We start from the raw sequence: 72,089 nt of genomic DNA on the forward strand, positions 1-72,089 counted from the left end.
AATACTCAATATCTCAAGGAAAATTGATTCTCAAGTAAAGGAGATCGATTTCAGAGGGAGAGTTGTAGGGTGGAGGAAGAGGAGGGCATCAACAACAGGCAATGACCGAGGAGGAGGTGAAGCAGGGACAATGGGAGATAACGCAGAGAGAGACACAGTGCAAAGGAGAGACGCAGTCCTCACGCATGCTGACGCAGAGGGACGCAGAGCCACTCAGAGCCACGTTGAGTGACACAGAGGTGATGCAGGAGTGGGAGTAGGGTCTCCAAAGTGTTAGAAAGTCTCAAAGGGAAAGTCCAGGTGTTTTCTTTCAGTTTCTCTGTAAAATCATTCCTTGTAAAAGCAATTGCTACTGAAGACTAATAAATCCCTCATCTGTTGCATCGGTTTTCCCGCATTGGGTTTTTTTTAGGACAATAGTCCAAAAAAAACTATGATTGGTTCTTGTGCATGTATTTTTCTCTAGGTAATTGTGTGATAATTGTAGTAGAATTTATTTTAATATTTGTTGAAGGGATTTCGTAAATAACTTGTTGTGAATAATAAGCAGGTGAAATAAATCAGTTGCTGCAGTAGAATTTCAGTTTATAATTTTTCACAACATCCACATGCAAACTCTCTTGGGAAAGAATCCAGCAAGAACGAAAATAAGAGAAAGGCAAAGCACCAAATACAGGGAAAGGTAAAGCACCTAAATATGCTCATTATATTGTTTCACATTGTAATATTAGAGTAAATAAATATCTCTTTCATACTTCATTTGCTTCTTGGAAAGATGCATGACTGCTTTATATAGGTGCAACCTACTGCATGAACTTCCCAAAAGACTTTTTTGAAGACCATAGTGATAATGTAGATGGATCAATACACTTTGCACACAAGTCGAGTCTCAAGCCATCCAAACTTGGCACCATAAGACTTAAATTGCTTAGATTTCTTGACTTTCTTCTGCATGATGTTCTCTACTTTCTAAAGTTGTTGAGAAAATTGTTATCCCTTATTCACATTTGCTGGTAAGGACACTCCATTCACATGTCTAATGGAAAAGTTGAGTTGAGAAAAGAATAAGATAGCATAGTTGTTATGGCTGGAATAAAAGAGGAAAGATTATTGATGTTGTGAGGAACATCTACTCGTGCACATAAATATGCATATAGTTCTCAGTACAATTAAGGTGCATTGCCGCCTAGTCTTCTATGGCATGCAAGATTTATGCATCTTAATTATGACAATCTTCATTTATTGAAAAGAAATGGTGTTTATAGTTTGCCAAACGTTCCAAGGAAATTGAAGAAATGTGATGGTTGTATCCTAGGAAAACATAGGAAACAACCATTTCATGATTCTTTTTCCAGGGCACGTAGAAAGCTTCCATTTATTCATTATGATTTGTGTGGCCCTATGCCTATTCCTTCTACAAATGGAAATAAATATATGATGACTTTTATTGATGATTACATCAGGATGCATTGTGTATATTTGTTGAAAATTAAATCAGAAGTTTTTGAAACTTTCAAAAACTTTCATGCATGTATTGAAAATGACGCACAATCTCATATTGGCTCTATTCATACTTACAATGGAAAAGAATATACATCAAATGAATTTGAAAACTATCTTCTCCAACATGGATTCAATACCAAACAACTGTACCATACAATCATCAACAAAATGGTGTAGCTGAAAGCATGAAAATGACTATCTTAAATATGGTTCGTTCAATGATGTTTGAAAAAAATGTAAAGCTGGTGATATGGGTTGATGCAGTTCTATGTGCAGTATATATTAAAAAACAAATGTCCATCTCTTGCTCTCAGAAACAATATTCCTTGTGAAATGTGGTATGGCCACATTCCTTCGATAAGGCATCTCAGAATCTTTGGTTCCACCTGCTATGCCTTGATTCCTAAGGAACAAATAAACAAACTTGGTGCAAGGAGTCGAAAGTGTATCTCCTTAGGGTATTCAAATACCACCAAAGCATATCGTCTCTATGATGAGGTAAACAAGAAGTTTATGTTGTCTAGCGATGTTATTTTCCTTGAATCTTCCAAGTCTGACAATATTATTGAGCGACAACTTGATCATTTGGATAGATTTAGCCATGCAAAATATTTTCATGAATTTCATAAAGTGATTCAACATCTTGAAGGGGGATCCCTATCCTAGATCAATCCATGGAATCTCCTTTTGAAGCACTCTCTCCCCCTCATGAAGTTCCAACCACTTCTTCAGATCAGGAAGACACTTTGAGTGATGTGATTGAGAGGATTGGAAGGCTAAATATTGATGCAACCCCGTCTTAATCAATAGAGCAACCTAGGCCATCTCAAAAGGGTCATCCAATATGACTCACTAAAACACTTGAAAGTGTTCATCCTCATGACGTTGGAAAGACTGGAACTAGAAGTTCCACCAAACAAAATGGAGGCGATGTAGATGATTCTGATTTAGTTGATGATATGGATGTTTCTTATGATTGTGAATTAAGTTTGTCTACTAATTTTAAACCAACTTCCTTTAAAGAAATTGTTTCTCATGACGAATGTAAAGAAGCAATGCATAAAGAGTATGTTGCTCTCATAAAGAATGGAACATGGAAGTCTGTGGACCTTCCATTTGGAACCAAACCAATTGGCTGCAAGTGGGTCTTCAAGAACAAGTATAAATCTGATGGCCCACTTGGGAAGCACAAAGAAAGTCCCATGGAAAAAGGACTTGCACAAAATGAAGGGGTTGATTATGACGATACCTTTGACCCCACAACAAAATGGGGCACCATCTAGACTCTGTTTGCATTGGCAGCTTAGAATGGATGGAAAGTCAAATGGATGTAAAAACTACTTTCTTGAATGGAGACCCGAAAGAAAATGTTTTTATGTCCCAACTAGAAGGTTTTGTTGTAAAGGGATAAGAACAAAAAAATGTAAACTAATCAAATCATTATATGGCCTAAAACAAGCACCATGAACCTGGTATGAAAAATTGACTGAGCATCTTCTGAAATTAAATTTCATACACTTTAATCTTGATGATGTAACTTTATTTGTCAAGAAAGTTGTCAAAACTATTGCCTATCTTGTATTGTAGATGATTTGTTGATGACAAGGAATAATGAAAATTATAACACATCCATAAAGAAAGAATTGAAGAAAGGGTTGCAAATGACAGGTTTGGGACATCTTCACTACTATTTGAGCATTGAAGTGACCCAACATTTGAGATATATATTCCTCTCTCAAAAGAAGTACATTGGAGAATTATTGAACAAGTTTTGCATGGTTGAATGCAATCCTTTGTCCACTCCAATGGAAAAAAATTTGAAGCTCACATCTAAAGAAGGAAATGAATTTGAGGATACAATTAAGTATAGAAAACTCATGGAAAGTCTTATCTTCCTCACCACTACCAGAACATATATTTCATTTGTTGTTGGAATCCTTTCCAAGTTCATTCAAAAGCCTTTTGAGGGACATTAGCCTGTTGCAAAAAGAGTTCTAAAGTACTTGAAAGGAATTCAAAAATTTGGACTCAAATATTCACAGGTGGATAGCTTCAACTTGATTAGATATTTGGATTAGGAGTTGTCTCTTGGGGGTCACACAAAAATTCAATTCCAATAGATTCCACAATCGAGGCAAAATATGTGGCAACTGTTGAAGCAACCAAAGAGATTGTGGCTCAGGAAATTCTTGAAGAATTGCAGGAGAAACAAGTGCACTCAACTCCTTTTCTAATTTATAGTATTTCTGCAATTAAATTGGCCAAGAATCCAAAATTTCGTGATCCATTTGATTCAACATCATGTAGATGCCAAAACTATTCACCTACGACATTGTTCCACAAATCAACAAATTGCAGACATCTTCACCAAAGCGTTTGGAAGAGAAAAATTTGAAAGATTAAAAATGATGCTTGGACTCACAAACACCCCTTCAAATTAAGGGAGGGAATGTTAGACACCTAATCCTTTGGGATTGAACATAATACATAAATATCTAAATAATAAAGTAGTGTAATTTGAAGAGAGCTTGGAATAAGAATCCCAAAGGTCACTCTGATGTATATATATATTCATGTTCAATTTAATAAATTCAAATGTTTTGTAGTCAAATACATGATTCCTTGGCTTGACCCAACAAATCCTAAAAATTTAGAGTTTTTTTTTCAAGGTGGTAAAGCCTACTATAATTTAGTTGTCACATTTATAAATAGGAATTTAATGCTATTATTTGGTATGTTGGCTAATTTATTATTGTTATTAAAAGGAAATTATGCCACTTCAAAACCCATTAATGGTCTCTAAGGCAACAAACTTTCACTTTTGTCGTTTGTAAGGGAGCAAACTTTCACTTCTGCCACATACCTTTAGGTCTTGACACATTAACATTTAACTTCAAACTAACCCATTAAGCTAGTTCGAACCAGGAATGTTTTGCACAAAAAAAACGTTTACCAACCCATATAAGAGCCTCGCCCATATTCAAAACTAGCAAAACCTTATAAATAATTCCAGTAGACTTACAAAAATAGCAACAATCCCCCTAATTCAATCCCAAATCTCTTTTCCATAAATTATCCCAGAAAGAATACATGCATTTAACTTGTAACTTACATTTAACTTATAGATAAATCCAAATACCATTCCCATAGTTACAAGAAGTTGACACCATTACCAACCAAATTAAAAACATTACCATAAAAAGAGAAATTTGAACGCGTAATTATAAGAAATTCATTGTTCTTAAATTATCCTACGAGAGCCCGCCCGCACGCGAACATTATAACAGCCCGCCCAAAGATCAGGAGACGCGAAAATAGATAAAAATGTCTTTCATTTCCTCTGCTCCTCTACTGAACACGTCAGTGGAAACTCCCTTTCGGGTTACAGTACCATCACAGAGTACAAGAGGCAGACGATTTTTTATCAGCGCAGTGCATAAGCGCTCTGCGAACGCTGTCTACGTTCCAACTCCTGCACACAGAGAACTTCGGACACCTCACAGCGGGTATAGATTCAATACATTATCATTTTGCATATTCTGTTTTAAGAAAATCCCATGATGCACGAATGCTGGTGTGTATTTAACATGGAAGAATTCAAAGGGCTGGTTATGCCGAAGGAAATATCGAGTAAAAATTGTTCACCTGGTAATACTAATTAGGATTAAATTTAAGTGAACGAGCTGGAGTAGAATAAATTGAGAGGTCACTGAAATCTCCAGATTAAACTAACTTGAAGTCAGCGTTGACAGAAACGATTAGCGGAAGGATGCGCACAGTGGACAAATTCCCATATGCTGCTTTTCTTGATTCAGCTGAAAACATCAATAGAAATATCTGTCAAATGAACAAAATCTGATTTAGCATAGCCTAGCTATGTGAATCCTGGTTATAGCTGTATGCATTTGCATCATCTGGTCCCGTATTGCTTTTCCTGGCTTTAATTTGTCACCGTAGTTGATTTTGATTTTGAGCCAGTGAGGCTCGGGGTTTATGCATAACTATGTGCTTATTAGGCATCCACGTTGTCATCTTGGCCCGTGAGTTCTAACTTGGCTTCTTAATAAGTAGTTGCTCAGGTGAAGGGTTTTGGCATTCACGCTTTGCATGAGAGAGTTAGAAGGGAGGAATTGTAGGAAGCTGGAGGACCTCGGATATCTCAGTATTTTTTCCCAGTTGGTAAATGGCCCTTTGCACCTGGTCTCATCCATTGAGATACATTGCCTAGGTGCAGTTATCTAAAGATATCATAAGATAGCACAACATGGCTACGTTAACGTGGCATCACAGTCTTGCAGTGAGATTGGACCCAACCATGGTCTTTGGAAAGATAACTAACTTGATTTATCACTTGACCACAACCTGCATGACTTGGGTGGCTGAGGTTTGTTGTTTTACATTCTTCAGTCGTGAGGGTTTTTCAGCCCATCAATTCGGGGACTGAATTTTTGGGTGCGAGAAACTATGTGTTTCTCCATGAATGGAAGTGGTAAAGGCCAAACTTCAAAGTGAACTATTAAGCCGTTGTTTTATGTTTAGCATAACTAAGCAGGAATGGAAACAACATACAGTTCACCTCTACAGAATATGTAGAAATGAAAGCCTCTAGATGTCTGTGAGAAATTTCTACTTAGGAGTGAATGTGCTAGGTCCAAGTGTTATATATACTCAAATCCTGCCAGTCATAGACTTGTACTATGATATCGTTTAAAAGTGCGATTTTTATTCCTACTTATGTTTTATCTGTCTGTTCAAAGATATTGCTTCTTACTCAACCAAAATACCAAACAATCAGCGTAATTCCCAATTTGGAGCAAAACAAAATACTTGCACTCTTCTTAAGATTTTTTGACATTTTATTGTGTGGTGACTGTTGTAGTGACATTTTATTTTTTTAATCAAAAAATTTGAGACGTAGTCTCCAATTGAGATAGAAATTATGAGCAGCATGTGTTTGGATTGTAAACAAAACAATGTAGGGGATAGACAAAGTAGGTGTATTTTAGTAGCATGCTAATCTGGAGTTTCATCATCGGTTTCAGGTATCATTATGATGGAAGTGTTCGGAGGTTTTTTGAAGGTTGGTACTTTAAAGTGTCCCTCCCAGAACAGAAGGAGAGTTTCTGTTTTATGTATTCAGCCGAGGATCCAGCCTTTTCTCAGAGACCAGGGAGTTTGGAAGAGTTGTTAATTGGGCCACGTTTTCCAGGAATAGGAGCTCAAATACTCGGTCCAGAAGAGAAGTATATTTGCCAATACTCAAATGAGGTTCAATATTTTTGGGGAAGTGAGTCTTAGCCATTTCTCATTCTCATAAAGTTTCATGTTACATTTTTTCTATTTATATTTCATGGTAGTGCTGGTAATTTCGTTGACATATTTTTGTCGTCAACTGAAGCATTTTTGTTTCCCTTAACCAATATAAACAATAAAATTGTCAATGGTTTCGAGGTTTGGGGTTTTGGAAAATGCCACTAGGTAAATCTGTTGATGTGTTGATATTCTCCTCGAACATTCCTGTACACAATTCCTTTAAAGAATGTCAACGTCATACTGAGAGTTGAGTAGTTGGATACTTTGGACATTTCACTCAAATGGTTGACATTACCATCTTCCTACGTCTTCTCCTCTGTTGCCTATTCTGATTGCTTTTTTAAAATGGAGGAAATACAAGATTCCCTCTTGTGCTAGGAAATATGTCAACATCATTCCTCTTGTTTGAAGATTAACTCGGGCTTGTTATCATTTTTCTTTACTTCAAGAATGAAACATCTTCGAAAGGGGTGACTTACCATATATCTAATTTTTTTTTTTTTTGTATGTAAGGTAGTTCTCTTCTTTTCTATTCACAATAAACATAAAAACCAGATACACAGTTATGGTGGCCTCAACCTGCCCCAAGGGGAAACCAGGTCTGTTGGCCACCTCAGTTTACTGTAGGCATTCCAAAACCAAAATTTGATAATTCTGTCCTTACTGGCTATATAAACATAACATCTGAAATTACTTAATAAGCTTCTATGCAACATAAAACAATATTTGTAAAGAAACAAAAAACCTCCAGTGAATCGTCCTCCGCATCAGGCAGCTCTGGTTCCAGTATCTCTGTTTGTGTCCATGGGAAAATTCGCATGATCTTCCTGGCTTGGGACCAAACTTGCTATCCTAGACAGGGTCTGAGATATCTCTGCCAGCTTATTGTTTTGGTTGATCATAATGGTTTGGAAATTGTCCATTTCCTTCTGAACATTTGGGATTCCATTGGCAATTTCAGCCATTTCTTTAGCAACTTGTTCCAGGGACTTTGCCAAAAGACTCTTCAAAACCCAATAAATGTGCAGGGATCTTCGATATAGCGTCTGTCTCCCCCTTGTATTGCCTGGGTCACTAACTAGAGCAGCCCATTCTTCCGTTTCTGAGCCCGATTGTTCTTCAAGGACTCTTTCCTCCAGATTTTGAATTATACGACGTATGTCTTCGTCCGTTTCCTCTTGGTAAGCACGGGCTGCCTCTTGGCTAACAGTCCGGGTAGACTGCCTCTCTCTACGTTGATTCTCGGTTTCCTCCATAGGCCTGTCACCCTGATCACTTTGTCTCGGGCGACCCCTGCCTCCTCGACCACGCCTTCGACCTTGTCGAGCCATCCTGGCTTCTACCTCCTCCTGTTCACACACATCAATCATAGGTGTTAGATTTACAACAGTTTCATTCTCTTCATCGGGAACCACTTGACTCTTTGGTATTTCGTTCCTCCTACTACACTCCCCTTCCATTTTTATGCTCCGTTCATGATAATCCTTTCCCGAGTTCAGGGGGTGAAGCTCTCCCTCTGTCATGCGGGTCAGGTACCATTTTAAGGGGTCCATCGGCAATTCTCCGGCGTCAATCTCTCTTTTGCTTCCAGCCATGGATGTCCCATTCTGGTTTTCCTCATTATTTCTCAACCTCTGCTCCTTACTGCAGTTTCTTCCTCCTCCCTGGGATCTCTCCAGATGGTCTTCATACTGCAAAACATGGGGCCTTCCCAGTTTTCCCAGACTCTTTCCACCTCCCATCTCCTCCCACCACTGACTGTTATTCAATCTACTGATAAAAAGGAGAACAAGTAAGGTGAGAAGAGCAGTTTGTACGTACCAAAGCTTACTGATTACCCTGGTAATGTTTTCCTCTTGCTCCTCAAGCCGTTCCTTCTTCACTCCATCCGCATTATCATTTTCTTTGCCTCCCGTCACCTTCTTGTTATGCTCCTTCACCGTCCTTCTCTCCCAGTCATAACCACAGCCATTTTCCTCAATCATCTGTACTCCTCCTTTCCCACCCCTGCCACTTGAAGTTTTGTCTGACAGAGTATTCATTTCGCTTGTTGGGATGGTGGCCTGATACCTGCGGTCACTTCCTTCTGTCCTGTCCTTATAATAAATGCCGTTGCGATTATCACCTCCATGTTTCCTCATCCCGATCGGGAGACCATATATCTAATTAATATGTATCATCTCATGGTGCATTTGTTTGTTTACTTGTTTTTTTTTAAATTTGTAAATTTTTTCCTAAGAATAATGTTAGTATTCTAAACAATATTAGAGGAAAAATGAAAACAATCACATATACAATAACAACACACATAGATCATGATTTACCCTAGAAAACCCCAATCGGGGAAGAAACAACAAACAATAGATCTATTATTATCCATGACTTAAACACAACCAAGCCAGCCAATATCTTGGCCTTCACCGTTCAAATCTGACACATAACAATGGAGAATCCCCACGTTTTTTAAAGGCTTCATCACATGTAATACCATGGGCTCAATACCAGAGGTCATCACATCTAAAACCACAATGGTTAACTTGACAACCTTAACTCCTTCATCGAGTCAAGTTTACCTAACAAGTCTTCCCTTAAACCTTGACTTGGGGTTTCCTTTAATCAAATCTAACCAGGCCATTCAAGTGAGCCGACACCGCTCACCTCTAGGCACTACTGCTCTCAAAGTTTATATCTACGGTATCCGATAATTGAGCATGCCCCCCATCAACTAATGTGTAGAGGGGAGTGAAAAGTGTGGAATGGGAAAACTCGACCACGCTACCAAAATCGGTGTTTCCCAAGTAGTGCCCTTCATAAAGCTATAGGTCAATAGGGGAGATCCCACGAGACTAGGATTGAGGATTAACACCCCATTTAAGGTGAGGGAACAAAACCATGGTCAAAGCCCTTCCTTCTTCCAAGTCACCCAATAATCCATGCCCAAAATGCCCAAATGAAAAACAAGCATAAGCACTCGATTGCACAATGAAAAACATACCTTTTGGGTCAAATTGCCCACCTTCTAACATATGCTCTTGACAAATGGGCGAGGAAACATATAACTGATGCAAGGAACGGAGATAAAGTGGCACATCACATTGTTTACAAGGTAGCCGGTTGCTGGCTGTCAGCTAGAATAAGACGAATAGGAGAAAAACTCTCCTAGGGCTACCCACTTTTGGTGGGTAACAGGTTCAATACCACAAGTCATGAATAGTAGATTCCTGAAACCAAAACTGTTAACCTAACAACCTTAACTCCTTCATCGAGTCAAGTTTACCTAACAAATAACATGTAGGAGTTTTTGATTAAATAGTGGAAGCATTATGTATACCATAGAAATGCACATTAAGCATAGAAGCTTCATCCGATTGATTTGATTTTCCTTCCCCTATAGAGAGGGATATTTCCTAGCCCTTTCCAATTTCTTCTTTGTGCTGATTTTCTTTCCTTTCCAAGAAGGCATGAATAAATCCTTATAAATTGGTTACATAATAATCGATAAAAGCAAAACATGATTAAACTCCATGTCATTTTAGAGTTTGAAGGACACACCAAATGAAGCCTTTCACCCACAATTTCCTTATAGCTAAAGAGTGAGTTGTGGATACCTAGAGTTATGTCCCTTTTTGTTTCATTTTCCATGTGCTTTTGATTGGATATTGTTAAAATTGGCAACTAGGGCCAAATTCCACCTTGGGACAACTCATTTGATGAAGATGATGATTGCATTAAATTCCTCTTTTTGAGAGGACCAAAATTGATATAAAGATCATCCAATCTGGACAAATAGAAGTGCGTTTTTGAATTTATGCTCACACATGTGCAAATTGTTCAAGTCGACCACATCATCATGTAGGCTCAAGAAGCCTAATGGACGTTGTTGACCACTATGTGTCAACGACCCATAGCAATACACCCCCTTTTTCGCAAAAGGGATAGCGCCTGATCGATGTGTTCCTGCCATTTAGCTATCATCGTCAGCCTGAGGATCATGTTATAATGTAAACCCATTCTGCATGTGTATAATGTAAATAATCTCAGTAGATCCATGTCATGTATGTAATCACCTAGGTAAACTTACTTTTCTGGTGACGATTTACATTCCGGGAGGTTTTTTTGTCTCATCGATCCATTCTCGGATGGTCGGCAGAGTTTTCCTTCAGCCTTACCCCAAAGCCGAAGTGGATTTTGTCACTGGGATCTTAGGGGAGTTCTAGTGTTATAGATTGAGTCTCTGTAAAAGTGATTTGGGAATAATCTTAACTATTTGGTTCGGTTATTTTATTACAAATTGCTTAGTCTACTGGATTATATTTGTGTCACAGAAATGGGTAGTCTATGAGGGTCTATTTCAAATGGGTTTTCCCCCTTGAGATGTAAAAAATGTAAAAATCATGATGTAAAGTGTCTTGAGGGTTAGAAAAATAATTTATCCCCTCATAGGTTAATTAATTAAATTTTCTAGTCAAAATTAATTAAAATCCTAAGCCAAAAATTTAATTAATTATAAGTCTCAGGTAAATTTAAATTTTCCAAAGGCAAAATTTGTGGGTCCTTTAAAAATTAAATTTTAAAGAGGTCCAGGGACTAAGGTTAATTGATTATTTTGTTAAATTTTAAGCCTTTGGTCCATGGGGTTAAGTCAAAGTCAAAATTTTGAGGAAATTAATTCAAAAATTTAATTTTTGAATTAATTAAAATGTATTTAATTGAAAAATTCGAAATTTTTTCAATAATTTAAAATTTCGACGGATGAGATTAAAAGAAATTTTGATCCTCGTCAATGATCGAGATTGCTTTGACAAGGATCACCCGAACTAGCTGTTGGAAGATTTATCTTTAAATAGGAGGTTATTTTTCAGTTGAGATCATCCGATCTTTGGATCGTGTATTAAGCTCTCAAGCTCTCTAGTATACTTTTTTGAATTAATGTAAAAGTCTTTGGGGTTTCAACGTGTTGTAGTGTTCCTCTTCATAAATTTATGATAAAATTGTTTAAATTTCTGTTTATTATTATGTGAAAACTATCAAACAATAGCTCTCTTAGAATAATCTGAATACAGGTATCTTATTCAGTTTGTTGGATCTAAGGTAATATTTTTAATTTTGATTGAAGTAGCAGGTATCTCTATTTCTTCATAATTTTATTGTTGTTCTATTTCTCTACTTGATTTGATGGTTGATCTAGTGTTTGCAGAAGATATCTTAGGTTCTCATTGAGCGTTTGGGGATAGTTCTCGGTTGGACTAGCCAATTCTCAACACATATCTTCTGAAGAGCCTACTTCATATAAGCTTCAGGATTTATCTAGCGATAATGTTTTTTTTTTTTTTTTTTTTTTTTTTTTAAATATTTTGTGGAAGTTTTGATAGATTTGGCTATTAAGAGCCTTAGATTATCAGATCTGGGAGCGGAGTTGGACTCATACTCCTTAGATCTGATAGATTTGTAAATTATTTGTATAGATCTTTTATTTACTTATGTAGATCTGAAATTTTGTAACATAATTTTAAAGTTTAACCCTTGGGTTTTAGGGATTTTCTCTATTTTTGTACATATTGGGTATTGGGTTTTTGTCTTTTCACTTGTGCAGAAATAGATTTGAGAAATCACAAATCAACCAAGTAAATCTTGAGATTTGAGCTAGATCTAGACCCTAAAGGGCAAGATCTGGGCTCAAATATTGTTTGCAAGAATAGATTCGAGAAATCAACCAAGTAAATCTTCAGATTTGAGCTAGATCTAGACCCTGGAGGGCAAGATTTGGGCTCAAAGATTGTTTGCAGGAATAGATTTGAGAAATCAGCCAAGTAAATCTTCAGATCTGAGATTTTTCAAGCAGATCTGGGGTTTTGAGACAGATCTAGGCCCTAGAGGGCAATATCTTATTCCAAATTTTTTTACAAGGCCAGCCATTAAAGATTTTGCAATAAATCTAAAGATCTGAAGCAATTTTTTTTTTATATATATATATATATATATATATATATATATTTTTTTTTTTTTTTTTTTCAGAACAAGGGTTTCAAGTTTTGGGGCTCTTAAGCCCAAATTTGCTTTCTCCTAGCCCAACGCTAGTTCTATTGGGCCTAAATTCCTCTTGCTCCATTTTTAATTTGAATATTTGATTTTCCGAAGCTAATCATTGGTGAGTTTTTGCAGAAAATTTGGTAAAAATTTGGGCAACTTAGGCAAGTGATCTTCAAGGCCTAGGGCCTAAGGGTTTGATCTTTAAACCATCTTTTTCTTCACTGTTTGCTACAACAGTCATATACCTTTCTAATAGTGGTGAAAAACACATCTAAGTGGTTTGAAATTAACTAAAAATTGCTAAATACATTAATAATTCATTTGTGTTTAATGTGTATCAAGAATTTGGCCTAGATCTACATTTTGGGTCATTGTTATCTCTGAATAATTCTGTTTCTGATGTCTAAAATATAACAGTGGAAAAAATTCATGTGAGTTAGCCTAAAATCAGTTTCCTCAGTTGTCTAATACATGAATGAATTAATTTCTTGAGTTGGGCATTCATCATTAGGCTTATTTCATGTTTTAATTGCTGGCTGTAATAAGCATATCAGATCTGTTATAATTCCAGAAATCACATCACAACAGGCTGAAATTTTGCTATAATTCATGTGGGTAAGTTTGGAAAAATTTCGGTAAAATTTTGGCATAAATATATCATTGATAGCTTACTGTTTTCATTGTCATATGGTTGCTGTCATAAAGTTTTTCTTACTGCTGTCCTAAAAATTAATTTCTGAAAATTACGCATTCTGTCATAGAATTGTGATAAAATGTATATCCTTTGTTTCATAAACTGAGTATTTTTTGAGCATCTGTTGACATTGATATCGAATTGCATAGTTGTTTTTGTTCTCTTTGAGCTAAATTGTATCAAGAAGATTTGAAATAAGTTGGTGTTTTATCTATAGTATCTTCAATAGTTTATTTTCTAAAGTCTTCATCTAAAAAAAGGCGAGCATTTCATTTGGGTAATTGAGGGCTTTTGCAGCATAAGTGTTTTCCCATTCTCGAGTCTAACTTCATCTCATCTTCCGGTGCATTTGCATATAAGTTAAATTTGCATAGATAAAATTTACTTCCAAGCATAAGTTTGGTCGATAGACAGATAGATCTCCATTCGTCTTTTCTTGAGAAGCCTGTTTTAATAATACTTAAAACGATGACCTTGCAGTCATCAGAGCCACAATTCTCTGCAGCGCCGGAGGCACTGGGTATGTTAGAATTTCAGGAGAGGTATCGTTAATCACACCTTAGTGTGCTTCTTCTGATCTTCTCTCTGCCAATTACTACGAAATTAGGCTCAACATAGAAAGGATTGAAGGGTTCACATTTAAATAGACATTTAACTAAAATTAACCAAGATTCTTGCATCTCACATTAGTTTTAGGATCTGCATTTCATATAAAATAGTCATTCATCTAAGCAGCAGTTGCTAATCAATTACTTGGTCTTAATTTTCCTAGCAAGATCGTTGACTCCACAAGGCATTGGTATCAATCGTTTAAAATCTAATCAAATCCTATAAGCCTTTCTAAATCTTAATCAAGTACTTGATCGCTTCACTGTGTCTCTCGAACTGGTTGGTTCCCAACTAGGTCTTCTTCATTCCACTTTTCCATAGGGTCTACCCCCCTTATCCTGCTGTAGGGAGACAACTTAAACAGAGAGATTGGGGATCAGGGTGACAGCCCCCGATTTGAGTCGTTGTCGCGGTGCCTAGATATTCTGTGCGACAACAGACATAACTCTTCACCCTCAACGAATTGTATAAATACAAGTGACCTCTCACCTCATTTGGCATCATCATCACTCACACATTCTCTTTCCATCTCTCATTGGTTCGTACAACATTGGGCATTCTCTCTCTCCCATGTGTGGCACAAGGAGGTCAAACTACAGGACAAAATTGCAAGGCCAAAAATCTCAAAATTTTATATAGTTTGACGAATGTTGGCTTTGACTTTCTGGGCATCCCTTGACTTCGATTTTTAGGGTGGATTTTTGTCTTAGTAGGTCACATTTTTGGGCATTGACCGCACATTATGACTGTTTTGGGCTGACTTTGACCACTGTTGGAGGCCGAGTTTGACTACCTTTGATCGAGCTTCAAAGGAGAAGTTTGATAGTTGCGTTGACCATCTTTGACTTTCTGGTTAGGGCTAATTTGACTGCATATTTTGACAGGGTTGTTTTGACTTGAATTTGGCAAGTCAATTTTGACTTTTCTACTCTCTCTCTCTGTGTTGTACATTTGATATAATAATAAGAAGAATTGATTAAAGGGTTTTCCCCACATTGGGGTTTTTCCCTAGCATCTATCAAATCTGGTGTCCTCTTGTCTTGGCTTGTCTTCTGCAATTTTTTGTTTCATGTTCTATCTACTTTTACTGTCAATGTGATTAATGGTTAATGTGATTGCTATTGGAAATTGTCATTGGGTTGTTAAAGGAACATTGAAGTAATTGTGCTAAGCATAGAACATACCGTTGCCATCTAAAATTAACATGGTATCAGGGCCTAGATGAAGACAAAGCCCAAGCAAGAGAGAAAAAAGCAATCACTAAGAGAGAGCTGTTAGACAAGAATATTGGTCTAGCTTCAATGGCTACTACATCTTACTTCAAATTTGAGGATAAGCTTAAGGAAAAATTTGACTACCATGCATGGAAGATGAATCTGGACTTGACTTTGGAAGAGCATGTTGCCATGGACTATGTTAAAGGAAAAGTGGTGGAGCCTCTTTCAAATGCGCCTGTTGTTGCTGCAAAGACAAAGTACAAGAAAGGTGAGGTCAAAGCTAAAAGAATTATCATAGACTCCATTCAAAAGCATTTGGTTGCCTATATTTTTGATTTGGGAACATCTAAGAAGATGTATGATAAGTTGATTGGGATGTTCAAAGTAACAATGCAAATCAAATCCTCCTTCTCAAGAACAAGTTGGAGGACATCAAGATGGACAAAGGGGAGTCTGTCCAATCCTATTTTATGAGGATCACATAAATCAAGAATGATCTTCTATTATTGGAGAAGTTGCTGTTGATAGCGAGCTCACTCTCATTGCTCTTGGAGGTCTTATAAGAGCATGGGATGTGTTTAACACCACCATTCTCAATAATGACAGGATTCCTAGTTTCGATGAATTATTGGCTAGATGCACTAAAAAAGAAACCAGGATGATGGAGAGAGACAAGCCTTCAAATGGAAATGAACCTATTGCTTTCTCTCTTCATGCTAAGAGGAAGAATAATGCTGGTTCAAAGAGACAAGGTCAAGGATTGAAGCAGGGATTCAAAGAAGGAAGAAAAGAAAGGTGCGACAATTGCAATAGGTTTGGCCACTATGCTAGAGAGTTTCCTCACAAGAAAGATAACCCAAGGGTTGATGACAACAACCACAACAATTACAAAGGCAATGGCAATCAAAGGAACAACAGGTTCAACAATAAAGGAAAGATAAATGCTCTCGTTGCTCGATATGGAAATGGTCGTCCTCCCAAAAAGACGAGAAATTCTAGGTATGAGGAAACTAATGTTGTAGAAAAATAAAAGAATTTTATCAAATTTCCGCCCTCACTACTGCCTCTCCTCCGGACACTCTGAATCATTGGTTGATTGATAGTGGAGCCTCAAGGCATTTCATTGGGTACAAGGAAGCCCTCTCAAATTTGATTGAAAAGAAGACTAATTTGGAGTTCATAATTGGAGACAATGCCAGCTACCCCGTGAAAGGGATAGGGACTGTCACTCTTCACTTAAATCAAGGCCAAACCATTCATCTACAAGAAGTATTGTATGTACCCGATTTGAAGAAGAACCTGGTGTCTATTTCTGTGATGGAAGATGAAGGCTTCAAGGTAGCATTCATTGATGAAAAGGTACGTATTTGGCAAAGAAACCCTAAAGATGCATTTACACTTGGATTTAGGGTTGAAAGAAGTCCTTGGGAGCTTTGACTTGCGATACTTCTCTTCAATTTGTATTATGGCACTGAAGATTTGCTCACCTTCATTACAAAGCCTTACCAGGGTAAGGAAGATGGTCATAGTTATGCCCGAGTTCAACATGAATTATGAAGGCGTTTGTTAGGGTTGTGCAGTTGGGAAATTTACAAGGGGACCATTCCCTTCAAGCGAAAGTCAAACTATCGTCATTCTTCAATTGGTCCGTTTTGATCTATCTGGTATGTTGCCCGTAACATCATTTGGGAGGATACTTATACTATGCAATTCTTGTGGATGACTTCTCTCGCAAAACGTGGATCTTATTCTTGAAGAAGAAGGATGAAGTGTTCAAATGATTCTGTCCTTTCAAAGCCTTGGTGGAAAATCAAACAAGGAAGAAGATCAAAATATTGAGGACTGATAATGGAACCGAATATGAATAAAATGAATTCAATGACTTTTGCAGAGAATCTAGCATTAAGAGGGAGACCACCACTCCATATACTCCTGAGCAAAATGGAGTTGCTGAAAGGAAGAATTGAACAATCATAGAAGCCACCCGTGCCATGCTCCATGACCAAGGCCTACTGAAGTTCTTATGGGGAGAAGCTGCCAACACTACTGTATATGTTCAAAATAGGAGCTTGCATCAAGCATTGGATTTCAAGACACCCGAAGAAGTTTTCATTGGTAAGAAACCTGATGTTTCTCATTTTAGAATATTTGGTTGCCCCGTGTATTTTCATGTGCCTAAAGAGAAAATAAACAAGTTAGAAGCATTTGGGAAGAAAGGTACATTTGTGGGCTTCAGTGAAAATTCGAAGGCTATAGAATCTATGTGCTTAGTAAAAGAGAAGTGGAAATAAACCATGATGTCACTTTCGATGAAGATTCTGCCCTTGGGAAAGCCATAGATCTCCCTGTCCCATGGAAGGACAATGATGATGTTGTAGGAAAGTAGAATGAACCTTCGACAGATGAACCAATGACCAATGTTGAAGGCCCAATGGATCCCATTGATCCACCTCCTAGTGATCCCTCTACCTCAAGGAAAAGACCTTTGTGGCTCAAAGACACTCTCAAAGATGCGAAAAGGCAGATTGCTCCAAGAGGGACATTCCGTGAAAGTAAGAAGTCAAACATGTATCAACGGTACTTAGCTGCTATGAGTACTATTGTTCAATCTGAGCCATGTACGTTCGAAGAAGCCATAAAACACCAAATATGGAAGGATGCGATGAATGAGGAGTATGAATCAATCATGAAGAATGATGTCTAGGATGTAGTTCTTAGACCCAAGGACAAGTCCATAGTCACCTCAAAATGGCTATACAAAATTAAACATGGAGCTGATGGGAGTGCTGAGAAATATAAGGCTAGGTTTGTTGCTCGGGGCTTCTCTCAAAAGGAAGGAGTGGATTATGATGAGATATTTGCACTAGTTGCCCGATATACCACTATTCGATCGATTATAGCTCTCGCTGCCTCTCAAGGATGGAGCCTACACCAAATGGATGTTAAGACTGCCTTCTTGCATGGCTTGCTTAAGGAGGAAGTCTATGTGGAACAACCTCAGGGGTTCAAAGTTCAAGATTGAAAGACACACATATGTAGGTTGAAGAAAGCCCTCTATGGGTTGAAGCAAACCCTTAGGGCTTGGTATGAGAATATTGATAACTATCTTATGAAGCTGGGATTTACAAGGAGTGATGCTGATCCTAACCTATACTTCAAGGTTGAAAAGGACATGCCTCTCATTCTGGTCCTATATGTAGATGATATCTTTCTGACAGGTGCAAACCCTCTCATTTATCAATGTAAGCGGGTGTTGGCTTTCAAGTTCGAGATGAAGGACCTGTTACTGCTCAAACTAGCAGGGGCTCTAAAGGGGGATCCTTAAAGGGCAAATGCTAGGCCAAAGGCAACAAATGGAGACTTAGCCCACTGTCACCTCAGCTAAGGCTCCCTTCTATTTATAGACTTTCACCAATGGGAGGAGACCCGATATGTATGGAGTCACCAATAAAGGATAAGTCAATGAATGGATATGAGTGACCCAAATAATCCCTTTCCCGAAAGATGTTCAAGGATGGAGCTTGCTTGCTTTCTAAGCAAGGTACTATGTATCCTAGGGAAAGGAAAGAAGGATTTAAGGGTTAGGTTTATTGGATATGACTTGTGAAGGAGTTTCCCAATCCCTAAAACCCTTGTTGCAATTGGTATCCTGGATGGTTCTTGAAGAATTGTCTTTTAAAAGGAATGGGACCACACAGGACCAAGTGGACCCAGTCTAGGGTATGAGGAAGGAATATAGCAATTGATGATATTCTTACCCTAGACAAGGTGGGGGAAAGGATCAAAGAAATAATTTTCACTTGAAGGTGTTGGTTTGACCCTATGAGGTACTAGCCTTGGGGATGCCAGGGAAAAGTTTGATCCCAGAGCTAGGGCTTGGTTTTTCTCCCAACTCCACCGTCGGAATGGCTTCAAAATTGGAGGAGAGCTTGAGGAAACACCAGCGCAGGAGACCCTAGGAGATCGAACTTTTTGGAGGGCTAGCTTGTCGGGAAATTGATGCCCTAGGTACCCCAACTTGGCTAGACCTAGAAGGAGGTGAAAGAATGTGATTTTTAGTGACCACCCTTTGGTAGATCAGTGCCTTAGTCTTTGGGAGAATGGAGTCTATGATGAATATGAGTAGGATTTCTTGGTTCCCAGTCAAGGAGGCCTCAAGACCACTTCGCTAGCCTTCTAGGTCAAGGAGAAGCAATCTTGCAGCTTTTATACTTCGATGCACAAAGGGAATGGCTTATCAAGGTCAAATTCTTTGATAGAATTACCCCTAGGAGATTTCGTTCATATTACATGGCCCATACATTGAGAGATGTTATAATAGAGACAAAATTCCACAATTTTAAGCAGTAAATGCATGCAACAATTAGCCTTAGAACAACGAAAATCCCAGTCCAATGTATATGACAAAGTAAAACAAGAATAACATTAAAAGCATGTACTTACATGTAACAAAATATATCCAACCATTCACAATTGACAAGAGAGAAGCTCCAAGAGAAGATAGACCAATATCCACACATCAAAATTCATCCATAAAGCTCCAATTCATCCTCTAGAAAAAGTGCGAAAATCTCAAGAGAGGGAAAAGATCCAATCCAGAGTGGTCATGAGCAAATGTGCTCATCTCACTTCTATTTATACACAACTTAGGAGTTCGAATTAGCCTCCTTGGCCTACATAAACCCCAAAAATAAAATAATGTTTTAATAATTCAAGTTTTGTTGACAATCTCACCAAACGAGCTCATAAATGAAAAAGTAAGACTCTCCAGAGGTCAAATAATAATCTATGCATGTCGTAGGGCCCTTTAAGAGGCCTAATGAGGTCTATGGGTGCCACAATGAAGAATATGATTCTCAAAAGCAGTGGACAAAGGGTTGGTCCCTTGTAATAACTTGTGGTGCTCCAAATGACATGTGGGGGCACACAAGTGTCCTCATGGGTTTCCAAACAAATCGAAGATGCTTGTTGTTAATTTTAGGTATGTTCTATGCTTAGAGCAATTTATTTCATTTTTCACAGTTAGCTCAATATCTTTTCCAGATTAGCAATCACATCAACATTAAAATAAACTGCAGATAGAACATAAATATAAATTGCAAAAGACAAGCCAAGACAAGAGGACACAAGATGTGGCGCTAGCCATGGGCAAACCCCAATGTGGGGATACCCTTGATCAATTCTTTTTATATGCTCTTCAATAGTTCAGTAGAGAGAGAGAGATAGTACATTTACAACGGAAGTCAACACTTTGACTTATCTAGATAAGAGCATAGATCATCTCTAAGAAGATGATACATGAGATCAGTTGAAGACATGCTGCTTCAACTGATTCTCCAAGGTGACTCCTTCACCTATCGTTGTGCTGCATTTCGTCATCATGCTGCACCTCACCGTGCTGCACCCATCATCACTATGCTGCATCTCATCATGCTTCATTAATCATGACTGTACCCATCACTGTACTGCATTATGTGCCATTGCTGCACCATGTTGCCATACTGACCTATGTGCTGGCTGCATCTTGCTTGCTTGTTGTCCTTTGCATGCTTGTTGTTGCATGCTAGCTGTAACATTGCATGCTTGGTGTATTTGCTGCTAAGTACCATACAACTGTCCCAATGTTAGTTAGTTGTCCCTTGCATGCTGCTCTCCTTCGGAGACAGATGCTCAGGCTGTTCCGGTAGTTTCGACAATTTCCGCTGTTCCCGGCAGTTCCAACTATTCCGGCTATTCCGACTATTCCCGATAGTTTCGGCAATTCTCGACAGTTCGACTTTTCCCGGTAGTTCCGGCTTTTCTCGGCAGTTCCTGGCAGTTCCGGCAGTTTCGGCAGTTCCCGACAGTTCTCGGCAGTTTTGACAGTTCCGGCTTTTCTCGGTAGTTCCAGTAGTTCTCGGTAGTTTCGGCTCTTCCCGGCAGTTCCAGCTTTTGCCCTCTGGATTAGGGCAGCGTTATCCCTTAGGATCTCTCCTCCTACTAAAACCCAAATACAAGTAGAGAGGAAGAGATCCCAAGTGTGTTGAAATGACTTGAATGCCACCTCTATTTATACTAAAACGTTGAGCACAAGTGGGGTTTATTTGGTTGCTGGCCGACCTTAACGAATTGTCCCATAACACAAATAAATTCATATCTCCATGAATACTTATTGGAATCGACTGATCTTTAGATCAATCCTACACCTCTCCATGAGAGGGATCCAAGAAAAATATCAGTTTCCATTAATAAGATGACCCACATGGAGTTTGGCCTTAGTTGCCAATTTTAACACTCCCTCTCAACTAGGGAGAACTCCATCCGCTGATCCATATGTCCGATTGTACTATCTCTGCCATCAGTGCCCTGCACTGCTCTGCTCTGCTGAGCTCTGCTGAACCATGAAGAAGAAGAATTGATCGAGAATGTCTCATACCATTCTCTACTGACCCGAAGTCAGTTTCATCTGAAGAGAGTGTGTCACATCACTCTTATTGGCCCAAAGTCAGTTTTATTGATCCCAGATCAATATCACAAGAGAGTGTCTCAAACCACTCATACTGATCCCAGATCAGTTTCATTGATCCCAGATCAATGGAGGTCATCCTAGCATAGGGAGTACGGTAGATACAACGATGCGTCCATCGATAGTACTACTATGGTCCCTAACCCCATTTCCCTGCTCATTGATTAGATGAGAGGTACTTCCCATGAGTCCCAGACTGCATGGGTAGGATGCCTTGACAGGAGAACTAATCAACCTGTCCATAGGAGAACGACTCATCTTGCCCCATAGTCGCCACGGGAGAACTAATCATCCCGGCCCACAGGAGAACTAATCATCCTGTTCCACAGTCGCCACGGGAGAACTAATCATCCCGGCCCACAGGAGAACTAATCATCCTGTTCCACAGTTGCCACGGGAGAACTAATCATCCCAGCCCACAGGAGAACTAATCATCCTGTTCCATAGTCGCCACGGGGTATCACAGGGGAAGGTTGAACCTGTCATCTTGTACATAGCGCACCACCAGGGGAGGGTGAGTCGCCCTGTGGTCGTATGTTGCTCCAGTAAGTACCCCAAGCCCCCCAGAGCTCCCAGAGCTCAATGCATGCAACATGTAGGACCCTTATAAGAAGGTCTCTCAACGACTCCAAGTTGTTCGGGAAAGTCACAAATTTGACCTTTCCCCGGGGCTTTGACAAAATGTCTGCGACCTGTACATCAGTCTCAATGCGATGGAGCCTCCTCGCTCATCGACTTACCATATGCTAGTTAAGGCAGTATCTGATGTCTATTTGCTGGAGCAATCATCGAATACAAGATTCCTCAATAATCGAATCCCCCCTCTGGTTGTCACAGAGAATCACAATGGTATTCGTCATGTGTACAAATAGCTCACTTAAGAGCTTTTGCAACCATGCAGCTTCACACAAGATCATACTCGTAGCTATGTATTCGGTCTCGGCGGTGCTTATAGCAACTGACTTTTGCTTCCTGCTCATCCATGATATCGAAGCATAATCCAAAGAGAACCAGCACTGAGAAGTGCTCTAGTGATCCTCCACACTGCCTTCTCAGTCAGCGTTCGAATAATCATGCAACTTCATATTTCTGGCAATGTATCTCAATCCATGAGAGATTGTGCCCCGAAGATATCTTAGAAGATTCTTGGCACCAATTCAGTGAGGCTCAACTAAATATGAGCTCACCATGCTAACTGCAAAACATATGTCCGGACGGAAGTTCACCAAGAACATCAATGCAAATGAGTTTATGAAACTTAGAGGCATTTCCCAAATTTGGTCCGACATCATCACCATATAACTTCTGAAAGTTAAGATCCTTGAGGTAGTCACGAGCTTGCAGTTTACCATTCCACATTTGGAATCCAACTCCCTCTTACTTTTGCAAGTGAGAGGGTCTGCACCTGTTTGAAATAGGTCATCCTCAGAAGGTGCTGGTATAAGAGGTCTATCATCCACAACCTTCAAACAATGGTTTGGATCGGCTTCACTCTTAGTGAATCTCAGCTTCATCTGACAGCTATCAATCCTCTCATACTACGCCTAGGGAGTTTTGCTTCAAACCATAGAGGGCTTTTTTCCACCTGCATATGTGAGATTCCCGATCATCACTCTCAAACCCCTCGGGTTGTTCCAAACCTGTGGACTTGCTACATGAGGGGAATGGTCCCCTTGAAAGATATTCCTTTGGTACATCTCAAACATGTACTTTCATGCTCTTTTTGAATTCAGGCATCCCTGTCACCATCTAACTCACAGACCTCCAGTGCTATGTGTCAATGGACATGGTCCCCAGTGGACTTCCTGCAACTTGATACAACCCTGAACTCAAAAACATCTTTGAAAATTCTATTTTCAAACACGTACCTTTCCATCGATGAGTGCCACCTCGTAACCTTTGACTTCCATTGTTGAAATGGACACCAGGTTCTTCTTGCGATCAGGTACATAAAAGAGATTTTGTAAATGAATCGAGTTACCCTCATTCAATTGAGGGGTAACATTCCCTACACCCTTTCCGGGATAGGTGGCATCAGCTCCAAATATAATCCCACGATTGTTTCCATCTCTACCAAATTAGAGAGTGCACCCTTGTATTCGATGAAGTGCCTTGAAGCACTACAATCAATAAGCCAGATTCCCAAAGAATCTGAAGGAGAGGGACAATACAAGATAATGCTTCTTTATCTTATCAAAAACAACATTTGATTCTTCATACCTGGGGTTCCTTGCTTTCTTTGAAGAGTCGGCCATTTCCTTGATGACCTGCATTACTTGTCATTCCTTTGATCATTGAAGATGTCCCTGGAATGATTGTTATCTTCATCAAGAGATGTGTCTCTGCCATTCGGGCACTCCTTCGCATAATGGCCGACCTTATTGCAATCAAGGCATCTGCCTTTCCTTACACCCTTAGATCCGGACTTCCCAATGAAGTGATCTTTAGGTAGGCCATCAAAAACTTTTGCTGTGCAATTTTGATAATATTCTCTGCTTCGACTTCACCCTCGGTGAATTTGAAGAGGGATGAGGAATCCACTAATCCTTTTGTCCTTTCCCAACTGTCTTCAGTGATTGCTCTTTCACGTTTGCTTGGGTATTATCTTCACCTCAGCTCTGATACCATGTTAATTTTAGGTATGTTCTATGCTTAGAGCAATTTATTTCATTTTTCATAGTTAGCTCAATATCTTTTCCAGATTAGCAATCACATCAGTATTAAAGTAAACTGCAGATAGAACATAAACATAAATCGCAGAAGACAAGCCAAGACAAGGACACAAGATGTGGCGCTAGCCAGGGACAAACCCCAATGTGGGGAAACCCTTGATCAATTCTTCTTATATGTTCTTCAATAGTTCAGCAGAGAGAGAGAGAGGGATAGTATGTTTGTAACGGAAGTCAACACTTTGACTTATCTAGATAAGAACATAGATCATCTCTAAGAAGATGATACATGAGATCAGTTGAAGACATGCTGCTTCAACTGATTCTCCAAGGTGACTCCTTCACCTATCGTTGTGCTGCATTTTGTCACCATGTTGCACCTCATCGTTCTGCACCATGCTGCACCCATCATCACTATGCTGCATCTCATCATGCTTCATTAATCATGACTGTACCCATCATTGTATTGCATTATGTGCCATTGCTGCACCATGTTGCCATACTGACCTATGTGCTGGTTGCATCTTGCTTGCTTGTTGTCCCTAGCATGCATGTTGTCCTTTGCATGCTTGTTGTTGCATGCTAGCTGTCCCTTGCATGCTAGCTGTAACATTGCATGCTTGGTGTATTTGTTTCTAAGTACCATACAACTGTGCCCAATAGTTCTGGCTGTTCCCAACAGTTCCGGCAAATTCCAGCTATTCCGACTATTCCCGGCAGTTCCGGCTTTTCCCGGCAGTTTCGACAGTTCCCAGCGATTCTCGACAATTCCGACAGTTCTGGCTTTTCCTGACAGTTTCGGCAGTTCCAACAGTTCCGGCTTTTCTCGACAGTTTCAACAATTTTGGCTTTTCCTGGTAGTTCCGGCTTTTCCCGACAGTTCCGATTTCTGCCCTCTGGATTAGGGTAGCGTTATCCCTTAGGATCTCTTCCCCTACTAAAACCCAAAGACAAGTAGAGAGGAAGAGCTCCCAAGTGTGTTGAAATGACTTGAATGCCACCTCTATTTATATTAAAATGTTGAGCACAAGTGGGGTATATTTGGTTGCTGACCGACTTTGACGAATTGTCCCATAACACAAATAAATTCATATCTCCATGAATACTTATTGGAATCGGATGATCTTTAGATCAATTCTACACCTCTCGATGAGAGGGGTCCAAGAAAAATATCAGCTTCCATTAATAAGATGACCCACATGGAGTTTGGCCCTAGTTTCCAATTTTAACACTTGTAGATAGCCTGCAAGGGCTAGGATGATGGTGTAGGCGATGCCACATCATCGTGCAAGTCCTGGATCATCTGCCAAGTGTATGGTTTAGATCTGGGGTCAGCTGGGCATGATGGATCAGGTGCATCCTCTTTTTCCAATAAGTGAACCACGAGCAATCTCTGAATGGTTGTGGGGATCCATGGAGTGCAATCTGCTGTTGTGGAGGCCCATGGCTCTCAACGCTCACCCTACATGTGCCAATGTAGCCCTCTGGAGGATTAGGACCCCCATCTGCAATTTTGCATAAGATCCAATGCGTCCCCTAGCCTTCCAGTACAACAAGTCATTAGAGAAATCGAGTAAATGAGCTTACCTAATCATGGACCACAGGTGGGGACTTCATAATGGCTTGCCCTTCCATAATGGGCTTCGAGATGTGCCAATGTCTCTTAAACTCCAAATGGGGTTAACCAATAATCCTATTAGGTGGTTTCTACTTCTAAAGGGGATAATATAGTCAAGGTACATCCTTCAAAAGGTGGTGGCATGTGACAAATAGGTGAATGAAGTAGGGAATGAGAAGGGGCAGCCCTAGGTCACATGCTGGGGTACAAGGGTAGCTAATAAGAGGGAAGCCCACACTTGGGTTTATAATGTGTAGGAGGGAGCAATCGTGGTACATGAGGTGCCCCGACCTTGATTTTTCCACCCTTCTTTTATGCCTTTTGCCTTTTTATGATTTTCTTTGATTAATTGCTCGGGGCTCAAGGGGTTAGAGCATGATGTATAAGATATAACAATGAATTCTTCTTTTTAAGGTGGGGCAGTTCATTGCCCACCGGGGGTTGGGACAATCATGGGTTCCTATATGATGAAGAAGGCTCATAGAACTAGTAGGAACTAGGGTTATGGCCATGATGATGGTGTAGAGCTCATGTATTGGCTTTTTCTGTAGTATACCTAGGGGGGATAATATGGGGTACAGAGGGAGGTACCCAAGGGAATAATGTAATAATGGGATGGGCCATAGTAATAAACAAGGTGGTTAACCCGTATCATGTAATGGACCACAAGTAGTTAGCAATAATGTAATAAGTCCATGGTATTAGATAGATAGTATTGAGGGAACCATGGTAATGACCCATGGTATTGTATGTATGAAGCCTATATAGAGGCTAGAGACTCCCCATTGAGAGATGTCAAGGAATATTGTATGGACAAGCATATGGCTTGTGGAGTGTTCTCCTTCCTTAAGGAGTGAATGTATGGTGTTGCCCTACCTTAAGGGTTTGATTAATAAAGTGAAGCATTTCATCTATTTCTATCTTCTTATTTCTGGGTATATTTGTATTATCATATATTTTCATATCAGATCTATAACATTTGCCCATGTGCTAAATGTATTTGTCCTGACCATCTTTTGCATTTTGTGGTACATTTTCCCGTTGAATGTGGCCATATATGCTTTTATCTTTCTTTTCAGTTGCATCAACCTCCGGGCTTCATTCCAGGGCATGACCCAAGGTGCGGGCAAGGGGAAGGGGCAAGCTAACCTTATGTGGACACAATGGAGGAATGTGAACGTATGCGGGAGAAATGATGAATGGGGTAATAAAGAATGGAAAGGGTAATATAACAGATAAGGGAGTGGGACCACGCAACCAAAATCGGGGTTTCCCGTGAAATACCATCCCTGGAACCAAATGGTCAGTAAAAGAGATCCCACAGGACTAGAATCCAAGGTTAATTCCTAAAAGGGGTCTAGGGGACAAAAGCACAGACCTAGCCCATTCTTTAATCCATGCCCAGAAGTGCCCATGATAAGCAAACTACAATACTCAATTTCCAAATGACAAGGTGTACCTTTAGATTCTGGAGGCCCACCTTCAAGCATACGATTATGGCAGATGGGCAAGGGATCACATGGTTGGCTCAGGTGGCGGAGAAAAAGGCTCAATGAGTTCGCTAGTCGTTGTAAGGGGCTACTTGCTGTCGGCTGAGTACCATCTTGGAGAAAAAAATTTCTCCTAGAGATATTACCCACAAAATGGTGGGTAACATCTGGCTCCAACTAGGATGCGATCTCTCGAAGAAGTGGGCAAAGCTATTCGAGCGGGACGTCACGAGACCTCCAACAATCTCTTGGTTACAGTAGACTTGTCTCCTGCACATATAATAGATGGGAAAACACGGGGCAACATGCTTTTGTGACATCTCATGATTGCACATGCTAATTCGTTAGGCCATAATATCAACAGAAATAAAATATGCAAGTTCTAATCTAAATGCAGCTAATCTACCATGAGAAACATCATATGCCATTAGTTCTAATGCAACAATCAACATGCAATGCATCCTACTCTACATGCATATAGTAAGAGCAATACTAAGTGTAATCATAAAGCCAATGCAACCAACATATCATCATGTCACTATACATATGCTTGCTAATATGATTACTCATGAAACAAAACCCAAAGCGAATGTGGACACAATCACATGGAGGGTGAAGTGGGTGGGAGGTGGGAAAACATGATCTCCATTTGATGTAAAAGGAAGCCCTAAGAGAAGGAGAATAGGTCGATCTAGAAGTGCAGGGATTTCCCTCTAAGTACGCAATGATGGAATGAAAGATCACTCTCCAGAACTCCCTATCACAATCATTGCTTATAATATTATGCTTTGTAGATGCCACAAGGTTGTGATGAGAGGGGAACGAAGGGTGAGGGATAGGAGGAGTGCAACAAATAGGTCGCCCATGGTGATGGTCACATTGGGGAGGGGAGGTCTCAGAGTGATCATAATCTTGAGGATGAGTCAAAGGGGATAAAGTATATTCAATGAAGGGTTCTTCCTTGACAGCATATTCAAAAGGGGGAAAAGGGTCATGGTCACTTGAGGTCATACCAAAAGGGACGAGGGACTCACTTGAGGAAGACTCAAGATGATGAACAAGAGGGAAAGGCAAAGGGAAGGGTGAAGTGTCATATTCAACAGGTTTTCCTTCCCCAAAATCATAATCTAAAGGCTCAAGTGATTTGAATATATAATCATAAGGTGGGTAGGTAGGAGCCTCATTGCTTTCCTCATTATAAGCATCAAAGATTGGGTTTTCATTAAAAGGAGAATCAATTACTTCCAACTGCCCCTCTTCATGCAAGGGAAAATAATATTGATGGATATGTCATCACAAGTAATGCTCGGGATAAAGGGAAAACCAATCTTAGCCTCATCTTCTTTGTCGGTATCATAAATGGGAGCATAATCAAATTGAGGCCCAACAACTTCCCATTTCTCCTTTTCAATGTGGAAATAATCTTCAATGTCATCTTCCAAGGGGCTAATGGGATCAACTTTCTCAAGGTTCTCAAAAGAGGAGTCATCGAGAGTAATATCCTTGAGAAAGGTAAGGTTGGTCTCAATTTCATTTTCCATAAACTCATCCTTCCCAACACCTGTGCTTTCTTGTTCATTATGTGGACCTAATGAGGACTCATCTTCCTGCTCATCACTAAGATCCTCAAGGTTATCTCCAACTTCTTCATCTTGACTAATGAGACCTTCCCTTCAGAGGGCTTCCTCTAGGCTTTCACAAGCAACTTCATTAGATTGGAATTTGGGTCCCTTATACTCTATGAATTTGTTGAGCAACTTGATAAATGATGAAATGCTTTCAGGCTCACATGAGTCGAGCCAACCTCGGTGCTTGTATTCAATAGAAGCAATAAATAACTCCATGAGGCTGTCTAGATGGACCACATTAACTTCGGAAGCATGCTTCATAAGTTTTGCTATGTGGTCCATTGTTGTGGATGGATCACCCTTGAATTGTGGCATATTTTGCAGAAACTTCCAATCCAGGCCATTTGGGTATCCTGGAACCCATGTGATATCCAAAGCAGGAAACCACTCATGAAGCTTTTTAGAAGCCATTGATCTTTATATATTGATATCATGGGAGTTGCCAGGGTGAACTAAAATTGCCTTAACAAATGCTTGCTTCACCCTACAAGCATTGACTTTGAGGTTCAATGAAGAACTAGGGCTTCGTTCTTCCAATGGAGTCGCCAATAATGATATGTCAATATGTCATACGGGGAACAAAACACACATCTCGTGTCCCCGACAATGATGCCAAAATGTTAGTGCTCAAACTAGCAGGGGGCTGTTGTAGTATTCAACAACCGCCATTTTTTATTTTTATTTTAGTTATATAATAAATAATGGGGACCCTTTTTTTCATGTTAATAAAACTCTTTAGTTTTCAATAAAGATAGGACATTTTTTAGTTTGTTATAAAATCTCTTAGGCTTGAAGTTTCCCTCATCGGAACTCAAGTATCGGAGGCCCAACCCTTATAATGTTGCGATAAATCAAAATCCCTATAGGCCCTCTTATTACAAAATTGGTGCATTATCGGGAGATTTTTATCAGACTCTTATTATATCGTAACTTTCCTTTTGAGAAAGTTACGATAAAGTTATTCCCCGATAAAGCTTCCCTGACGATTACTTTATTCATTAGAAAAGGCTTTTACTAAAGCTAATAGAAATCACACACCCTCTTTTTAAATGAATATTATAAGTGTCGTTGGCTCCACAGATGCTACTTGGCATATCAGCCCTTCACAATATTGTAACTTTCTAAGTGTGCTACTTACGATACTCAACGCTTCCGATATCTCCCAGCTCCGAGACCTGCCTCCTCCGATATCCATTATCTCCGATACTTCTCCCCCTCGATACCACGAAACCTCCAATATTCTCGTCTACAACAAATATTGAGACTTTCATATCGGGAGCCTGTTCTTAAAACTTCCAATATGCCACCTCCGATATTGAAATCCGGATATCACTTCCCGCCTCTACTTATAGCCATTACTTTTTCAAATATGATCTATCGGAAGTTACCAATATCATAACTTTCTAATGCATCTCCAATTGATATCTTTGATATTTTTATGCCAATATGTTGATGTGGGCAAACCCACATGAATTCATGTTTTGGCATTTAATATTTGAAAGAGGTGAATATATGGTTTTCGAGATTATAATCCTCCTCATTCATTGCAGTTCGATTCTATCATAATTCACCCTTAAAGACAAAAGTTGTTGTTTAAAATTCGTTATTTGCACTAAGTCTTTCATTTGAAGAAGTTATCGCTCAGATCTGTGTTTTTCATTATGGGCTAGTCCTGACAAGCGTAATTCCGAACAAATGTCTAAAGTAGCAAAAACAAAGAAAAAACCTGTTGCTTAGCAGCGATCGACCACTCCTTCAGTTGAAAATGCCAATACGCTAGGATTATTTTTTGACACAGTCTGCTCTCTAGATGCTGGAAGTGTCTCTTGGGAATCTATCTATAGACTATTTGAGGATGAAGGACCCAAGGTCACACAAAGAACAATTACAACCGAGGATTCTACCCCAGTCTCCAATACTACTTACAGTGATGTGGCCAATTCATTCTTGCATAGGGTTGCAGCCTTACTCAAAATCCTTCCTTATGCAGATATGATTCGATGGGTCATTAACAACTTGAGCTTTGCAGAAAGGAAATTCAGGACACAAAAGCATATAGTCATCGGATCATTCATTGGTAGCGATTTGAGTGCAATGTACCATTTGCCACAACCTCAATGCAAATATAACAAATAGTTTGTGGAGAAATTCATGAGCCAATACGATAAAGCGTCAGAGCTTATTAGGGCATGGAGAAGAGATCCTAATAAGCTTAAGTGAGAGGAAAAGGGTATCTATGCAGTTGACTCTCTTGCTTGTCCCTATTGCCAAATAGCCGCTATGATATGTAGACTATTTGCTTATTCTAATACATAGAAATTTTTCGATCAATGGACACCACTGATTGATGTTGCCTCAGAAGGTTATATCTTGGATTGGGGAAATATACTGTCTGATAACCTAGCTACTCATATCTTGAATTTTAGAAGTAAGCGTAAGGTTTCAGAAAATATAATTCCTCCCTTTTACATGAGTGCCTACGTAATGGATGCCTTGTGTTTTACTATGGATTTCACCTCTATGGGGTGGAAGTGGACTTTAGAAGACTTGACCCCTATCCATATATATCATGATATTCTTTGGGACTCAAATTATCAGCCTCATTTTTATAAAATCTGCCATGGAGTAATGCTGCCTATTTACCAAATCATTTTTGATAAGAGAACTCCTAGGATTTCCCTAGAAGCTGAAACTGACTTGCTCCGGGTTGGAAACTGGTTCGGTGAGGAGTTATTTACCTATGTCTGAGTCTTTGGTAGTCTTGCTAACCCCCATGTCTTGCCTCTATATGTCCCTAACAAACTTCTTGCCCGAGAAATAGCATACCAAACTGTAGGGAATGGTATTTCAAAAGTCTTAAAGGAGTCCAATAAGAAAATGTGGCCTATTTTTCCTCTTCAGTGCGATGTATATGCTTTGGGCAATTTCAAGCATGATGGCATTGTAATTAATGCTATACTAGAGTTTAATTTCCCTACTATTCCTAATAGATAGTATGATCCCCATCAAATTGTCAAAAAGGTTACCGCACAATCAAGCATCAGGCAATTTTCTCATGAACCAGACAAGTTCGATGACCTATTTGAAAAAGCTTCTACCTATTCAATGGTTATGAGACAAGCAACAAAACAGTTGACTCCAGAGGAGATGATTCAATTCACCCAATACAAAGCCGCAAGGCTAGCTAATTTGCCTATGAATTCATTAAAGCTTCCTCAAGAAAGCACGGTTCAGGATGATGTTATAGTTGTTGGTTCCACACAGACTACTGATATGCATCAAACAAAAGAAACAGGTGCTTCCTCCTCTTCTCAAGCTGAAGGTCTTTTGCCTAGTTCCAAGCTTGAGCAAATATGGGAACAATATAACTAGGTTTTGAAGGCCAAGGAATCACAAGTTTCAAAGACTCCCTTACAAGAAAAGGTACCAAATACTTATAAAAGTTTGGAACAGACTCCGATCACAGTAAGGCCTCTGACAAGCCTTTAGAAACTGAAGACATTGAAGTTATACTGGCCTTCCCAACCTCCGAGGTTGTATTAAGGGTTGAAGAAATTCCTCCACTTGATGTATTTTACAGTCCTAAGCATAAGGTTGTTGTTAAAAGACAGAGGAAGAAAAGAAAAATCGATCAGTCCCAGGCTTTAGTTCCTGGAAATGCTTCTTTCGAAGTAGTATGGAAAGGCTCTTTGTCCACTCCTTTAGAGGAGCTGGGAAGACTCACTCAATTCACGGGAGCCTATGCTTCCGCAACCATGGACAAAGCCACTGAAGTACAACAATTGTTGAAAGAAAAGGAAGACATAATTGTGTAGTTGGAACAGAGTTTTGAGATTGAGAAACAAAAGATTGCCGATCAATGGCAAGGACAACTTATTGAACTCCAAAACAATTTTAATGCCCTTAAAGTTCAATATGACACTGATTTGCAGGCCCGAGACACTTAGATACAAGAATTACAGAACAAGATAGAACAACTAAAGGTTAATCCTGAATTGACAGAATTCAAGAAGGAAGCAAGAGAGTTAAATACTCTCCTTGCTCAACAACAAATTGTGTTTTGTCAAAAGTTGGCCACTATTCATGATTTGTGTCATACAACCAGTTCCTTGGTTGATCAATTACCAAACTCAGAACCTATTTTGATGACATAGAAGAAAAATTGTAGGTTCCCTGACGTGGCAGGATTGTGCTGATGGGAGATTAGTTAATCTTCCTAGAATTGAGGAGTCACACAAGGAAATAGTCTTTAGAGAATGGGAGATTTGTCTTAAACACGCAAAGGCAACAATGTTCAATGCGAGAGGTATCTCTAATAATCTCATTGAGAAAATTAGTGATAACGTATTCCAAGCGAATCTCATATCAAACTGCCCCGAGGGAGCACTGCCAGATATCAAACGACTCACTAAATGTGGCAAGAATCATCCAAAAAGCGGGCTGAAATAATTGATTAACTATCTAAAATTGACTTGGAAAGCCATTAGCAGTTTTTAGTCAAACCACACAGCCGACGGTTGATGCTCAAGTGCCTATCCAATACCACTGCTCACATGTTGCCAACATTAAGGGACGCCATATTTATCAACTAGATGCGAATTCAACTGAAGACTCCACCCGAATTAAAGAATATGATTGATATCTACGAGCTACAACAACGAATTGGAGAACAATCCTCTTCACAGGCCTAGATAATTTATTATTGTGAAAATTCCTAAACCGGAATTCCTACTGCAGCAACTGATGATATTTCTCCTACTTGTTAGATTTACATGAACAAGTTATCTGCGTTTCCTACGACAAATATTGAAATACATACACTGCGGCCTTCACTTAATTAGTTTATATGCGGAAACAAGAGATTGAGCAAGAAAGAAAATGCAACACAAATAACACTGTTGTTTTTGGACAAATGTTCCTGGAAAAATCCAATGCGGGAAAATTGGTGCAACAGATCTAAGGGTTTTATTATTACGCAGTAGTAAATGTGAGTACAATTCTTGGATGCTCAACTAGCAACCCGATACAAAGAGAAATTGGACAAAACGAATGGTGAAGTGCTCTCATCCTGTCGCTTGGAGAATCTAAGTATGATCATGCTGAATTGGAGCCTCTGCGTACACTCTGCGCAAAGTTGCATCACTCCCACGCAGTTCTTGCGTCACCGCTATTGGGTATCACGTTGCTCCTTCTCTGGACCCTCTGCTGGTTGGAAAATTCGAATCTCTGCCTCCCGGTCTCACACCCTGACTCCCGGCTATTGAAACTCAATTTCCTCAGCAGGAATTCGATTTCCCTCTAAGGCCTGCGCTGCCACTGCGTCAGCTTTGCGTGGGCCAATGTTTGCCTCTCTTTGGACGTCGTTCTGCCCTCTCTCTGCCTCGTACTCTCCGGCCTAGGAAAACTTCCTTCTTCCAAATACTCACTGCCCCTCACTGCAAGAAATCTACTTGATCATAATTTCCTCCTGAGAACTTCTCACTTCAGAAATTCGATCTCTTGATCTCTCGGTGTGTTTTCCAAATGACCCTCAAGCTCCCTTAAATAATCTTCTCATTGACATTCAACAACCCAGATTAAAAGCTAATCAATGGCTAAGATCATTTTAGCTTGATCCTCGTCTTCTTCTAGAAGTTACACCCACAATTAGATTAATACCCATTAATATTTTTAATTTCCTAAGTTTAGACTTAGGGTCCCATTAAAAAATATTAATTATTTTAATAAAATTGTTTATGGGTGGAGTTTCCTAAAACGCTTTCTAGGTTCTTTGGAATACATGTACCCAAGCCTCCTTGCAAAATTTTAGGCCTAGAACACATATGATGCTACCCCAAATCAATAGTTATAAAAATTCTAAATATATATCTCTTGGTTTATTTTAGCGTTGTTTGTTAACACTGCTTCAAATTGTTGCCCTATTTGCTATATTTGTATTTTATTTTGAGACTATAAATCCCCTCTATTTGTAATGAGAAGGGGTTCTGAATTTTGGAAAGAAGGCTTTTGTTTGCAATATTGTAACTCAAGTTTCTCTTAATAGAAAGCTGAATTGTTAGTTTCTTGTAGCATCGGATGTGCTTTAGCCATGAAAATTGGTGGAGAGGCTAAGGCACATGAGTTCTAAAGAACCCAGAAATCGTTTTGGAGAAATTCCACCCAAATTGTATTTTATTAAAATAATCAATATTTTAAATGGGGTTCATAAGTCTAAACTTAGGAAAATTAAAGTATTAATGGGTATTAATCAAAATATGGGTGAGAATGTTCTAGAAAGCGGATGAAGTCAAGTTTTAATCTTAGCTATTGATTAGAGACTTAATCTCGGCTGTTGAAGTCTCAACGAGAAAAGTATAAGAAGGAGGTTTGGGGTTCATTTAGAAACACAGACGAAAAAAACAAATTGATCTAGCGTTTGATTTCTCGGGCTAGGACACTGAGAAATTCAAACTGATTGATCATTCTGCAACAGAGGGGTAGGGTTAGTTCGGGAATACTGGGTAGAGAGGTGGAGAGCCACTAGTGGAGGCAACGCAACATCTAGAGGGACTAATGCTGGGTGAGTTTGGGTCCACACAGGCCTCACGCAGAGCCAGAAGGGCCAACGTAGAGCAGACGCTGCCCTCACGTAGAAATTTGGAACTGTCGGAACATCCAGGAGAGGTTGACGCAGAAAGTCCAGGAGGCAGAAGAGACAGCACAACGCTGACGCAGAGCTTGTAAGGTTGACGCAGGGCCAACACAGAGACAACTGGGGTTAGCTAGTTCTGTTGTCAGATCAGTCAGAAACTGCCAGGTGAAGTGAGATAATCTCACTCAGTTTTCTGCCATTATATTTTTCTCTGTAACTGGATTGCCAGGAGGGCATCCAACGTTGTATTCAAAACTACTGCTGAAGAATATAAAACCCTAAGAGTTGCCGCACCAGTTTTCCCGCATTGGGTTTTTCCGGGGACTATTTTTTCCAAAAATAACGGTGTCTTATGTATCTTGTTCTTTGCTCAATTTTTGTTTCATGAAATCAAATTAAATTGGTGTAGGTTGCAGAAGTAATTTACTTCAGTATTATTCAGAAAATAACTTGATAATGTATATTAAAATCAAGTAGGAGAAGTAAATTTAGTTTTGTTGCAGTAGGGGTTCCTTGAGTGTAGGAATTTTCACATGGTATCAGAGCATTGATTTTGAAACAGGAAGAGCAGATCCAGCACTGAGCAGAGAGGCCAATAGTTTCATTTGGCAACAATTCGAATCCCCTTGAAGGGATTGCGCAGTCCTTGCCGGGAAAGCAAAGATTTTGAGGAAATCTCTCTTTGAGAGAGTCGACAAAGAGGTACGATTTCTGGTTCGTGAGCTTGTAGAGGCAGAGGGAGTGACGTAGAGCCTCAACGCAGTGCTTGAAGGACATAGTTTCTGCTGGGGCAGAAATCTGTCAGAAAAGAGCGAAGACACATAGAAGGGGAATTTTCTCCTCACAGGACTTTTTCCGCCAAAAGTACGAATTCTTCACTTGCCAGACAACAGATCGGTGTTGAGTAGTGACTAGAGGAGTTCGACTATTTGGGTGAGATGGCATCACATGGGCTCCGAGATTAGGATGGGTTAGAAGGAGCTTCCAACTGTGTCATATGGAAGAACAAAATCTTAGCTGTTCTAGAGGAGTATGATCTCGAAGCTTGCGTCAAGGGTGTTGTGGCTGTTCCTGCGGACAATGATCAGAAGAAGAAGTACAAGGCCAAGCAGGGGAAGGCGAAGAAGTTCATACTCGATGGAGTTCGAGATCATGTGGTCTCACACTTGTAGGGCAAAGATATAGCCCGAGCAATGTGGGAAGCTTTGTCTTCACTATATGAAGGCTCTTTCGAACAACGGAAGATGCACTTAGAACAAAAATTGCAACAGACATTGATGCAGAAGGGAGAAGGGGTTAACTCCTATCTTCAACGTTTTCAGGACACTAGAGACTAGCTTGTTGCAGTGGGGTCTACTCCCCAGTCTACCGTGATGGTAAGGAAGGCCCTGAATGGAGTTTCAGATGAATGGCAGTCTTCGTCCAAAGTATATTGGGTAGGGAAAGACTACATTCATGGGAGGAGATGTGGGCAGCCCTTCAACAGGAAGAATTAAGGAGGGATCTGGTTAAGGTCAATCTCAATCGCAGCAATGAGAGTGACACGAAGACCAAGGAGGAGGAGGAGAATGCAGCTTTAGCATCAAAGTGACAACAGAAGTCGAAGCGGAAAAAGGACATTTCTAAGGTGAAATGTTTTAGATGTGGCGAGATGGGCCACTTTGTATCCCATTGTCCTTTGAAGCAAAGGGATAAGGATGAGAAACATGATCCTAAGGCTACTCCAACAAAAATTGACAAAGATGAGTTTGCCATGAGTGCCCATGCATCTCCAGGAGGGAAATGGGGTGACATAGAACTGTAGTCGGGAGGAATACATGTGGGTAGGATCCTTGAGGAACCCACCTCTTGGATCAATTCCTTGCTACAAGAGCCCGAGATTCAGCGATAGCGAGATGGACTTAGTATCGGATGATGCACTGGGTTGGTTGGAGAGACAGATGCAATAGTCTGAGACGAGAGACTAATCAACGTAGAGCAAGGTTGGCAGTAGTGCAGATGGCACAATGCAAAAGTCAGCAGCAACGCAGAAGATTCAGAGGGTTAGAGACTAGTAGCAGTCATATTCCAACATTCACATGGTATTATGCTGAACACAGTTAGTTCAGGAATTTTGGATGCTTTTCCATTGCTGAGTAGCAACGATGGGAAAATGATGTAGTGCAGAGCTAGCAGTAGCAGTGTTAGCAGCAGATGTAAAGGGAGATGTATTATAAATGCAACAGTGGCAGTGTCATGGGTAGCAGTACAATAGAAGCAGCAACACAGTGTTGGTGGCAACAACAGTGCGGAAAGGAGATGCTTTAGAGATAGAGCAGCATGCAGTTGGACATTGTTGCTAGAGCACATTCCTCGCTAAGAGGGAGTGTTAGTTTTTGGTAGCATCAGATGTGCTCTAGCCATGAAATTTGGTGGAAAGGCTAAGGTACATGAGTTCTAAAGAACCCATAAACTGTTTGGTGAAATTCCACCCGGATTGTATTTTATTAAAATAATTAATATTTTTAATGGGGTTCCTAAGTCTAAACTAAGGAAAATTAAAGTATTAATGGGTATTAATCAAAATATGGGTGAGCATGTTCTAGAAAGCGGATCAAGTCAAGTTTTAATCTTAGTCGTTGATTAGAGACTTAATTTCGGTAGTTGACTTCTCAACGAGAAAAGTATAAGGAGGCTTGGGGTTCATTTAAAAACACACACGAAGATAATGAATTGATCTAGAGTTCGATTTCTGGGGCTAGGAAGCTGAGAAATTCGAATTGAGTGATCATTATGCAACAGAGGGGTAGGGATATTCGGGAATACTGCGTAGAGAGCCACTAGTGGAGGCAATGTAGCATCTAGAGGGACTGATGTTGGGCCAGTCTGGGCCCACGTAGGCTTGACGCAGAGCCAAAAGGGCCAACATAGAGCAGAAGCTGCCCTCATGCAGAAATTCGAAATTGCTGGAACATCGGGAGAGGTTGAGCAAAAGCTCTAGGAGGTAGAAGAGACAGCGTAGGGTTGATGCAAAGCCTGTAAGGCTGACGCAGGGCCTACGCAGGGCTAGCACAAAGACAACTGAGGTTAGTGAGTTTTGTTGCCGGATCAACTGGAAACTGTTGGGTGAAGTGAGGTAATCTCACTCAGTTTTCTCCCATTATATTTTTCTCTGTAACTGGATTGCCGAGAGGGCATCCAACATTGTATTCAAAACTACTGCTTAATAATATAAAACCCTCAAAGCTGCTGCATTGGTTTTCCCGCATTGGGTTTTTCCGGGGACTATTTTGTCCAAAAATAATGGTGTCCTATGTATCTTGTTCTTTGCTCAGTTTCTTGTTTCATGAAATTAAATTAAATTGGTGTACGCTGCAGAAGTGATTTAGTTCAGTGTTATTCATAAAATAACTTGATAATGTATATTAGAATCAAGTAGGAGAAGTAAATTCAATTTTGCTGCAGTAGGGGTTCCTTGAGTGTATTTGTATTTTATTTTGAGACTATAAATCCCCTCTATTTGTAATGAGAAGGGGTTTTGAATTTTGGAAAGAAGGCTTTTGTTTGCACTATTGTAACTCAAGGTTCTCTTAATAGAAAGCTGAACAATTGCCATTTTTCTCATGGGCATAGTAACAATTTATCGAGTACTATTATCTGTTTATTATTTCTTTGTTTAAGAGTTGAATGGTAATTTGACTATGTTTATCATGTGTTGTAGCAATCGTACATTTTTCACTACTGATATGTGATTGGAATTATATATTATATGCATAAACAACAAAATCTCATATATGTGACGAATTAATCAACTAATTTAATTAACTATTTAATTGAATCAGTTGTTGTTTTCTGTTTTAACTTCATAATCACACGATAATCTATATTGTCATGTTGCTTATGAAATCTTTTTAAATCACATATACAGATAGCTTTCCCGGGATATATATTAAGTTTAAGTAATTGTTATTTTCAGTTTTAATCATATCAGAGCATTATACTTATACTCCATTCATTTCTTATAATTTATTTTAAGGGAAACTGGTCCCATAATCTCCAGTCGGAGCCACCATTCCAAACAGAAAAGGATTTTCTCTAAGGTCTCGACTGGGTGGTTTTCCCCCAATGTTGAGGCAAACATTTCGAGCCTTCAACATTTTTGGCGCTAGGAGGGCCATCAGACTATGAATGGCAACAAGGTCTAATCCCAAATCAAAAGGTCATTCTAAGAGTCAGTCTCCCTCGAAGTCACCACCAACTTCAAGATCCCATTCCAAATCCCCTAATCCTAGATCTGAAGTTGTTGAAACAACCACTAAATCTCCTAGCACACTTCCAAAGTCAGTTGGTCAAACTCCTGCACAATCACTTGTAGAGCCCCCTGAAGTTCAAACTCTGATTCAAAGATTGGAAGGAATTTCAATTTCTGGAGAAAAACCTACTCACTCCGATTTATCGGAAGGAAGTGTTACTTCATCCCTACAGTCTTTTGGTGTGTTAACTAGATCCCAGAGTGAGAAACTTGGAGTCAAACCTTTTGAGTTTCCATTACCCACTCATCAGAAAAAGAAAAGTACTCCAGAGACTCAGTCTTCTGCTAGTGAGATTACATCATCCTCTCCACCTCATGTTGATTTTTAATGTACCTTGGACAAGTGGTTCCCATGGGTTAGTCTCTACTGAGGAAAAAGTGTCTAAAATAATTCTTTTCCTAAGTGTGACTTTATAAATTGAAAGTGACTTTATAAGTGCTAAAGTCAATGTTAAATTATAAAGTGAAAAGTGACTTTAGACATAAAGTACAATCTGGGTACTTTATTTAATGGGTGAATTAAAAAAATAGAAAGTGAGAATTAAATGCACATTTATTCTCATCCCTTGATTTAAATGAATCTTAGTCATTAGATATTAGGGTTGCCCAAAAGTCATTTAGGGAAACAAAAGGGGGAAAAGAAAAGAGAAACTGCATTCATTCTTTATGAACACATTGGAAAAAATAGGCTGAGAGTTGGAGAAAAGTTCTGAAGGAGAAATTTGTTGCAGTAAGCTGAAGAGTGATTTTTGGGCAAAGCTGGGCACGAAAATCAAGGCATAGAAGACAACAAAAGGTACAATACTAACAACATTTAATGCTTGTGAGATGCATGCCATTCGAGAAAAGTTTTAGATTTTTTTTCGAAAATATGTATAGTCCGTATAGGGGCACGAAAATTCGTACGAAATCTATACAGTACAGTCCGTATCCGTATAGTACATATTTTCAGCTTCAAGTGGACATGGAAATTGAGGCAAAGTGGGCATGATTTTCAAGGAGTTTTGGGTTGAAGAGATAAGTTGTATTTTGCTGTTTTGTTTTGTCTGCAAATGTATTTTTCTTGAACTTGAAAGATAAATAAATTTGAAGAGCTCTCTAACAGGTTTTCCCAAAGAAGATTGAAGGGGTTTTGCCTGGGTCTAAGTTGACAAAAATCGATGTATTTTTATGTGTGTTGCTGGTATGTTTATGTCCATATTTATTTTCAGATATTCCCATGTGTTTTAATCTGAAAATTTCATTTCCAAAATTCTATATGTTGAATATATGTTTATGGGAAAGGGCATTTAACTGAATGGGAGTGATAAGGTGAAATTAAAACCGGGTTGGGATTGTAGGAAACTTTTTAGTCATCAAATTTCCACATGGTATCAGAGCTATAGGTTGAAAATTGCAGTTTGAATAACAGACAGTAGTTTGAGACAGCGAACAATGGTTTGGAGTCTGGACCACAAACTGAATTTTTGGACAACAAACTCATTTTGGACAACAAATTGATATTTTGTGACAACAAGGTGAAATTTCACACAGAGTGAACTTTTGGGACCTGGAAAGTTCATTTCTCCATTTTCTTGGTTTGTAAATTTTGGACAGTAGTCATGGCCATGTTTTTAAGGATAGAGGGCAAACTGGATGGGATATCCAACTATGCCTTTTGGAAGGACAAAATTGAAACAGTGTTTGAGGAGGCAGCAGTTTGGGACGTAGTGCAGCAAGTGGTTGTACCTCCTACTGCTGTAGATGAATTTGCTGAATTCACAAAAAGTAATGCAAAGGCAAAAATGATTTTGATGGACTGTCTGAAAGAGCATGTGGTTCCTCAGGTGAGAGGAAACACATGCATATCAGATGTGGAAAACTCTAATCACTTTCTATCAGAGTACCAATGACAACAGGAAGATGGTAGTCAAAGAACAATTGAAGAACATCAGGATGAGAAAGGTTGAAAGTGTAGTTCATTATCTTGGCAGGGTCAAACATGTACGTGATGATTTGATTGCTATTGGTGAGGCAGTTGCACCCACAGAGTTAGTCAGGATAGCTATAGCGGGACTTCCTAAGTCTTGGGAGGTCTTTGGAGATGCTGTTACTTCTAGGGAGAATCTTCCCAATTGGGACAGATTCTGGGATGATTCTGTGTAGCATGAGATACAGAAGACTGATAGTGGTGGGGTGAAGATAGCAGATGAGGAGGATGTAGCCTTGACAACTAGGGGGAAGAACAAAGGGAAGGCCAAGAAAGGGGCCTCATCAGATGGGCTAAGGGAAAGGAGAAGAAGAAGAAGAAAGATACGGATATGTTCAAAGTCAGATGTTGGGCATGTCAGAAGATGGGACACTATGCTGCTACGTGTCTTGAGAGGAAGAACAAGGAGAAGAAGGGTATTGCAGCTTCAACAGAGGTGGAGCAGTGTGCTTCACAGTTTAACAAGGACTTTGCATTTATTACTTCTACATCTTGTAGGAGTACATCATCCGATGTGTGGTACATAGACAACGGGGCTTCCCGCCATATGACAGGTGCACGGGAGTTCTTTTCAGAGCTTGCAGAGAGGGCACTTGATATTGAGATTGTACTAGGAGATGACTGCATTGTGAGGGCTGTTGGTGTGGGGACTGTGACCTTTGAGAGGGAGTCTTTGCCTCCTTTGAAGGTTGTGGATATTTTGTATGTTTCGGGGATGAAGAAGAACTTGATTTTAGTGTCTGCTATGGAGGAGGACGGGTTTGATGTCACTTTTTTAGGAGGTCATGATGCATCCCGGGGGACCTTCCATCACTTTGGCCAAAGTGATTGGATTCCACTTTGGGAAACTATACAGGTTCAGTTTTCAGTCGGCAGGAGCATTGGTGAGTAGCACATCTGGTAGCACTCACACTAGTACCACCAACAGTAGAGACTTGTGCGAGTTATGGCATTGGAGGATGGCACATATGCATCATGGAGCTTTAAGAGTACTGAGGGAGATCACTACTGGAGTTCTTGATTTTAGTGTCAAGCATTATGAGGTTTGCAGAGGGTGTGCTTTGGGCAAGTACACCAAGTTACCATTCCCAGCGAGCGACAACAGATCTACAGGTATACTAGACTTGATTCATACTGATGTTAGTGGTTGCATGTCTCATGTGTCTTTGGGTGGTTATGAGTATTATGTTATATTTATTGATGACTACTCTAGGAGGACTTGGACTTGGATATATTTCCTAAAGACCAAGGTGAGGTCTTTAGTCGCTTTAAAGAGTTCAAAGCTCTTGTGGAAAAGCAGACATGTAGGAAGATTCAAGTCTTGAGGTCAGAGAATGATGGTGAGTACACCGATGGTGGGTTTTCTGACTTCTATGCACAGGAGGGCATTAGGAGAGAGTTCACGGTTCCTTACAACCCCCAGCAGAATGGGGTGTTTGAAAGGAAGAATAGAGCTATTGTTGGGGCTGCTAGAGCGATGATTCATAATCAGGGGTTGCCTTTGTTTTTGTGGGTTGAGGCCTGCAATACTGCTGTTTATCTTTAGAACAGGAGTCCTCACAGAGTATTGGAGAATATGACTCCGGAGGAGGCTTTCACTGGAGAGAAACCTCATGTGGGACATCTTCGTATCTTTGGATGTCTCACATATTCTTATATCCCCAAGGAGCAGAGGACGAAGCTGGAACCCATGGCAGAGAAGGGTATTTTTATGGGTTACAACGAGACTTCGAAGGCTTATCGGATCTTCATTCCTTCTAAACGGAGAGTGGTGATTAGGAGGGATGTGAAGTTCGAGGAGGAGAGGGCCTATCAGAGATCACAAGAGTATGATGAGAGAGAGTCACAGACTTCTCCTCAGCAAGGAGGTCAAGTACAGGGAGTAGGACCTCAGGGTTTTGGATCGACTGGTACAGGAGGTACTTCAGTGTCAGTGACATTTGGGGCACTAGTGGCGAGTTCACCGAGCACTTCTTTAGGGAGTCCGTTGCTGCAGAGTTCACATGGCACTTCAGCTGACAGATGCACAGGTTCTTTGAGGATAGCTGTTGGTACAGGCACACCAGCGTCATTTGGCAGACCTTCAGGTTCACTAGACTGGGGGGCAGAGGATGAGGTTCCCTATGGGGAAGCTTCTTCAGGGAAGAGGAGGCCCAAGTGGCTTTAAGACACCTTGAAGGAAGCGAAGTCCGTTGGTCCTCCAAAGAGGGTGAACAGGGAGAGTGTGCCACCTGAGCGGTTTTGCAGTTATGTAGCCAAGGCTACCAACATTGTTGACTCTGAGCCTACTAGCTATGAGGAGGCTACCAACCAGGAGGTATGGAGAGAGGCTATGGTGGAGGAGTATGCCTCTATAATTAAGAACAATGTCTGGGAAGTGGTGCCTAGGCCTGAGGGCAAGTCAGTTGTGACTTCTAGGTGGCTCTACAAGATCAAGCATGCTATGGATGGCAACATTGAGAAGTTCAAGGTGAGGTTTGTGGCTAGAGGGTTCTCACAGATAGAGGGAGTTGACTATGATGAGACCTTCGCTCCCGTAGCTCGGTACACTTCTATCTGGTCCCTTATTTCTATTGTTGCAGAAATGGGTTGGCAGATCCATTAGATGGATGTGAAGACCACATTTCTGAACGGAGTTATAGAGGAGGAGGTGTATGTTGAGCAACCACAGGGCTTTGAGGTACTTGGGCAGGAGACCCATGTATGTCGGTTGAGGCGAGCACTCTACGGACTTAAGCCAAAGTCAAATTTTTGAGGAAATTAATCCAAAATATTAACTTTTGGATTAATTAAAAGTGGGTTTTAAAAAATTTATGAAAATTTCCTCAAAATTAAAAATTCAGCGGTAGAGATTAAAAGATGATCAAGCTATTTTCAATGGTTGAGATTATTTTGATAAGGATCAAGCCAACTAGCCGTTATTTTCCGCTTGGATGGCTTTCTCTATATAACGAAGCTATTGAGCTTATATTTGATATCTTTGGACAATGTAATTCTTGAACGTTGGTATTGAGCTTTTGCTCTACTGGGAACATTATCTTATCATAATAGAAAGACTTTGGGGTTTGATTCATGGTCTTCTTCTTCCACTGATTTGTGGTATGTGTTAGCTATGTGTGATCCTATATTGTGCTGATTATTGTTTTAAAAAATTATTATTTCATTTGTCGGTGATAAAAACATTGTATTGGTACATGCTATTTTAGGTGATTTGATTCACCATATGATCTAATAGTTTTACTTTGAGAAAATTATAGAGATTTACAGGTTCTCTAGCCCTTGGGCTCTAGGTTCACAGATTGTGGGGAAGAGCGGACTATGTTTGGGCTCTGAATTTTATTGTGGTAATTGATTTTGTAGGAGGTTTTTGGCCAATATCTATTTTTCGAAATTAATTCATCCATTGCTATTTATTCAAAAAATATTTCTCCAAAATTATTATTTTGTATTGTTCATTTGTAAATGATTTCTTAACCAATTTTGTTTTGCAACACTTGGATATTTGGGGATTTTTGTTTTTGTATATATATATTTGGGGTTTGATATTCTTTTATCTATTTTGCAGGTGATAGCACAAGGGTTTGAAGCAACAATTTTTTCTGGGCTATTCAACTAAGCAAGGAAGGCTGATCTAGGCCCTTGAGGGTAAGATCTAGCCTCCCCAGCTTCTAGAACCTCAACGTCTAGCTGAAGAATGGAAGCTGTACAACTTTTTGGTAGTGATTTTGGCATTTTTTGGCAGTTGTGGGCTTCAATTTTTTTTTTAGGCCCGAAGGCCTAGCCATCGTCCCTCCTCAGCCCTAGCCGTGAGGCCTAGAGGCCTTCTAGGGTCCTCATCTCCCTTCCAAGCCTAGGCCGCAACCTTCTTATGGCTTGTCGTTGGCTCTTAAAGCCCTCGATCCCCTTCCTTGGGCTAGTCATAGGCCTCCAAGGGCCTCAACCCCCCTTTTCTCCCTTGGCCGTGGGCTTGGAGAGCCTCCTTTTCCCCTTGATACCCCTTGAAGCCCTAGCCGCAACCCTAAAAGGGCTCTTTCCTTGGTTGCTAGCCCTTTTATGGCCTTTTCCAGCCCAACATCAACCCTAAGGGGCTTGATCTCCCTTGCTATGGCCGTCTAAGGCCTTTTCTACCTCATTGCTTCCCTTGTTTGCCCTTTCCAGCCCTAGTGTATCATTCTAGCCCTCTTTCAACAATTATTTAGTCATTGATTTAGTTTTACATCTCTAACATTTGGTTTTGCAGTAGTTTTAGAGCTAACTTGGTGGTTGCAGGGTTTGAAGTCCATTGGAAATCTCTGTAGCCATATAAGGCCACTAGACCTCTTAGTTTGCTTCGCTAATTCTCTAATTTCGTCCCTGTCCTAATTCTAATTTCTACATTATTTTATGACAACAATATATTTAAGGCCTAACACTTAAAATAAGCCTAAATTCATCTAATAATTCACCTAAGGCATCAAGAATTAATCTAAAGTCAAATTGGGTGCATATAAGTGAGTATTTGTGGACTGTGGGTTAATTTCCAGATCTGATATGTTTGCTACAACCATATAAATTCACTTACAGCAGTGATAAAATCACATAATCTTGGCCTAATAATCAATTTACAAGCATATTTTATCATTGACTTAGGATTGCATCTATGGGCAAATTTGGTCATTATTTGAAGGCCGTCATAATTATTCAAAGAGTTTAGGTCCATTAACAAAGTTCATTGGATGTGGCAATCATCATTGTATTATCTATTTCAGAGATCTGTCCATTAGCCCAAATCGCTGAAATGTTTTGCATGGGTAAAGAGGCAAGTCCTAAGTGGTCCCTGGTCTTCCCTAATAGTTGATTTAGAGCCTAGGGGTCTTGATTCAACCCTAAGGGATCATAAGGATCTATTATAAAATTTTGGGTAGTGGAAAAATTGTTGAGAATCATCTAATTGCACTTAACTCTTGTTTCTTGCATCTTGTGGATTTTGAATAATTGTTTAATTGTGTAATTTGGTGATTTTCTTATTGCTACAATCATATGCCTCTTGGCTAATCCATATTGCATTTCCACATCATTGGCATCTATTTGCATTCTTGCATTAACACACATAAGTGCTCTAATTGATTTGATAATTGTCTATTGAGATTGGCTTAACAAGTAACATTGTGATTATACTCTTGTTTTTCATCGATATCATTGATAAGTGGATTCATTGCATTTCATTAACAATTCTTGTGGATTTGTGATCTAAGTCACTTTTAAAGCACCTCAATCGAATTTGATCTTAATTGTGATAAGAGATCTAATTGCATCTATAAGGAATCTAATCTCTTTCTTGTGCATCTAATTGGCATATTGATTTTCCATTGTTAAGATTTTGAAGATTTGTTAATTGTGCATGAAAAATTGTATCTAATTGTTTGAGCATTGATCTTGTCTATCTCTTAAGCAATTATCTATTGATAATATTGGCAACATTTTTTGGCACCATTTATTTTGAGCACTTTCTCTTGTGGTGAAGATTGTCATTTACTCATTTTAAGTACTTCATTGCCATAAATTGAAATTCTCTGTAACTTGTCTTTAAGTACATAAGATCTTTAACAATCTCACCTTAAGAGCACTCATCCATATCTTGCACTTGAATCTCAAGGCTAGTTTTGCATTAATTAATTTACTTCCAAGCATAAGCTTGGTCGATAGAGAGATAGGCCCACCTTTTTCATCTAGCTTGCGAAGTCTAGGACTTCTTTAGTGGTTAACATGGTGAACTTGCAGTCGTCAAAGTCACAGTCTCTGCAGCTTTGGAGGCATCAGGTGGTTAGAACTCAAGGGGAGGGTTCGTTAATTAATCCTTAGCTTGCTTCCCCTTGATTTCTCTCTCACAACCTGCTCTAGAGACTAGTTTCAAAACGGTTGAGAGGAAGGGTACACTTAGATAGACATATAATTTAAAGTAAACCAAGATTCTACATCTCACTTAGATTGTAGGATTTGCACGTCCTATAGGATAGTGAAGCATCCTTTAAACAACCACTGTTCATCTGGTGTCTTGGTAAATAATTTATCTTAAGCAAGTAATTGACTCCATTAAGGCACTTGCCTTTCAAGATAAATCTAATCTAATGTTCAATGTGCTAAATTAACCAAGTTGCTAGGCCATTCAATTGTGTCTCTCGGACTTGTTGGTTGCCAACAAGTCTCCCATCTTCACATTTCATAGGCACCCTCCCCCCCATTGTTTGTTGTAGGGAGACAACTAGAACGGAGAGGGCGGGGATCAGAGTGATAGCCCCCACCCTAAGCATTGTTGCACATTGCCTGTACAATTTGAGCGACAACAATACTAATTATACTTTTTGGAAAGTAAGAACGAGGAGAAATAACCAGTTTGACAGAAGAAAATATCAACCATTAAAACCATGAATGAGCTGTAGAGAATGTAGGAATTTACAGGGTAAGTTCCTCAGACAGAACACCAAAGGACACCGCTCACAAACAGATCGCAGATCAATACACCAGTACTTTTGACGTGGTTAAAACCCTCAAAGAGGGAAACAGTCCACGGCCTGAGCCAACGCGGCCACTTCAGGCAATTTATTAATAAAAGAATGAAAATTTACATAAGCTTCTCTCGTGAACGGTTAACCTACAAATGACCCTCCATGCTCTTTAAATAGAGATCATGGACCAATCGGGTGTTAAGCCATGGATCAAGTGTCGGTAATACCGAGGAGAGAATGAACCGTCGGATCACTACATATCGTGACCGTCGGATTGTAAGTTACAAAATGTACATAGTAAAGAAACACACTTTACCTAACTCTATACTAGACCAAGTTGTACTTAACTATTTCCTATGTGTCGGAATATCCTAACATCCCCCCTTAAGAACAACTTGGGATAGGATTGAAGGATTTACAAATATGACATAATAGGAGAAGGAAGGAGGCACTAGAGCCTATCCCCCCTTAGTGACAACTTCCTGAACTCCAACCAAGATTCTACATCTCACTTAGATTGTAGGATTTGCACGTCCTATAGGATAGTGAAGCATCCTTTAAACAACCACTGTTCATCTGGTGTCTTGGTAAATAATTTATCTTAAGCAAGTAATTGACTCCATTAAGGCACTTGCCTTTCAAGATAAATCTAATCTAATGTTCAATGTGCTAAATTAACCAAGTTGCTAGGCCATTCAATTGTGTCTCTCGGACTTGTTGGTTGCCAACAAGTCTCCCATCTTCACATTTCATAGGCACCCTCCCCCCCATTGTTTGTTGTAGGGAGACAACTAGAACGGAGAGGGCGGGGATCAGAGTGATAGCCCCCACCCTAAGCATTGTTGCACATTGCCTGTACAATTTGAGCGACAACAATACTAATTATACTTTTTGGAAAGTAAGAACGAGGAGAAATAACCAGTTTGACAGAAGAAAATATCAACCATTAAAACCATGAATGAGCTGTAGAGAATGTAGGAATTTACAGGGTAAGTTCCTCAGACAGAACACCAAAGGACACCGCTCACAAACAGATCGCAGATCAATACACCAGTACTTTTGAGGTGGTTAAAACCCTCAAAGAGGGAAACAGTCCACGGCCTGAGCCAACGCGGCCACTTCAGGCAATTTATTAATAAAAGAATGAAAATTTACATAAGCTTCTCTCGTGAACGGTTAACCTACAAATGACCCTCCATGCTCTTTAAATAGAGATCATGGACCAATCGGGTGTTAAGCCATGGATCAAGTGTCGGTAATACCGAGGAGAGAATGAACCGTCGGATCACTACATATCGTGACCGTCGGATTGTAAGTTACAAAATGTACATAGTAAAGAAACACACTTTACCTAACTCTATACTAGACCAAGTTGTACTTAACTATTTCCTATGTGTCGGAATATCCTAACATCCCCCCTTAAGAACAACTTGGGATAGGATTGAAGGATTTACAAATATGACATAATAGAAGGAAGGAGGCACTAGAGCCTATCCCCCCTTAGTGACAACTTCCTGAACTCCAACCAAGATTCTACATCTCACTTAGATTGTAGGATTTGCACGTCCTATAGGATAGTGAAGCATCCTTTAAACAACCACTGTTCATCTGGTGTCTTGGTAAATAATTTATCTTAAGCAAGTAATTGACTCCATTAAGGCACTTGCCTTTCAAGATAAATCTAATCTAATGTTCAATGTGCTAAATTAACCAAGTTGCTAGGCCATTCAATTGTGTCTCTCGGACTTGTTGGTTGCCAACAAGTCTCCCATCTTCACATTTCATAGGCACCCTCCCCCCCATTGTTTGTTGTAGGGAGACAACTAGAACGGAGAGGGCGGGGATCAGAGTGATAGCCCCCACCCTAAGCATTGTTGCACATTGCCTGTACAATTTGAGCGACAACAATACTAATTATACTTTTTGGAAAGTAAGAACGAGGAGAAATAACCAGTTTGACAGAAGAAAATATCAACCATTAAAACCATGAATGAGCTGTAGAGAATGTAGGAATTTACAGGGTAAGTTCCTCAGACAGAACACCAAAGGACACCGCTCATAAACAGATTGCAGATCAATACACCAGTACTTTTGAGGTGGTTAAAACCCTCAAAGAGGGAAACAGTCCACGGCCTGAGCCAACGCGGCCACTTCAGGCAATTTATTAATAAAAGAATGAAAATTTACATAAGCTTCTCTCGTGAACGGTTAACCTACAAATGACCCTCCATGCTCTTTAAATAGAGATCATGGACCAATCGGGTGTTAAGCCATGGATCAAGTGTCGGTAATACCGAGGAGAGAATGAACCGTCGGATCACTACATATCGTGACCGTCGGATTGTAAGTTACAAAATGTACATAGTAAAGAAACACACTTTACCTAACTCTATACTAGACCAAGTTGTACTTAACTATTTCCTATGTGTCGGAATATCCTAACATCCCCCCTTAAGAACAACTTGGGATAGGATTGAAGGATTTACAAATATGACATAATAGGAGAAGGAAGGAGGCACTAGAGCCTATCCCCCCTTAGTGACAACTTCCTGAACTCCAACCATAAATCGAAGTTTAGTGAACTTCGCCTCTGTGAGAGCCTTTGTAAAGATGTCTGCAACTTGATCATCTGTTGAACAATATTGCACTTCAAGAACATGGTCATGAATGAGCTTTCTGATGAAGTGCATGTGCAGTTCAATGTGTTTGCTGCGCTGATGTTGGACTGGATCTTTGCATAGTTGAATGGCACTTTGATTATCACACCAAAGTGTAGTCAGATGCTGCTGCTGAAAGCCAAACTCTGACAGGATCTGACGAAGCCACAAGGCTTCCTTACTAGCTTCTACGGCACCACGATACTCTGCTTCTGCTGAAGAAAGAGAAATGGCACCTTGTTTCTTGCAAGCCCATGTAATAGGTTTTGAACCAAGAGTGAACACATAACCTGCTGTAGACTTCCGATCATCAGGGTCACCAGCCCAATCGGAATCAGTGAAACCAACCAATAGAGGAGATGCTTCGACACTGTAATGAATCCCAAACTGAACTGTACCTCGAACATAACGAAGTATTCTTTTAGCTGCTTTCCAATGACTTTCACGTGGGTTTTGCATAAACCGAGCAACAAGGCCAACAACAAAGGAAAGGTCAGGACGAGTATGGGTTAGATACAAAAGTTTTCCTACAAGTTGACGATATAAGGTAGCATCAACTTCAGGAGAAGTACAAGTGACTGAAAGTTTGACTCCAGACTGAAAGGGGGAAGGGGCTGGCTTACAGTCTTCCATGTGAAAATGGCGTAGAATATCACAGGCATACTTGGATTGGGAAAGGGAAATACCTTCCTTGGATTGCAAGACTTGAAGACCAAGAAAATAATGTAAGTGTCCTAAGTCTGTCATTTCAAACTTCCTTTTAAGGCTATACTTCACATGGTTTATAAGGTTGGGATCACTACCAGTCAGGATAAGATCATCAACATAAAGAACTGGAATGATAAGAGACTTGCCCACTTTCTTGGTGTAGACAGTATTGTCAGAATGACACCTAGAAAAGCCATTTTCTAAAAGAAAGTTATCCATTTTGGCATACCAAGCTCGAGGAGCTTGCTTCAGACCATAAAGGGATTTCTTAAGCCGACATACAAGGCTGGAGTTTGTTTGTATAAAGCCAATAGGTTGTTCCATATAGATTTCTTCATGCAAGTCGCCATGCAAGAAGGCGGATGTAACATCTATCTGATGGACTTCCCATTTGAAAGAGGCAGCGAGGGAAAGAACAAGGCGGATAGAGTTCATTTTGGCAACAGGGGAGAAGGTTTCAGTATAGTCAATGCCTTCAACTTGTGAAAAACCCTTAGCAACAAGACGAGCTTTATGTTTATCAACTTTCCCATTTGGTCCATACTTGGTTTTGTAAACCCATTTGCATCTAACAAGTTTTCGTCCCTTTGGTAGAGGAACAAGATCCCATGTATCATTTGCCAATAATGAATGATATTCTTCATTCATAGCTGCTTCCCAATTTGGTTGGCCTGAAGCTTCTGCAAAGGTGTTAGGATCATAATTCACTGAAGCTTGAGCCAATAAAGAAGAGGCTCTCTTGAACTGAGAACGTGTATGTCGCTGATCTGTAGGATCACTGGCAAGATCACCTGCTGCATCCCGAGTAGCACAGACTCATTTGGAAGCTGAGGAGGTGAAGGAGGATCCTGAGAAGGTGGGGGAGGATTTTCATCCTCGCTTTCATCATCTGAAGAAGAAATATTTTCAAAAGTAGAAGAGATAGGGAGTGGTGGCACATCCGCCGAACTAGGCTCGTAGGCCGATATATTTTCAGCAAACTTTACATCTCTTCTAATGATAACATTTTTGGACTTAAGTGGAATAAGTCTATATCCTTTGACATCTTCAGAATATCCAACAAAAATACATTTTTCACTCTTAGGTTCTAAAGCTTTATGTTTCTCATCTAGAATATGGGCCCATGCTTCACTTCCAAAAACACGAAAGTGACTTACATCTGGTTTGATTGAGCTCCATGCTTCTTCTGGAGTGATATTCTTTAAAACCTTAGTAGGAGTGCGATTTATTATGTAATTTGCACAGTTAATTGCTTCTGCCCAATAATTAAGACTAAGTCCTTTAGATTGAAGCATACAATTAGCCATTTCCTTTAAGGTGCGATTCTTCCTTTCAGCTACACCATTTTGTTGTGGAGTATATGGAATAGTATGTTGCATTTGAATTCCATTCTCAGTGCAAAAGTTGATGAATGTGTTTTTAACATATTCTCCGCCATTATCAGATCTTAGCTTAAGAATTTGATGTCCAGATTGTTTTTCAACAAAGGCCTTAAAGGCCAAGAACATGTTAAATACTTCACTCTTGAGTTTTAAGAAGTATACCCAAGTGCGTCTGGAGAAATCATCAATGAAAGTTAAGAAATACTTGTAGCCAGAGAATGAAGCAACTGGAAGTGGACCACATAAATCACTATGCACGAGCTGTAAAGGGGCTGAGGCGTGCCAAGAGGCACGTTTTTCAAAACTGTCCCGATGATGTTTTCCGAGTACACATCCGGAACAAACACCATCTCTGCAAGATACCATTGGAAGACCTGTCACCATATTTTCTTTACATAGATTCTGAAGAGAGCGATAGTTTAAGTGACCAAATCGCTCATGCCAAAGTTTGCTCACTTCATCATTATGAGCAACAAATACTGAGGGAAGATTTGATGACCCAAAGTTGTGAAACTTATACAACCTTGTAGAATCATCAGCAATGCCAGTAGCTAAAATCTGTCTAGGATCTCTTAGGTCCTTAATTACAACATCGTGAGGTGAAAATTCAACGATTTTACCTTCACCTGAATGGGTTATCTGATATACAGATAGAAGGTTGCAGGATAAGGTTGGAACACATAATACATCATTAAACTGACCATTGTCTAGATGAACAGTTCCAGTCCCTACAACACTAAGAGATCTATCATCACCAACATATATATTTTTGGTGTTACAATCATTTAAAGAAGAAAACATGGCTTTGTTTTTGGCCATGTGATAAGAAGCTCCAGAGTCAATGAGCCACTCATGAGAATGAGAAGAAGAAGATACATTTAGTGCATAGCCAGACCGAGATGCTTGACAACCACATGTAGAAAGTGCCATTCCTGAAGATGAAGTTGAAGTTGAAGATTGCTCCAAATGGATGTTATGCTTCTTCATTGCTGCTTCCAAGGCTTCCATCTTCTTAAAGCATTTGGATTCTAAGTGGCCATCTCGATTACAAAAGTTGCAATGTCTATCAGTCTTCTTCCATTTGTTTTTATTTGTCTTATCATTTTGTTGAAATGATTTTTCATTTTGAGGCAGAAATTGCTTAGGACCCTTGTTTGGTTTAGGACCATTCCTTTTAGGATACGACTTCTTAGGATTCTTTGAATTTGGTTGCTGCTGGGCGGCTAACGCTTTCTTAGAAGAGTTTCCAAGATGAAGAAGACCAAGGTGTAAGAGTTTTTCTTGTTCTCTTATTAAAGAATCACAAAAGGAATCAAAGGAAGGGGACTTGTAGGCTTGTCCTTGAGAAATGAAGGCTTCTCTTGTAGAATGGAAGGTGGAAACAAACACAGAATAGGTTGGTCCCAACTTAGTAAGAATGGAGTAAATAAGGCTACTATCTTCTTTCTTAACCTTAACACCTTCCAAGAGAAGTCTAAGGGTCTTGAACTTGGACAAAAAATCTTCAATGCAAGAAAAATTATTGGGGTCCAATGTAAGCAATTTATTTTCAAGTTGATGGGCTTTAAGTTCATTTTTAATTTCAAAAACTTTAGTAATCTGTTTCATTGCTTCATCAGGAGTATCAAGTTTTGCAATATGGAATCTAAGATCTGGAGAAATAGACATCCCTATCAACCCACGTGCTTGGTCTTGCCTATTTTCCCATTTAGCTGCCTTGTCTTCATCTTTCGGTTTGGTCTCTTGGCCTGTGGCTATTCTGTAAAGACCTTTACTTCTAAGTAAATCCACAATGTAGGACCACCATTGGAAGTAGTTGGTGCTGTCAAGAATAACTTGGCATGGACTTTCCATTTAAAAAAAAACTGAAGCTATAGATGCTGAAACTAAGTGTTTCAATGGAAAGATCTCGAAAAATTAGGCTGTTTCAAAAAAAACGGTTCTGAAAACGGCTTTCGGATGAAGAAGTTATGGCTTTTTGAAGAAAATTTGATGAAGTCGCCGACGAAGTGCGGGAATGTGCGGAAATAAAAAATCTGCCCCCACAAAATGGAGACTTGAACCCAAGACCTCTATTCTCATAAATTAGCTTTGCACCAAGTGAGCTATACAAAAAGTTTGAGAGAGAGAGAGAGGGGGGGGGGGGGTTGATGCTTTGGGTTGCGTGCTTGCTTTGAGAAAGCTTTTTTTCCCTCCAGATCTTAAAAATGACGCAGCTAGGGCTACCGGAAACCTTTTCGCGTGAAACGAAAGGGGTTCCTCACTGGAACAGATGCTCCCAACACAACAGAGCAGTCTTCTCGGCCCGAAAGCAGTCAGAAACAGTAGATCTAGGAAACGGTAGTCGGATGCAGTTCTACCGGATTCAGATTTGGATGACCAACGGACGCGGCCCTCAAATAGCTCTGATACCATGTAGGAATTTACAGAGTAAGTTCCTCAGACAGAACACCAAAGGACACCGCTCACAAACAGATCACAGATCAATACACTAGTACTTTTGACGTGGTTAAAACCCTCAAAGAGGGAAACAATCCACGGCCTGAGCCAACGCGGCCACTTCAGGCAATTTATTAATAAAAGAATGAAAATTTACATAAGCTTCTCTCATGAACGGTTAACCTACAAATGACCCTCCATGCTCTTTAAATAGAGATCATGGGCCAATCGGGTGTTAAGCCACGGATCAAGTGTCGGTAATACCGGGGAGAGAATGAACCGTCAGATCACTACATATCGTGACCGTCGGATTGTAAGTTACAAAATGTACATAGTAAAAAAACACACTTTACCTAACTCTATACTAGACCAAGTTGTACTTAAGTATTTCTTATGTGTCGGAATATCCTAACAGAGAAATAACCATGAAACCAAGACACAAAAATTAGGTCTAAGGCCAGGGCAAAACCCAAAAAATCTTCCTTATGAGAGAGAGAGTCCATAGTTTATCAATACATCACAAACAATATCAAGAGAATAGCCAAACCAATACCCAAGAACAAGAAGAAATCCCAAACCCCCCTCTTGAAATTTCAGCTTTCCTTTCTCCTTCTGAAATTCACTGGATCAAAGATTTCCTTTGGCAACCCTTTCGAAACTGATCTTTTTCCATTATTCATGTGGGAACCCAGTCTTACAGTGGGATGCCAGGATCATTTATGATTGTGTCCTTTATCGGAAGATAGAAAACTTACATTATGCTGCATACCCAAACATTTATTTAATTTCAGTTAAATTTGCATGGCTATAATCTCTATTTAGAAATGGACTCACATGCATTAGAAAGAATAAAAATGAGGGAAAGTTTGTGGAAGCTGTATCTGAAGAGGCCTTCCATTTAAACTTTTTCATCGTACTAGTAACTGAACCATTCCTGAGTAGGCTGGCTTTGTAAATCCTTATTTCCAAGTCAAAAACATTTTTGTAAAAATTCTGTTTTGTAATTCCTTCACAGGTTAATGTACGAAGGTACATGAGCCACTTCTGTCTTACCTGGCGTGAACTGTGGGTCCATCGAATGTTTCCATAAGTTTCTAGTTTTTGACTTATTTCCAGTTTTATATTGTTTAGCTGACTGTACTATTTTCAAGAGGTCTCATTTTGACTTGGGTTGTAATTGATGCAGGCAGGCATGAGTTGGCTCTAGGAAATACCTTTTTGCCAAAGAAAGGTTCATCACCACCAAAGAGGGAGATAAATCCAGAGGTGCAGCTATAGTGATGAGAATTGTACCATTCTTTATTTGTTATGGAAATTTTCAACTTGACAAATTAAGTGGTTGAACTTTCTTGATGTTAGTAAAGTTATTAACCAATCCTAAATAAGGTGGATGACGTAGGGCAAGATCTCCTTTGAAAGAATTTTGCTAGAATCCATCCATATGGGAAACAATGAGTCAACTATGGGGATTTTCCTGAGCACTTTCACATAGTGCAACGCTGAAAGACAAGAATGGGAGGGATAATAGGGACTTTAACTAGCTGCCATAGAAGTTTCTGTTATTGTATCGATAGAAACCTCCTGTTGGTATAAATAATTTGCTGGGGTTGTGCTACAATCTATTTTCTCTTTGAGATCTTTCATAATGATCAGGTATTAGTATGCTGTATAATATGATGGACATTCGATTTATCCCTGAATGTAATGATAGGGCAGTAATTTATGTTGGCTTATGTTTATGAAGATATTATCATGAAATTTCATTTAAAGGTGTAATCTACACCGAATCACTCGTGAATTTAAAATGTCTTTGACACGAATTGTTATGAGCCTACACAAACCAACCTGCATTAACAAAGATTCCATAAAGTACATCTTCGTTCTAATAGAAAACAACCTGGACAATGAGAAACGACTAAATATTTTTAGAAGAAAATGCAGATTTATTTATTTTATGTTTTTTATTTTTATAATTTTTAAAAAGTTATCATTAATTCTCATTTAAGATCCAATCAATAGCCAAAGGTAGACTGTTGTGCTATATGCATGTACCTCCATTATTTTGATGCAGGTTGCCTCCCTCGCCTATTGGGTCAGCCTCTTCTATAGTGGGGTATGAACTACTATATATCATAGGTGTAAAAAAAAGTGTCTTCTGAGTACTCCTGAATCAAACTTTGTCCTGAGTTTGACTCTCTACCACTTAGTCATACTCATCTACAGTGATTCAGATGCATATGTACTCGCAGAGTAGGCCCTGGCCTATAAGTAACTCTTGGGTTATTCGTTGCCTGGAAAGACCAACTTGCAAGCATATGGAAACTTTTTTGGATTCAAATATAAACGCCAAAAAGAATGTTACCAATAAATCTAGCACTTGAGATCCAAAGTCCAAGATCGGTGCTAGCTAATGGGAAACATGTTGAAAAATCTAGGGCAGTTAGCATTAGATAGATTCTTCTATACTTGATAATAATTTGTGAAATACTTTTACTATTTATCTTATCTTGATCTTCTTCTTATTATGAGTGTGTGTGTTTACTTCATCAAACTGCTACCAAAACAAAGAGACAAGAACACAAGAAGTTGGCATTCTGCCAGGGCCAAAACCTCTCCCTCTTGGAGAGGAAAACCTGCACATAATTCTTCTTATAGAGATTCTAATTGACGAACACCAAGACCATTATACTTGACCCTCTATGCCACTCCAAGACCAAGACACCAATCCTCTTCCTTTGTTACTACTGAGATCATCATCATAGCTGCTTCAGGACTGCTCCTTTATCGAAATCTTCAACGAGGTTTCCACATATATGACTGATGTCTGTCCTTAACTTCACCGAGATCATGACTGTCTCATGGTTGCACCCTTAACTGAGATTATAGTCTTATGACTGTGTCTTCATTGAGATCATATTACTGCACTCTTGAGATAGAGTATCTTCCCATCATGTTTATGCCGAGACTGTTTATGCCACTGTGGTTTACTTCAACGAAATCTTCTCCTTCACCGAGACTGTGCCATCAAGGAGGAGGCTCTGTCATCATTTCCGAGATCCTGTGAGATATCTCAGACAAGTCCGAGATACTGTCTTCACTGAGCTATCCGAGATTTTCTGTCTTACTGTGCCATCCGAAGTCCTGAACTATACCTCCGAAAACTTCAGAGATATCCGAGATTTTTCCTGTGTCTTTTGCGGATACCCCAGCTGGGTATATATAGTGGTTATGTCTCCAGTTTGAGCCGACTTATCCAGGTGAACCGACATGTCATCCTTTAGTTATTTAATATATTTTTGCAGGCCGACATGATGTCTTTTCATCGCTTTGTTTGCAGGCTTCTTCTTTGAAGGATGGTGCTTGTCTTGGAGGGCTGCTTGACACTAGGTTGACTCATGTTCATTACATAAATGCTCAAGAAGAGCTCTTCAATATAATTTTGACTCTTTGACTTTCCTAGACCTATAGAATGAGCAAGAAACTCATTCATATAATTTATAAAAATAATATTTTTTTTTTGACAAGTACAAAGATCAAAATTACATTGAAAAATACCGAACCTAGTTACCCTTTTCTTCAACGAAACTCAAGAGGGTTGTTACTATCACCTCAACAAACCCTTTTCTCACTTAACACTGGCTCTCGTCCAGTACAAGGGGGGTGTCCCTAGAATAGAATTACTAAGAGATAGACAATATAGGGGTCAAGGTGATGTGAAGATTTTTCTTAGTAAAACAGATTTATGGATGATCAAAATAGGTTTCTTTATAGTGGTGGTTGATGGGGAATGACTAGTGCCATATATCTAAGAGGCATATGGAGCCATAGGGTCAGTGTTTTTAGAATTGGTCAACTTCGACCCGGACTTGCTCGAGTTGATGAAGTTTACCTTCAACTGTACTGACTCAGCCCTCTGGTCAGTTCGGTGACTGGTTTGGTACTAAACCAGTCCAGTTTGCCCAAATCTGTACTTTGAGCTGCTCATCTTCCTCACCAACAATGCTACATTGATTTCCAAAATGAAGAGGATTTGGCTTCTCTATGTAATTAACTATACCTATGAAGAGCACTATTAGAGGAACGATGCAACTTCTAAGTTTGATAATGTGGTATTCATTACAAGCAGTGTTGGTGGCTCTGGTTCCACTACCATTCCTGCTGAGCTGGAATGTTGCCACTTGTTTTTTGGTATATGATGTTTTTACAAAAAATTTTTAGTAGTCCAATCACAATTTTATTCCTCAGGTCGTCTAGTTCTTAATTCAAAGTATAGTCCTTGTGTAATTTTCCCAGGAATTAATTGCCCACGTGACGAAATAGCCTATCAATCCCCGTAGGCTATAGTCCTTCATAAAGGGGAAAAAACCCCAAAAATTCCCAATGTTGGGCAAGTTTTGGGGCAGCTGCGTGAAGAAACCCAAAATTGGGGCTTGGAGTAAAGTTTACTCAATCATTTTGGAAGAAAAGACCCCTCTAGGAATTCTATAAATATGAGGGGAATGAATTCATTTTGGATTATCATTGGATTGGATTGTTTATCTCTGTTTTCTTTGAGCTTGAGAGTCTGAGGATTTTAAGACCCCCTTTTCTCTATCAATTTCTATGGTGAAAGATCCCACCCTATTTGATACATTTCTTTTTCTATTTTTATTTTTCTTGTCTTTGTCTTGACACATGAAAACTCTCTAATAATGGAGGTAGTTATGCGGTGACAATCTTTGTTTGAGCAGCGAGTTGTCTAATGCCTTGATCCTTGTTTGACATCGAAACTTTGTGGAGTCTGATTTCTGTTTTTGGCACAAAAAATTCTTATCTAAGATAGTGAGGAAGGTATGATCTTCTAGGTTTGGCACAAGGACATCAACTGTGGTCAACGAGGGTTTTTTTGTTGGTTCTTAATTGTTCTGGCAGAGGTCTACGAAGGGAGAATTGAAGTGAGATTATTTTTGAAGGAAGCGACACCATTGAAGGTCTCTGAAGTACTGAAACAAAATTGAACCCTAGTCTTGAAGCAGGGTCTGTCTTGATCAATGAAATTGTAGTAACAATTAAAATCTGAATTATGGGCATGAGTCGTGACTATTCTGTTTTAGAGCAAGCAGAATCCTGTGGCTTAACTCACAACCTGTTGTTTGAAGTCGAGAGCTTGTGGTAGCATGAACATGGAACTGTGAAGCACTGAAGCCATCCACACTTGGAAGACACATTTATATAGACCATCGACGTTTGGGTCCCACAAACAAATATTGGTCGAGTTGACCTTTGTATGCGTACAAAGGATGGAGAATGTGAACGTTAGAAGCAAACATTGGTCGAAGTTGATCTCCTTACACATATAAAGGACGAAGAATATGAACACTTGAATTTGACACGACAAATCGAGCTGTGAAAATTCGTAAGCCCGAATCCTATTGCAGCAACTGGAAATAATTCTCTTAATTGTTAAATTAATTTTAACAATTTATTCACTGTTTGCTGCAACAAATACTGAATTGATCTCACTACAACCTACACAAATAAAACTGCGGAAGAAACAAACATTGGAAGAAATGCTAGCACACACACATAAATTTACACAGTTATTTTTGGACCAATGTCCCTGGAAAAACCCAACTTGGGAAAACCAGTGCAGTAGTGAGGGTTTTATTTATTATGCAGCAACGAAATCTGAGTACATTTATGGATGCCCAGTTGGCAATCCAAACAGCAAGAAAATATGAGTAAAAAACTGAAGGGAATTACCCATCAGACTTTACCTATCAAACACTCGGCCCCCTAGAGCACTGCATCAGCTTCTGCGCTACTTTGCATAGCTGGCTAGACGACTTGCTTTAGACTGGGCTCAGAAGAAGTCATTCTGCATATGGATGCTGAGAAAATCATCTCTCCGGCCTTTTGGGACTCCTTCTCGGCCTCTGTAACTCCTCGACCTTTGGAACTAAGAACGAATTTCCTTCTCTCCAAATCGATTTGCCTGACTGAAGTACTGCACAGTCCCTCAACACTGCCTCTCTGGGATAATTTGACTCACTTGCTGCTGCCTCCCCGGATCTGGAAAAACTTTCCTCCAACTCACTATCTCTACCCCTCACTCACTGCTTCGATCTCATTGGCTCTCTCTCTGGCAAGTAATTGCTGCTACTAAGGAAATTGATCTCCTCATGAAATCAAACTGCTCAAGTGTATTCTCCAAGCCCCATCGACTTCTTCTTATAATATTCTATTGAGACTTAAACGACCAAGATTAGATATTAATTGATGGCTAGGATTAACTTGAAGTTGATACGTGTGAGTTTCTAGAACATTCACACGTTGACTTAATTAATTCTAATTAATGTCATATTCCCTAAGTTTAGACTTAGAAAATATTTAAAAACTGACCAATAATCTAATTAAGTCATTTCTAGGCGGAATTTTTAGAAATGATTTCAGGGTTTTCGAGATCTCATGTATTCTAGCCTCTCCACAACATTTCAAGGCTAGAACACATCCGATGCTACAAAAACTAACACGATCTACAATATGAAACATGTAAAGACTTTAATTAATTAATAATTGGTTGTTGCAGTGATAGCCACCAATTAGGTGTTTACACTTATTGAATTTGAATATATGGATGGCAATTTCTAACTGTTTCATCAAGACTGTTGGTTCGTGTATGCATGGTTAATTTCTGGTTAAGTTTAATCAAAATTCGGTAGAGATTTTAAAAAACTTGAGTTTAAGTTGTTTAATCTGTAGAATTTGAGTGCCCTAAGGGGTTTTTTAGGGCGTTGAATCCATTTCTGCATTCAAAAATGCATTTTAAACAACAAAAAATCACATTCTTTCTTGAAATTATTTTGTCGGATTTCAGTGAAAAAGTCTATTTCGTTTATAAGTTAGACTGGGCCGCTCCTATTCTGATAGATAGAGAGGTATTTGCTGTAGTAGAGTCTTCAAGCTGCCAACAAGATGTGACCTTCAAATCACGTTCTTTTCACCTTAGCTCTAATACCATGTTGAGAAACCTATAGGCTAGCAAAAAAAGGTTGATTTCTCTTGATAATTGCTTGTGAATATTTGTTGGCTTCGTATTTCTTTTATTATGTTTTCTTCATCAAACAATTACCAAAACAAATAAACGAGAAGTTCACAAGAGACAAAGAACACAACGCTGTAGGCTCCAAGCCAAGGCAAGACCACACAAGGAGGAAAACCCAAGAAATCCTCTTCTTGTGGAATCAAATCAAAGTGAGATATCCAAGACCCAAGACCCAATACCAAGACCAAGACTACCATATAGACCCATGTCAGCTCTCCTTTGTGTTTATTCAATAAGTCAAAGTCAACAAAAGTCAATGTTGGTCAAACCTTTGAAATTTGGTCACTTCTTGAAATTTCTGCCTTTTCTTGAAATTTTGGCCCTGTACCAACTCTGAAATGCGACAAAAATGTCTCGCATGTGTGTACAAATCAGGGCAGAAAACAAGACATTTCCTCTCCTTTGACTTTGCTGACTTTCTTCTTCTTGCTTGCACAAAAAACGAATTGGTTTCCAAAATGTGAAGCACAATTGCCAATATATAATTGTTCATTCATATGAAGAGACACGACTTATGGGCTGGCTGACTTGGTTTTGTGGTGACAAAATTCGCTTTTAACTCAAAATACAAATTTTCTTGTCTTACGAAGAGTCCAAATGGGACTTTGACTCATGACAATTTTCTTATTGACTCAATAAACCCTAGAAGCATGAAGACCATGCTTTGGCTAGAAAATAATAATAATAATAAATTTATTTTTATTCTTTTTGCTTTACATGAAATGCATATTGATACAAGTACAATGATAATTATGAAGACTGAACCTAGTTACATTTTCAGCAAATCCGAGGTTTGTTTTGTGCATAAGGAGGGCTGAGACTCTGAAAGAGGCCTATTGTGCCTTTGTCTAGCTCACTATGGAGGGACGCAAGGCTGCAAGAAGTTCACTGGAAATTCTATTGTGTGTTTAAGCCCTAGAGGACGCTGAATTAGCCTCAAACTTTGTGCAGAGGCAACGAGTTAACTCAGAGACAGAGAGAAGGTAGTGGAATAGGTTGTGAGTTAATATGTTGTTGGAGAATGGTGGTTGAGTTGAAGTATCAAAGTCTTTTCATGCATGCTGGTGTGAACAACTAGTTGTTGAGTTGTCATATGGTGATTTGGAAGGGGCAAATCTTTGCGAGTTGCTGAGCATGGTTAAGAGCTAATTATACAGTGAATTGGAGGAGCATGTTCATTGTGAGAAGTTGGTTGATGGAGGCTGACATGTGCATGTAATTGAAGGAGCAATTACACAGTGAACAACTAGTGTGCATAGGTATTGAAGGTGCAATAACTTTGTGAGAAAGGTGGCAAAGGACCTGCCAGGTGTTCAAGACAAGTGGACAAAAAGGACTGTGGTCAAGGGCATCTTCATCAAGTAAGTCAAGTTTGTTCTTGTTCTTGCACAGACTGATAGTCAAACCTTGTTCACTTCAAGCCCTAGTTTTCCTTGTATCAGGGCCTTGGTAAGGGAGCCCTATGTTTGATTTATTAAAGTTGTAATAAAATCAAGTTTTGGGCCAAATAAATTCTTGTGTACTTTGTTGATTCACTGCTATTACATTTATGCTGTGCAAAGTGCTCGGAGTTGTGTGTATTTCAGTGTGTTTATGATCGTGATTAGACATAGTCTTGATTCTGAAGTGCTGGAAAAAATCAACATACAATAGTATATATTTAGAAATGGAGTCCTCTCAAGTGTGAGAAACTAGGAGACTACTGGGGGGGTGAATCAGTAGTGTGACCAAATTATACAACTATTGACAAATAAAATTTTCAAGCAATTTAACAACCATTCATGTAAGAGAAACAATTAATATATGAAGGACATATCAACATAATCATTATCATACACATATGCAACATGTAAAGACACAAATATTCTTCTTCATTCCTTCATCCAAGGCAAGCTACAACTAGCTTTTACATCACTGCCTTGCAAGCTTCTACTTGTAGGTTTCTCAGTCTGCCACTTGAAGGAAGCTACCACTCCCCAATTTATCAACAATCATTGAAAGGAGCTACTACCCTTGGTTTTATCAACTACCACTGAAAGAGGCTTCTACTTGCCAATTTATCACCTACTATTGAAAGGAACTACTGCCCCTGGTTTTAGCTATCAGTGAAAGGAAACTCCTACTCCCCAATTTATTAGTTGCTACTAAAAGGAGCTACTACCCTTGATTTAGAGTTTCTACAGAAAGAAGCTCCAACCCTGATTGTTTACCAACCACTATTGGAAGGAGCTACAACTCTTGAAATGTGGCAATGCTGATCCATCTTTCATTAACATTCGAACTCAGATCGACAAGACTTTCTTGAATCAAAGATAATTTGTCGTACTGCTATATCTTAATGCCTTCCTTGCATAGATAAACTCTTTTATTGCTCTCTTAAAACACCTTGCTACTTACATGCCTCAACCATCTCAAATCACCTCTCTCAACACCTCAACCACCATAAAGACACCTTCAACAAACATTATTCATCGATTTCTGACCTCTGTTGCATACAACAAAACACCATTAAACCAATATCACCAATATCACCAATGTATTCTTTGCATTCTTAAACACCTTTCAAATACCAAAACTTATCTTTGATTCACCCCTTATGCATACTAACATTCTGATTCTTGTTGCACCAACAACAACCAACTTGGTTGTTCGATTCTGCTTATGAAGGAATTGAGCTGATATTTTTAGAATTAGAACTTTAGTTAAGCTCAACTCTTTCTGTAACTAAATGATGATTTGATCTTGATATCTTCTTGTTTTTCTCCTTCTACCATGTCTTCTTGATGTGTTCAATTAGTCTTCAATCTTTGCTCTGTTATCTTTGTGAGAAAATGTTAGCTAAACTGCCAATTTCCTCAATTCTGGAGTTTTACAGGATTTAGCAGTGACTTTCTAAATTTGGTGAATTGCTAGATTTGGCCTACTTGCCAAATATGTCGTTGATGTCCATGCCACCAAAACAATTGCTAAGTTGTTCATGCGTGCTATCACAAGTTTAGCATATTGCCAGTTTGGTGGAAAATCACCAAATATGGCCCAAACTGCCAAGTTGCCGACCCGTTCATGGCTTAATGCTTTAATCCTTCGTTATAAGCATAACGGGCTTAACTTCTTTGATAAAATCAACACTGTAGATCAGTTGGGTCCACATGTAATATGCCCACGTCGCTATGAAATGAAACCTTCGGGAAAACTCCAAGCCCCTGGGCCTAACACTTTAAACACACAAAAACCACACATATAAACACCACCGTTCCCTTTGCACTATAGCCCCAAGGGCTTAACCATCGCTGCAAACCTTTGCGCCCTTGGTCACAGTGCGCACACGAGACCAGGTCATGGAGCTTTACCTTAGCTCCTGACTTTTATTTCCCCAACAATAATCTATGGTGCGCCTTTGTTTTCTTCTGTGGTAAATCCCCTGGGCATATGTGTATTGATGGGACCACTTCTCATGTTTTGGGGTCATGTGTCAATGCGTGAAGCCTCTAGCCCTTGCCACTTGTGTGCCAGGTTGTCTTGGATCCTCATCAACCCAAAGAAGCTACATGTAGCTTGCTTAGAAACTGCTTGGGTGTTTGACCTTCCGGGGTTTGGGATGATGTGGGACGTTGCACCTCACACATGGACCAATCACAAAATAGTCGGGGTGATTTGTCTTTGCCACTTGGATGCCACCGTGTCTCGGAACTATCTCGGGCTTTTTTGGTTATGCACCTTCATATACTTTCGTGGTCTTCTTCCAGGATGATCTGTCCCTGCTAACCTATATGCCACCTTTGAAAGGATGCCACGTGTCACCCATTTTCGACCCACTTGGCCACCTAAAAACGCCAAATCTGCATGCCACGTGTCACAACCTCATTGGTGCCACATCATACTGATGTCATCATGCCATTGTGTCTCCATCGTGGCTCCATGTCACTCCATGCGGTTAATGAAATCATGCTATTTGTCTTACTTCGATTTGTCCATGTGGCCAAGTTCAATGTCATCATTCGACGGAAGGAGGGTCTGGAGCCTTAGTTTTTCAATAAATTTCTTTGTTATTCGATTTTGGCATGACGAGAATTTTTGCTGTATTTGGCAAGAATATCCGTCTCCCTGGCTCTGTTACCTCGAAGATTTGGATTCGTGCTCCCTTTGGATTGGTGTTATGCATATCACAATCATATCAGAATTATCACAATATTAACGCCGGAAGAGCCTCTACCGATATTATCGTCGGAAATTATTGCGATAATTTCGAAATTATTGTGAGACAATGGGAAATTATCAACTTGCTAGGAAAAAAGCGAATATAAGTTGTGGTTTGGGTTTTTTTAGGGTCATTTTTGTTTTTACTTGTGCTAAGATTGGGCTTTGAGGGTTTCGTGAGTCTTGTTACCATTTTTCATCAAGCAAACAAGGGGAAATCCATAGTTTTCTTTTCCATTAGCTGAGCATTTTGGAGTGGATATTTATTCCAGTATATCATATCCAGATTTATTATTTATAGGCATGTAAAGAAAAAGATTGCCTTCTTTTTCTTTGTTTTCCAAGATTAGTATATACTATAAATTTAGTGTCTGCCTCTTCTTACCCTCCTTTGAATTTCCACATTTGTTTTCTGTGGTAGGTTCAAAGCTTGAAAATTTAATCAGAGCTCTACAAAATGGCAAAGCCATTGGACCAAATGTGTGTTGGATAAGGTTGTCATTGATGTCAATAGGATGGCAAGCTCTAGCGTTGTTGAAGCAAACCCTAGATACATGAAGCCCTAAGCATGATAAATGAAGCCCTAACAGTATATGCCGTGGTGCACAAAGGTTGAAGAAGATAACATTGTCACAATAATGGGCGTGTTGTGAATATGATCTAAAGAAGGGCTTGCAACTTGGTCACTGGACGAACATTTTGAAAATAGGAGCTTCGAACATTTTGACAATAAGCAAAATGAGCAAGGGATAAGCCTACCTTGTTGATTGCACTATTTGTTGAATGCTAGCAAAATCATCTGTTAGGAAAGGTGAATCAATTGATGAACTTGTGGACTGTGTGATCTAGAGTGCTTCATTGGAATGTTGCCATGGACACGTTTAACGTTGTAGGAGTGGATTCCTAAATTTGAACAACTATTTGGCCATTGTTCAGTGACTATGAAGAAGCAAACTGTTCCCTCTACACCAGCTGTTTCGTCTTCAATTAAACATGATGGAAATTTATTTCCCCTAGACAATTTTTTCAATTTCACTGGTAGCATGGCCACTGGGCATAAAGGATGGCTGTGAGAAGGAATTATTCTTACTGACAACAATGACCAATGTTAATTTTTCAATGTTCTATGTTGTCACAATCACTTATAACAATTATTCTTCCAATAGCAATCATTTATCCAATATATTAAATATAAATGACAACAAAATTCATAAAAGACATAGCTATTAATGACAGAAGGAGGGTGCCTTTCTGAAGAATATAGCAGCAACTAAAGGGCATAGTCTTGAGGACCTTATTGCAGCATGAGATTGCCTTACTTGATGGCTGCTGTGTACTGTTCTACTATTGTTAGTAGCATGAGGGACAAATTAGAGGCAGTTACACTGTCTTTCATTCTTTTCACCTTTTTAATGTTATGTAGATGTTCATTCTTGAAATAAGAGTGAACTAGAATCACGTTTTACTTGTCCAGTAAGTTCTAGCAGTAACTTATATATTGTAATTTTTCGTAATGATAAACGATAAATGTGACATGGAAGACTTCCATATAACATTGATTACTTATTTCATTGTTTCTTACGAGATCTTTATATATGCAGTTGTTCTCAATGAATGATTTTTTTATGCTACTTGTTGACCACTGGAGTGGGCACCTGATGATTATATGAAAGACTCCATGCCCAAGGATGATCTAGAGGATACTTGTCCTATTAGATATCATCAGCCAACATAGTTTTTTAAATTCTACTTTTATTTTCTCATCATCTTTCTTGTCCCCAGATTCCACACCCTGCGGGGAATTGTAATAAGTGATACGAGTAATGATGAGTTTTGAGTTTGTAACAGGCCTAGGATGTTGGGACTCGATCAACGAACGAGTATACCTTGGAGTGTTTTTTTTTTAATCTAGTTAATTATCCCTTCTATTTTCAGAGGCGGATAATTTTCTGGGTTTTTTCACTCACCTTTTACCCCAAAATCGGGGTGACGGTTTGAAGGTTGAGCCCCTGACAAATCTTAGTGTCTAGAGTCGATGTATATTACCATACTAGACCACACAAAAAATTTCGTGGAATTTGGTTAGGTCTAGGTAGTCATTTTTAAAATTTTTAGATTTTTTGCACTGCGGAAATTGCAATAAAAATTGTACTTGTAATGTAATAAGTGATGTCTAGATAAGTTGTATGGGGTATGAGTAATGAAATTTGCACCTTTTATCCGCAATGTTCTACTATGACACACTTTGAGGGGTTAAAAATGTGTTTTTAACCCTTAAAACCCCTTTTTCCTAAGTTTAGTGGGAAATTTGACAATTAATTAAGTCAAAAATTAAATAAATGGAGAAAAATAAATATCCCCACATACTAAATGTTGTGGAAATGAGGTGGAAAATTATGGGGGAGTTAAAGTGAAGTCTCAAGGTGATTTGGACTCTTAAAATCAAGGAAATGACGTGCTCAAATAAAATCGAATTTCTGGCATTAAATGAAAAAACAACTTACTTAGAAATTCGAATTTGTGAAGTTAATGCACATTTGGGAGAATATTTGGTGGAGATTTTTGTGGGAAATTGTCCCCACATGGGTTACCACCCATATACACTTGTCATTCCATCATAGAATTCGAATTTGGCACATAAGGGAAGAAGAAAATGATGTCTATTTGCCAACATTCGGTTTTTACACTTGGCATTGGAGCTCCATTCAACAAATTCGAATTTATCTTTGGGATTGTCACCTCATGCCACTTTTTTAATCACTTCTACATTGGGATTGGCTCCCATAGTTCTATATAATAGAGTCTTGAGCTCTCATTTGTATCATGCAATAAGCTATTGGGTTTGAGGAAACTCAGCCATTTTGTACTTGCATACTTTCTTAATACAATCAAGACTTTGGGGATATCTGGCTGGTGTTATCTTGGCATTATGAGGTGATGTCCTTTCATACTACTGTTATTGTCTTTAATTTCTTTCGCATGTTGAATTAATATTAGTTTATGCTTGCCATCTTGCTTGGATTGATGTATGCAAGCTATCTTCCACATATCATTGATTTAGAGTAGTATTCTAGGAATAAGCTTGCCAATTCATTTGAGGAGGAATGCTTAGTTTATCTTATTCATTATATTGCTCTAATTTTGTGCAAACTAATACATGTTTAAGTGTGTGGGAAAAATCTTTTGTATTGTATGCAAGAATCCATTTAATTAGATCAACTCACTCCTAGAATCACAGGGATCCAAGACTCAGTCATTTTTCGCTCCAAGTTTTCCATCCAACGAAGAGCAAAAGGGAGTTTTTTTAGTTTATAGCTACTTGGTCATCCATTTAAATTCAAAGACACTTCTTTGGTTCTAGTTCTTTCAAAGTTATATCTCCTATTCAAGAGTCATTTCTAAAGTCAAGCAAGTATGGGGTTCACTCCCATTACTTGAGCTAGTGCTTTGTAAATTAAATTCTAAGTTGAGTTTTGGTTTATTTTTCCTAATTTAAAATTGACAATTGGTATTTTTTGTGTTTTGCAGCCCATAGGCTTGACCATGGGTAGCAAGGAGCTTGAGGAGAAGCTTTGGAAAACTACTCACTCATGTGTATGCAGGAGCCCTTCACGCTATCCAAAGACTGATTTCTAGGGAGGCCATAAGCACTTGGGAGAGAGTTGCAAACTCATCGAGGCCGTGGGCCTTTTGAGCCTTGTGAATTTCTTTTGGAGAGTTTTTTTCCATCTTCAAGTTTGTTGTTGCTATATTTTTTGGGGAGAGAGTCTAGCTTTGTTAGAGTCTCATCATTGTAAAGATCTCTTTCGTATTGTGGGCTGCCCTCTTAGAGGCATTTTTACCCACTTTAAAGCGCTAATAAAAGATCAAAAAAATTGTTGGAAGGAGCTTGGGATTTTTCCCATGGCATCCCCCTTCCTCATTTAGAGGAGGGATTCTTGTGGGTGGCCTAATCTTGATTTTAGTTTTTTTTAGCTTTCTAGATTTTAATTTCATATTAAGCATGCTTAAAATCAACACATTTCATTCCACATGCAAAATTTTACTAATATTGTATTTAAATTCCCACATGCATACGCTTTCAAGTTTTGCAAACTATTTTTCTTTGAAGCATTTGCATTTGCATTAGTTTATTTGGGGAATTAACACAATTTGCACTTCATCTAGGCATTTTAGTATAGGAAGGCCCCAAGCCTCACTAAAACTTACCTCGAACTTAAGTTGGTTGAATAGACTTTTTAGGGACCCTCTACTTCTATTGACTCCTCATTGTGAGATCCAAATATTTGGGAAGGATGAGGTCTAAGGACTAGAGTTCAATTGTAACTTTGCCTTAGTGCTAATTAATAAAATAAACCAAGAACTCGTTCCATCATTTTTGCTTTGTTTGCAAAGTTTTTAAATTTCTTGCTATCTTGAGTTTTTTTTTTTTAATAGAAACGGTTGAATTTTATTTATAAGAAGAGGTTGGGCATGCCAAAAAACCTCGATTACAGTCAATTGAGAGAATTCTGGTTCTATGGAGTCCTCATATTCTAGCTTTTGTATCAGAGAATAGCTGCTACTTTTACGCATTTGGCATGGCTGAGAGATCTTTGCTATGCTTTTGGCGTCTTTGAGTCTTGTCTTACATTTCCTCTTTTTTTGATGCTTTGGTACTTTCCTGGGTTAAGCTAATTCCTGAAAAAACTTTAATCCACGGTCCAACTTAAACAAAACTCACATATATTTATATAACCTGTCCCCACCTCCGATATACCAAGCTCTAATCCGTACCCGACTGCACTTCAAGGTTAAAACCGAGCCATGTTCAGCTCGCGATTACCGTCAGATCTTCCTCTGTCCAGATCTGACGCTTATCGCGTCCCTCTCTGTTCGACCCTTAACATGTAAAAATTTCTGTTTCCCACCCCGGTTTTCAGTTTCACCTTATTTTTTCCATGTAGTTAAATGCCCTTTCCCATAACCAT

General features: G+C 39.3%; 1 protein-coding gene across 1 annotated transcript; it reads left to right on the forward strand.

Moving 5' to 3' along the window:
* The first annotated feature begins 4,758 nt into the window (after positions 1-4,758).
* Positions 4,759-57,169, forward strand: LOC149197518 (tocopherol cyclase, chloroplastic-like). Its single transcript, XM_089403926.1, has 3 exons — positions 4,759-5,009; positions 6,546-6,790; positions 57,025-57,169. Exons 1-3 carry the CDS (start codon positions 4,828-4,830, stop codon positions 57,114-57,116), a joined length of 519 nt encoding a protein of 172 aa, XP_089260052.1. The 5' UTR covers positions 4,759-4,827; the 3' UTR covers positions 57,117-57,169.
* Positions 57,170-72,089: the final 14,920 nt, after the last annotated feature.

This window comes from Pinus tabuliformis, chromosome 2_2, assembly GCF_031772625.1.
Source record: "Pinus tabuliformis cultivar Carrire ecotype Pingquan chromosome 2_2, CPIR1, whole genome shotgun sequence".
In the NCBI taxonomy this organism is placed as follows: Eukaryota; Viridiplantae; Streptophyta; class Pinopsida; order Pinales; family Pinaceae; genus Pinus; species Pinus tabuliformis.

Coding starts and splice junctions, on each gene's coding strand:
- LOC149197518 (XM_089403926.1), top strand. CDS start 4,828: ATGTCTTTCATTTCCTCTGCTCCTCTACTGAACACGTCAGTGGAAACT. Junction 5,010..6,545: donor CTTCGGACACCTCACAGCGG/GTATAGATTCAA, acceptor CATCGGTTTCAG/GTATCATTATGATGGAAGTG. Junction 6,791..57,024: donor GGTTCAATATTTTTGGGGAA/GTGAGTCTTAGC, acceptor TAATTGATGCAG/GCAGGCATGAGTTGGCTCTA.